The sequence below is a fragment of the Falco punctatus genome (genome assembly GCF_963210335.1).
Source record: "Falco punctatus genome assembly, chromosome: Z".
Lineage (NCBI taxonomy): Eukaryota > Metazoa > Chordata > Aves > Falconiformes > Falconidae > Falco > Falco punctatus.
This window is the reverse complement of record NC_137586.1, coordinates 73086559-73158647: the sequence shown is the minus strand read 5'-3', so window position 1 is coordinate 73158647 and position 72089 is coordinate 73086559. Positions and strand designations below refer to the sequence as shown.

At 40.8% G+C, this 72089-nt stretch overlaps 2 protein-coding genes across 2 annotated transcripts; one reads left to right on the top strand and one right to left on the bottom strand.

The window, feature by feature from the left end:
- Positions 1-13191: 13191 nt before the first annotated feature.
- On the top strand, positions 13192-58063 carry LOC308056828 (atrial natriuretic peptide receptor 2-like). The gene is made up of 23 exons (XM_080372687.1): positions 13192-15053; positions 17492-17588; positions 20263-20395; positions 21843-21966; positions 23918-24022; positions 24716-24818; positions 26338-26483; positions 29086-29158; positions 31426-31573; positions 33017-33103; positions 33372-33515; positions 34376-34497; positions 36153-36294; positions 39871-39919; positions 40845-40949; positions 41886-42005; positions 42881-42974; positions 43764-43851; positions 44591-44730; positions 45877-46029; positions 46903-47001; positions 49394-49485; positions 50031-58063. Exons 2-23 carry the CDS (start codon positions 17573-17575, stop codon positions 50193-50195), a joined length of 2448 nt encoding a protein of 815 aa, XP_080228813.1. The 5' UTR covers positions 13192-15053; positions 17492-17572; the 3' UTR covers positions 50196-58063.
- Positions 58064-58144: 81 nt separating this feature from the next.
- On the bottom strand, positions 58145-62459 carry TMEM215 (transmembrane protein 215). Its single transcript, XM_080372709.1, has one exon. It carries the CDS (start codon positions 61611-61613, stop codon positions 60894-60896), a length of 720 nt encoding a protein of 239 aa, XP_080228835.1. The 5' UTR covers positions 61614-62459; the 3' UTR covers positions 58145-60893.
- Positions 62460-72089: the final 9630 nt, after the last annotated feature.

Here is a 72089-nt window from a genome sequence, read left to right as displayed (position 1 = left end):
GGAGCAATTATTACAAGGCCAAAAAATGTTACAGGTAAAGCCCTGTAAAATGCAAGGAAGAAAGTTTGCTCTTAGCTCAGGACTGGTCACAAGGTATCATTACTTCATAAAAAGCAAGAACCAGAACTGATTTGAAATTCATGAGATAATACAACATCCTGAGGAAAGTAGGTTTTCCAGTGGAGCTCTTGAAAAATGTCTGGGGCTGCAGCTTGACTCCTTGGGGGGGGGGAAAGAGGGGTGCTGCCCAGGCACTAAAAATTGGCTTCTAGGAAGGAGTGAAACTATCTGAGAACAAACACCTGGTTATCTATGTTAATCATAGCCTAGATGAAGCAGGAACACCTGAATTAAAACCAATATTGGAATCACAGAATCACAGACTGGTCAGGGTTGGAAGACACCTTTGGAGAACATCTAGTCTGACCCTCTGCTAAGGCAGGTTCATATGAAGCAGTTTGCACAGTCACACCCGGGTGAGTTTTAAATGTTTCCAGAGAAGGAGACTCCACAGACTCTCTGGGCAGCCTGTTCCAGTGCTTTGTCATCCTCACAGTAAGCAAGTTTTTTTCTCCTGTTCAGATGGAACACCCTGTGGTGCAGTTTGTGCCTGTTGTCAATTACCCTGTCACTTGGCACTGCTGAAAAGAGCCCAGCCCCATCCTCTTGACATCTACCCTTAAGGTATTTGTATGCATGGATAAGATCCCCTCTCATCCTCCAGGCTGAACAGGCCCAGCTCTCCCAGCCTGTCCTCATAAGGGAGATGCTCCAGTCCCCTCATCATCTTCACAGGTCTCCACTAGACCCTCTCCAGTAGTTCCCTGTCCCTCCTGAACTGGGTAGCCCAGCACTGGGCACAGCACTCCAGATGGGGCCTCACCAGGACAGGGCAGAGGGGAGGATCACCTCCCTCCACCTGCTGGCCATGCTCCTCCCAATGCCCCCCAGGATCCCACTGGCTCTATTGGCCACCAGGGCACACTGCTGGCCCATGGGCACCTCGCTGTCCACCTGCACTCCCAGGTCCTGCTCCACAGAGCTGCCTTCCAGCAGGTCACATCCCAGCCTCTGCTGGTGCACGGGGTTGTTCCTCTCAAGGTGCAGGACCCTCCACTTGCCTTTGTTGAACTTCATCAGGTTCCTCCCCACCCAATTCTCCAGCCTGTCCAGGTGTCACTGGATGGAAGCGCAGCCTTCTGGATCCTAGTTGAAAGCTATGTTCAGAATCTCTAGCATTTGAGTTCATTTTTAGGAAAGAGGCCAAGAGGTTATATGAATATATATATGGATACTGAATTTTATTTAATGTCAGCTTGCAGCCACTGTCTGTAAACAAATGTACACACACCTGTAAGGAGTTCTCACAATCCTTACTCTTGCTTTTTAGCATTACTAATTTGTAATGGATTGTTACAAATAGTTTCTGGAGGGTCCATTAAAAGTCAAATACATAGCCATTTTTTGCAATTCATGAGGATTTCTTACCTAAACATTTACCTGCAGGACTTATGTTGAACACTAAAGTTTTTGTATGAGTTTTGAAGATTTCAGTGTGCAAATCCATGTTGTAGTTATATACCATATCTCACCTTAGCTCAGAAATCAGAAGCCAGTACAGCTCAGCAGCAATCAACCTTCCACCTTTGTAAAGCTTTTTTTTTTTTTCTAATCTCTAGGCTATTATCTAGGCAGTTACTTGGAGCCTTGTTTCGAAAATAGGAAAGCTGAAGACAAGCAAAGTTCAACAAATTACACTAACACAGAGCAGGTCTATGGCAGAGCTGGAACTGTTTTGCATGTCTGCTGGCCCATAACTTTATATTAGCATAATGCCATCTACATTTTTAAGCTAGATAAAGGCATGGAAGTAGCCCACCAGACCATTCAAATTCTATGCATATAAGGATAGCAAACCTCCTTTAGGTTTTCACTGGCAATGGCATAGGAGCATTTTAGTTTCAGTCACCTGACTCAGTGGTAACAGCCTGTAGCCTGACATGCCCTTATTCCCCACCTCTGTTTCTTCCCTCTAGGGAGTTTTGGTTCATCCACCATTAAAGACTTCCCTTAGTTATAAACTCTGACAGACCCCTCAACTGAGACTAGGATATGAAATTTTTAAGACTTGATCTTTCAAACTGGCAGTTCTAGGGGTTGAAATACCTGGATCATTTAGTTAGAAAAAGTCAGGACAAAAAAGCATGGATAAAAAAACAGCTTGCTTTGCAAGACATTGAGTAGCCTTCTAGTTGTGGTAAATCAGTATCCATTACTTAAGAGTCTTTTAAAAGTCCTAATTTAAGCAACCATCATAAGTAAGTTTATGTTAAATGTATCCACGACTGCTGTAGGCTGCCTCCTTGGCATTGTCTCAGAAGGGATTCTGTAAAACTGTACTGGTATCACTCAGCTGTGCTGTGCTTATAGGGAGGTGAAACGTGCCATAACAGTTTCAATAGCAGCCAAATTTTAAACCCCTGCAAGTACTGTTGTGTTCTGTAATTAAACATGATGAGCCTGGGTTTGTTTTTTTTTTCCTCTGGGACAAAGGGTTTTGTCTGTTTGTTTTTACTCTGATGCCCTAGGAGCTTCAAAGCAGATAATATAGGGTGACTACCTTCTTGCTGACAAAACCTGCAGGTTTTGAGGCACACCAGCACTTACTAAGTCCACTATAAATTCACTTTCCATTAAAGAGAATATCAGTCAAATATGTCCCTTCCACTAGCCTCCATTTCCTAGAACTTTTTTTTCTCTTTTCTGCAGAAAATAGGTCTTAGAGTAAGTGCTGCTGACAATCTCTTAAGTACGTTAAAGCTGCTACCGCCCCCCCCCCCCCCCCCCCCCCGCTTTAAAATAAATGGGGAAAAAACAAGATATAAGTGAAATTCATAAGACCTAAGCTGAAAACTGAAGTATTTTTAAAATACTTACATCCTCCGAAGAAAAAGCGTTTAACCTAGATATAGAAAATTACTGGCAAATGAATCATGCAAATATTTTTTTACCAAATTTCAAATAAAAGTGAAAAAGTGTTGAGAAGAAAATTAATTTCATTCTGGCAATTGAGATAGAATACCTTCTCCCCATAATTTAGCAGGGTAATAAAGTCCAACTGCTAATAAAAGAAGTTAGAAAGTCCTGAAATATATACAGTGGCATGATGATGCATTTTGGGACAGCTTTGATAAAAGTGATTAGCTCATGGAGTAGGAAACAATTCTGGAAGAAATTGCTTGAAATATTTTTTGGTGTGCTGAATGCCTAATGCAGTCTAGGGAGGAAGAAATTCAGGTTGAGCTCTCCATGCAGCTCTAACGCAAGGCTTGTCAACCCAAGAGAAATATATGAAAACTTAGTTTCTCCATTCTGATCTATCCGCATCTTGTAAATCTACTGCTGTATACAAACTTGTTTGTTGTATCTATTTCCTTCCATTCAACACTGTGACAAATCCAGAAAAAAACTCCTTGTTTCTAAAGAATTAATCTTCTTGGTGTTTTTTCTTTGTATGTATCCATCAGTATTGTTATGTATAACAAGTGAGACGTGACTCACCACTGAGGCAGAATTGAGATTCTCCAGTAACAGTAAATGATTGTCACATATAGAATTATTTTTGTAATTCCTGCTATCCTAGGACTCCAGGAGTTAAATGAGTATATTCTTAAACCATCTAAAAGTAAGTATTAATAGAAGAGCAATGTCTTGGCTAATGAAAGCACAAAACAGAAAATTCATATGGTAAGAGTAGTAATTATCCTGGCTAAATCCAGGTTAGTGGGCTTTCAAAAAATTATTACAGGAAATTGATGAAGATATATCTGTAAAAATGTTGCATTACTGCACTTCACTGTGACACATTAATCATGCATGGCCATTATTATATTTATTTACAGTTTAGATTTTTCTTTACAGATCAGGTAGAAACTTGCATTGCTCTTTTGCTCTTGTGTCTTAACGTCCCTGGTATCGATCTGGATCTTTCTCTTCTATTCTAAAACTGAATCCCTTTAGTAAGAAAACAAGGCATAAGCAGAGCCAGGGATTTGTAAATGTGAAAAAACTGTATTAAGGATATGACTAGAATTTCTTTTATATGTAAGAAAACATGATTTGCATGGCATTGCTTAAAACACATTTAAATAATACAAGCTGCTTGCTTGGATTCTGGCCATTTACCCTAAGAGCTGAGACTTCTGTTGTATCACCAAGCATAGTCTCCACTGTTTCTTGTCGATCTCAGACAAACCAATTCTTTCAGAACACCCTAAAGAAAAATGGAGACTCTGCATTCACTACAGAAGGCAGCGGTAACAAATATTGATGACAGAGAAGATGGCCTCGATAGCATCCCATGGTAAGTCGAGACGTGCTTGGTGCGTGTCACTGTTCATTTCATACATCTAATAAAAAGTAAATAAATATCTCACAATTCTGTATAGCACTTCCCCATTCTGCCCTAGCAACTGAGACTCATTCTTCCTTTAAAGTCCTTTTGCCTCTCTCAACTAAATCACACCAAACTTGTTATTGACACCCTTTGTCAGGGAGGTCAAATAAACTCTGCAGTCCTACCTGCTTCCTTGCTTGCCTGTCAAGTATTCTGCATGAATTTTCATTGCCGTTGCCCAGTGCTTATGAAATCACATGGCCATCTTGCAGTCTCTGATGTGCCAGCAGCTAGCATGCAGCAAATTGTTGCCTCTCGGCTAGTTTCATCTAGCAATCAAGGTTTCCAGTCAGGAAGAAGTGGACAGCATAACAGAGCAGCTGGAGTATGTCTGCATACCACCAAGGTCACCATCAGCCCCAAAATCCAGGGAAACACATTTGTTCAACATGGAGGTACAAGCACTTTTTCACAGTGTGATGCCAGGCACGTGTAAAAGTGTAAAACTTTGTCCTCACAGCTCTGGTCTGTGACTGCAACTCTGCTTCGCTTGCTGTCCTGGATACTCTTTGCTCTGCTCCTGACTCCTTTAACCATGAACATTTTGGCTATTTAAATTATTTTAGAATGCATATAGCCTGTAGGACTCCACACAGTTCTATTGGTCATACAAGTCCAGGCAACTCTGAAATAAATTTTCTTTCCCTCTTTCTTTTCTCCAGGCATTAACATTTATACTCCAAAACTTTTACTTGGGCAGACTTACCAAAGATCGTTAACCCAGGTTTCTGTGCACAATTGCTATACATACATTGCAATACTCCACGTATTATGTGAGTATATTATATGATTCTTTTACATATTATGACATATGTTTTAAACAGTAGTACCTCCCAAACATGCAAGAATGAAGTGAGAAGTGTTGCTTCTTGAGCAAGTCAGTCTGGCCCACTGGCTAAATTCTGTGAACAGAGAGTAATGCTGTGAAATGGTGCTGCTAATGATAGGTCATGTTCATGCCATGGTTGGAAGTGAAACTGATCCCAGACTGCTTTTAAGAGAGAAAAGAATCCTCTTTGTGGGACCAGAAAGATCAGGTTTTAAATATATCCTACTCATAATACATAGAGATATAGCTGTTTCACAAAAGCTTACTAATTCAGTTAGATTTGTGGGAGTTTTTTGAAGCAGAACAAGGTGTAAGTTTGTTTAAGAACCAAAGTTATGCACTGGGTGTTTATTGAACCCAGTACTGGTACATCAGAGGAAACAAAAATAACCATTGAGTTATTTAAGAGAATGATCCACTTGTGTTTAACCAAAGCCACACAAGTAATCTTCAGCTTTATGCTAGCCACAGATCCCTGGTGGAGTTTCAATTTATATCTCTTACATAATCAGAGCACACTTTCAAGGGAGAATTTGACCCTGAGGGAGGTAGGAGCACTGGAAAGACTTGCTAATAGTCATGCGGTAAAAATAGTCTTTTCATAAACCCTGCATGAAGCATGGAGAATGCCTTGAAACATGCCCTAGCTAGTATAAGAAATAGATGAGACAGAGATGAAAAGCATCCTTCTGCTAAATGTAAAGGGCAAAAAAACCCCTGAAATATTCTATAATAGTCCTCATGAGTCAGTCCAATGTCCTAATGAGTTTGTCACGAAATGTCATAAAATGGCATCCCTTTCCCACCAGCGTAGAGGCACACCAGTTCCCTGGACGTTCAGGTTCTCATGTAACCCTTCTCTCCTTAAATGTGGAATACACTAACAACAGTCTCATTTCAAGGTCTATAGAAAACGGTCCTCACAGCCAAGGTGTTTTTTTCCCAAAAAGAAAGGTGAAGAAGCCTCACGATCCCTGGGAAGCAGCACTTTCTCCAGGAGTTGAAAGAAGAGCAGTTTCTTTCCTGATTTTGCCTATACAGCATCATCTAGTTTCCCTACCCTTTCTGCAGGTAGCCTGGCTCTTTAATCCCATGTTGTCTGACAGTGGTAGGAGATTTGTCCTACTTCATGCTTGGAGGGCTAAGGATTTTGTGAACTGTTCTTCCAAATGGCTTACTTGCAGCTATAAACTTTCCCATCAAGTATGGAGCTGCTTGTCCAGCTTCCATGGGATATAAAGAAGGCACCAATAAGGTGGGTTTTTCTTCTCACTGAAGTACAGAAAACAAAATAAATTCAAGTTAGAAGTCATCTCCTATTAATGGAATAAACACCTGAGGCAAGAGAAGAGGACTAGGGCCTAATCTTTATGACTAGGGAAAGACTGATATTATGAACCAACGCAACAATTGCTAGTAGTCAAGCATTAACAAAAAGCTATCATTGTTAAGAAACTAAAGTACCTGTATAAATTTTATAAAAATCTCTAAACCCATAGCCAGTCTGGAGCAGACATTTTGAAGTAGGAGTGTGCCTGGAAATCAAACTGAACAAGTGATAATACTGTTCATTTGAAAATGCTATAGAAACCATAGAAAATCCCAAAAGAGCGATAACATGAAGTTAACTATGCATAGAATTCTGTCCTGATGATTACCTACTTAGTATGAAAACAATTTCTTGTTTGTTTGTGAAGAATAAGTCCTTTATAATAATGCATACTTGCAATTATAAACTGTTTAGCAAAAGATGCTGTAAAGAGGTGTCTATGAGGTTTTGAGCAAAGCATTTACATTTTCCTTTCTGGGGAGAATTTTGCTTTAGTGCGTATGTACTCCTGAACATCTTTTTTCTTTTTCTTTTTCTTCTTCTTTTTTTTTTTTTTCACTGCAGCATTACAGCTGAGGTGTCCTTGTCAGTGCGCAGCAAGGGCAGAGTGCTCCACCAGGGAGGGAGATCCAGGGTGACAGCAAGGCAGGCAGAGTAGTGTCACCCCAAACACTAGAGCCCAGGTCTACAGTGCCTGAAAAGGGCAAGCATGGCAGGTTTGGAGATAGTAACCAGGGTCAGCCAAAAGTGGAGATCGACAGATGAGTTAATGATGAGACAGGTCCAAGGTCAAGCCAGGCAGTCAAATCCATGTGTTGGGCTCAGGATTTAGAGCAGGATTCCTCAAACTACGGCCTGTGGGCTGCATACAGCCCCCCAGGGTCCTCAGTCCGGCCCCCGGTATTTACAGACCCCCCCGCCGGGGGCTGGGGGGGAAACCAAGCAGCCGCAGATGGCTGCCTGCCACTGCATCCGCGCCGGCCCCTGGTTAAACAGTTTGGGGACCCCTGATTTAGATCAAGAGGTTACCTGGCCAGGTATGGGCATAAGTGCAGTGCAGCTGTGGCAGAAAACAAGTGTGAGAAGCCAGCCTAAAAGCAGCTTCTAGAGAAAGGTGGAGAGCCCCTGCAAGGGCTTCTCAGGCAGCTTTCCCTCACATCTCTTCAAGGCTGGACAGCTGCACTATCAGTGTCAGCCCTCAACCCAGTGAGCACAGCTTCCAGGAGAGGGGGATACACTCAGGGCCCTGATCTCCTGTGTCAGGATTGTGTTTCCTTTTATTTTTCACTGTACACATACTTACACACACACAAAAAGAGGAGATTTTTCCAAGAAGTAAGTGGCAGTAAACCATGAGGGGGTTCAGTGGGCACCAGGCGTAAGGGAAGTGAGGGGTCTGGAGGGAAGTGTAAGATAAGAAGACACAGCTCAGCTCCTAACTAGTGTTTGTCAGAGCAGAGCAATGGAGTACTTCATGGCAGAATCATACTGCTGCTTGTTAACCAGTCTGCACTAGAAACCATTAAGGACAGCCCTATGGACGGACTGTGCTTTCTGAAGGGAGAAAGGTGTCAGAAGACAAAAGGAAAAGCTTATTAGCTAGTAGCCCTAGGCAATACAATACTAAAATAACGGAAAATAGAAATCCTCTTTATAAATACTGACTTACTATGCCTACATTTCTCCTTGCAGTGTGTTCTCAGGTTCTCCATTCTGTACTAGCATATCACTGGAAAAAGAAAATGCATGTACAAAGGTTTTCAGTCAAAGTGAAGCTGCCTACAAAAGGATACCTTATTTTACCCCAACAGGTAAGTCACATCAGGTATTTACGTTTCAAATTCAAAATGGTTTTCTTTTCTGTCTCTCCTTCTCTGTTAACATATGAGCCACTGTTCCTTGTGTCGAAGCTACAGTGCAAATGGTAGATTGATCTCTGGGTGCTAAACATGACAGGAAAAGAAGCTGCTGGTTCCCCAGTGTTTTCTGACAGAAGGCAGGCATGTCTGACTTCAGCAGAGAAAGTAATGTGCTCAGAGAACCAGAGAATCCTGAATGGCAGAGAAATCTTTTCAGTTTCAGTAGCATGTGAAAAATCCTCAGCTTCTCCCACTAGACTAGTTCTGGCAACTAGTCAGTCACAGAACAGTCTACAAAACGGCATTATGCCAAAATGAACATTTACCAAGTTTGCTCCACTTGAGGAACAGATTTAAAAAGCTCATTGAGGCAAAGCCTCCATCAGCAGAAAGACTGGGATGTTAAACAAAGACTGTTTTTTACTTCTTTCTGGAAATGTGACATTAATTTTAATTACTGTATCAGAGTGGTTTCGTGATTATGATCCTGAGCTGTATTCGGCATCACTTGTTTGTATCCAAAGATCCAAGGAGAAAGTGTTCATTCACACTGTTGAAATACCTCTTCTGCTTAAATTTATGCATTTTCTTTAATCACTGTTTATTCTGGTATTCTACTCTTTCTCCCTGTGAAGAAATGTGAGAATACATTTGTGTAAGGCATCTTGATATGTAGTAACTGGCAGAAGCTAGAACGGTAAAGACTTCAAACATGTGAAGTGTACAGAACGTGCTAACTGATCTTTGTGTAGCTGGGGTAAGTACTGACCTGAAATTATAGCAAGATAGAAGTAGGTGAGACCATAGAGAAAATTTTCCAAGGTGGAAAGGTAGTGAAGCATTGGACTACACCACAAGGAAGGGGTAGTCTCCACTACTGAAGTTTGCTAAAAACAGATTAGGCAAACGTCTCCCTAGCCTGACACATGCAGAAATGATCATGACTTGAGGAAAGGAAATAGTTTGGATCTCTGTTTCATTTTGGGGCTGGTCCAAAGAGATGATCCAAAACACTAAGTGATCCTTCAGGTACAAAAGGCCAAAAGACCCCCTGTCTCCGTGACCTGTCAGCACCTCTTAGGCATTCCTGATTGTGAGGCCCTAGAAATGTGGAAGGAATTTGTGGCTTAGGAGGCTGTCTTTTTTGGGGGAGAAAGAGACTGCGCAGTGTCAATAAATGTGCAGTGCTAATGTGCATCAAAATATGGGCAGATAATCATTCAAGAACTCTGAAAACAGGAATGAGTCATGCAGTGAGAAGTGAGGAGGGGAAGAAGAATCCATTAAGCAAAATGCAGATTTCAAATGAATGCCACCACAACCAGAGTAGTGACCAGTAAATCTCAGGCGCATGATGCAGGTAGGAACAGAAATGTCCGTCAGCTGCTCTCTGTCACTGATACCCAGATCCTCCACAGTAGATCTTAAAGACAGCCACGTTTGCTTTTCTTAAGCACTGCAGACATCTGTAACATTTCTGCCTGTGTGGGAAGACTGAAAGATGGGAGGCATTTGAGAACATCAGTGATGTTTTCTGCTCAGTTTCTTCCCAAACAGAAAACTCAAATTATTCTGTCCTGAGATGTGACCAGCTCTTCTTACGTCTCACAGGCAGTTATCCTATCAAACTGAAATTCATTCTCATACTCTCAGACTTGCTGAATGCCCATTGAACAACTACAGCATTGACATGCTGCATTATAGTAACATAAAACCAATGATCTATTCAAGCAAATTCCTTGATGCAAAAATCTGTTTGAAGTTATGTACTTAGGCTAGGATTTTTGAAAGGTTAACCTGGATCACTTTGAAAGTGAAGTTCCTGTTGGCTTCTCAGAGAATTGTGAGTTCAGTTTTCTTATGCAGTCTCTTTAGAGGTTTTCAGTCATATGTTATATCAAATTACTAGGACCAACAACATTTTCAGCAGAGATAATTACTGTTACCTGTTAAGTTTTCTATCTGTGAATATTCTTCTTGCAAAATTCCAGATGTCATTATTATTTCACCTTCTCTTTAGAAAAAGAAAAATTACAGATGGCTTACGTGTTGAAAATCCTGAAATGTTGCTTTCCTTCCACAACAGCCCACATAGTGGTCAATCCTCTAAGCAGAGAATAGTACATATTCTTAGAAATAAATATTTCTTCTTCGAGTCCGTAACATATCCTAGATGACAGTCTTCATACAACCTGCAGGGAGTATACATGACACTTTCTGTTTCAAGTTTTGGTATATTTTCAAACATTTTTGAAAAGCATTAGATGTTTAAACTCGTTTATGCTGCAGTTCAAACCCAAAGTGCAGCAACAGAATAAGGCTTCCTGTGATACCCTCTGAACTAGAATGGTCCCGAGGAATGCATCTACAAAAGCATAGATTTGTTCAGCATTCCCAGTAACTTGAGGATCCAGTGAAGTCTACCTGCCACGTTACCAATGAATACCATTTGCATTTTTGAGGTTTCTGTGAGTTTGTGAGGTATGTGTAACATCATAGGTGGTAATCAGAAAAAGATGTTTCTCTGCTGCGGTTTTCAATGTCTCTTATTACCTTTTTACAAAACTCTCACTCTGATCTGTCATGCTTTCATACTGCCTCCTAGCTCTGTTCCTCTGTGTAAACTATGTAACTGTCTGCTCCTTCTGCTGCAGATGAGTTAAACTGTCATCAAAGATTACTCATCTCACATTAATCTTTCAAATCTTTAGTAATGAATATGTCATTACTTCTTTTTTATTTTATGATTATCAGTCTTTTAGCCCAAGGCCTCTTTCACTGGAATTCTCTCAAACTTCCAGTATTTGGGAGAGTATATGAGAGAAATGGAGAGATGCTGTGAAGTTAGAGGATGGTGTATGTGCAAGGCTCTGGAGCTTCCTTACTGCTTTCCAGCATTTCACCAGACCCACACCTGTTGCCTCTTCAGCACTCCTAGCAAACTGAGGGCACTCAGTACTTCAGAGCCACTGATCTTCTACAAAACATATGACAATGTTAAGTGTTTAATTTAAATTACCAAGAATTCTGGAGCAAATGCTGATTTTTAATGGTGCTAATCCAGGCTCAGTTGAGGTCTGAGTCTCACTGAACCAGAACACCACAGATGTATGTTACTTGAATAAATTTGCACCCAAAACAAAAGAGAAAAGACAAAGTGTGGGAGGAAAAAACATTGGCTCAGTTAAAACTAAATAATGATAACAATAAAGATAACAATAACAACAACAATGATGATGATGATAATAATAATAATAATAATAATAATAATAATAATAATAATAATAATAATAATGGCTAGTAACCAGATCAGACTTTCATTCCAATTGTCTGGTTCATCGTACAACCAGCAGAAGGCACGCAGGACCAGCACTGAAGGGAGAGCACCAAGGAGCCCATGCTGGAGAATGAAGAGCACACGATGAGCCCATGATGGAGCAGGGAGAGCACCAAGGAGCCCATAGTGGAGCAGGGAGAGCATGCGAGCAGCCCATGGTGGAGTAGGGAGACCACCAAGGAGCTCATGCTGGAGCAGGGACAGCACGTGAGCAGCCCATGGTGGAGCAGGGAGATCACCGAGGAGGCCATGTGTCACGGTCCACTCAGTGGACTTGTGATGGTTCGTTAGCTATGATCTTGAAGCGGAAAAATCAAGGCGACCATGCCAAGGAGTTATGCTTCAATCAAACAGCACAATTTTATTGTTTGCCCGTAAAGCAGCGTGCAATAGGTAGAAAGACAAAGTGAATAAAAGGTAAAGTAAAAAGAAAAGGAAAGAGGATTATAGCTACCACCACGGGTCCAAGGCGTCCCTATGGTCCCAGGTCCAGGCAGCGTCCCACCAGTCCTTCCGATCGTCATGATCCTTGGTGGGGAAGATCTCCAAAGTTCAGTTGCTAAGAAGGCATCTTTTTATGCCAAGCCACACACCTTGCTCCTCCTCTGGTCCATGGATTTCCGCCAGTCTCCGCCTTCTCGAGCCAGGTTATCTTGCCCCAGAGGCGGGTAGCTTCAGACCAGGAGGCGTGTTCTTGTATTGTTTTCTGGTTCGTTGTTATGACCACGGTTGTGATCCATCTTCTGGACAGCAGTTATGCGGCCTTATTCAATCCCAGGTGGCAGGGAACGGCATAGTACTCCTCGTACCGTGCAGTTCTCCTTCCCAGGGTCTCTGTGTCTTGGTGTCCATGAGGACCACATTCCATCTCCAGGTCTCTGTTGGCAATGTTGAGACAATATCGTTCTCTTTAGACCGACTCTTACACCATGGTGGAGCAGGGAGAGCACCGAGGAGATCATGCTGGAGCAGGGAGAGCATGCGAGCAGCCCATGGTGGAGCAGGGAGAGCACCGAGGAGCCCATAGTGGGGCAGGGAGAGCACCAAGGAGCACATGGTGGAGCAGAGAGAGTAAGAGAGGAGCCCATAGTGAAGCAGGGAGAGCACCAAGGAGCCCATGGTGGAGCAGGGAGAGCACCGAGTAGGTCATGCTGGAGCAGGGAGAGCATGCGAGCAGCCCATGGGGGAGCAGGGATAGCACCAAGGAGTTCACGCTGGAGCAGGGAGGGTACATGAGGAGCCCATGTTGGAGCAGGGAGAGCACCAAGGAGCCCATGGTGGAGCAGGGAGAGCACGTGAGCAGCCCATGGTGGAGCAGGGAGAGCACCAAGGAGCCCGTGGTGGAGCAGGGAGAGCACGTGAGGAGACCACGCTGCAGGACCTCTTTTGTGTCAATGTGGAATAAGAAGACACGATCAACACCCTGTCTGTGGGGCTGCATTCCACAGAGCAGCAGAGCACTTTCCAAGCACGAAGCCTAGAAGGGCGCGAACAAGTGGCTACAGCGACCCGGAGGAGGTGTGACCACTTGCCGTGCTCTGCCTGTGCCGTGGTAACGTGCCCACACGCCACAGCCCTGGGATTTCTTGTGGCTGACCAGTGCGTTACTCTGCTTTTGGGAAGGGGGAGAAGGCCACCAAGCTGCTGCCACCAACCTCCAGGGGAGCACCCGAGACGGCGAGTGCCGGCCGCTGTTCTGCAGCAAAACCGCTAGAGGGCGGTCCCGGTCCCGGTAAGCAAGGACCCGGTCATTTAAAATGCTTTTTATTCTACCTAACGCTATTATAGAATGAGAATAGGATAGATAATCTTACATCCCGCTCATCTGACCTTAAGTGAGAACCGGACAGATGACCTTCCATCCCGCCAGAGGCGGGGAGCCCCGTGCGGTGGGGCAGAGCTGGGTGCCACCCCGCGCGTAGGGCAAACGTAGTCTGCACAGGGGAGTTGTATATTTCAGGAATTAGGTTTTAACTGCTGACTTCACAAAAGACAACAAAGTTCTGATAATGGTATCTTTGGCATTCCGTCATTTTGAAATGTCAGAATGTCAGATGAGCCGTGGTGGGGATTTCTTGAGATTTTTTTTTGTCAAAAATAAGTGTCTTGCTAGAAAATGTATTCTAATTAAAAGTGAAGTAGTTTAAACATGTCTGTTTAAACTTCAGCTTGTGATCAAGACAATAACCATCTGGAAAGTTTGAATGCCAGAATATATAAATATTTTAAAGGATATCTGAAGCTTTCATGACAGTGATTATTGTTTTGGTTTATTGCTGGAACTTGCTTTCCTAAAATATTTGAAACCACATAATTAGCAAGTTTTACTCAGCAATATTTTAACAGTTGTTATTATTTTCTACAAATATTGTGTATTTATATTTTAGCTATAATGTTATTATCAAGACATTAATAAAAATTCATGGTTTTGCTAATATCTACGGTGATATTGCTCATAAAACTTTGAAATATCTTTATTTTTCTTCTGTTTGGTAGTAGAAGTTCTTATTGCCTTAACAAAGGAAATGGAAACAATGTAGCTTAATGGATCATCTGAGCACAGCCCACACAACAGAAAGGAATATGTAAACATAAAGTTATTTAATAAACTTCCTTTCAATCAGTAGAAATTGCCGTTTGTTTGTTTGTTTGTTTTTCAGATTAAGAAATCCTTCTAAGAGAAGCAGCCAAAGAACTATCTTCTGGTTCTAAGCCAGTTAAGTGGCAGTAGGTAGAATTCAGTTAATCTACACTAGACTGAGTCTGACTGTGTTAATAAACTCATTTGTAGTGCGATGCAATGGTAAAATGTTAATGCAAATTATGTGACTGCATATAATTTATGGACAGAAAAAGAAGCATATGTAAAGCAAAGATTATTAGGTTTGAGATGATCATCTCACTTTGTTCAAATATGTTTCTGATTTCCTTTATATGCAGAGAGCTGTAGATAGACCTGAAGAACGTATTACTAAGTTGTCAATCCTTTCTTTTTACCAAGGTTCATATATTTATATTGCAAAATAGTCCTCACTGGTTTTCTTTGTAAGATTTCCAGTGCCTCAATCCAGAGGTGGTAATGTGCTTCTCAAATAGCTGGGATAGATTGTTAAATGAGATAATCACCAGCCATTCTGATCCATCCATCCATCCATCTTTAACTCAAGATTCCCAGACCAGCCTCCTGTACATGGCCGCTTTCTAGGAATTCTGAACTTGGTGACAGACAGATAACTATAAAGGTAATGTATGATCTTTACAGTCCTTGGATCATGATATTAATGTTGTGAATATTTGACAGTTGTATTAAAGATAACAGGATCAGTCTAGTGATCTTTTGCCTGCTGTAGGGTCTAAAAAGTTACAATCCTTAGCTTCCCTGCCAGCAAATTCCTCATTAAGCACAAGATATCCTAAAATAAATCACCAGTAAAACCTCTCTAAGATGTTAATCTCTGTAGAATTCTTTTAAGCAGGTTGTTCTAGCCAAAGAAGGAGCTTTTTTCCCCCCTTTTCATTCTACTATGTAGCCAAGCTGAAATACTCCAAAGACTTCCGTATATTGAAACCTGTGATTTGGGTGAAATGGTCATAGTGAAGCACAAGAATGCAACACAGATGAGGTTTACAATTTCAGTACAGACATGAAATTCCAACCTAAAATATTTGTATTAGTTTATACAAATATCTCTTTTATGTGTGAAGCCAAACAGTTTTTTTTTTGATTGATCTAGACCTCCGTTCAAGAAAACTGGGCAATCACTGCATTTTTGTCAGGCAATTTTGATGCAATAAATGGTGAAGTCCAAGCATTTTGACTAAGATTCTTAATGTCAGCTTGGGCTGAGAGCCAGAATTCCAGAGAAAACACAGGCAAATATTCAGGAGAGCTGAATCACAGCTGAGGTTTTGTGTTGGCAGTGACTTCAGCAAACAGCAATAGTCATGGACACATCTATGTCTTCATCATACCAGCATGGCTGGGCAGAGGTCTGTTTCACCTGTGTTTGTAGTAGGACAGTTCTCAGGTAAAAGCTGTCCTACAGCTCCAAGGACTGAGGAATTGAAGTCGTAGTGTCTAATACAATTCAGGTTGGAAGGAACCTCAGGAGATCACCTAATGCAATCTCTAGTCCTACACAGATAACCTTTTCTTGCCTTGGAGTTTATATATAGTTTAGATATCTCCACCCCCAGGCCCAGCTGTGTCTCTGTTTTTATTTCCACAGTATCAATTCATCTGCTGAGGGTCAGATGCTGGAGAAGTTTGACAAGACACTAAAATAAAATCCTCCCATTGCTTTCCCAGCTTTGAGCTGAGGAGCACAAACTTCAAAGGTCTGACAGTGGAGCTGCCCTAAGTGTTGATTTTTCAGAGAAGTTCAGCGGAGGTGCAGAAGGTGTTTCCACCTTGCACCAAGTAGTGGCGTAGCGGAGAAGAGGGAAGGAGGAGGCGGAACAGCTGCAGCAGCTGGAGTCGCCAGCATCAGTTTGCCTAGCAACCTCCCTTCTTAGGTAAGGGCATCAAGTTCAGTAGCAACAGCACCAGCAGAAGCAGCTCTGACACCTGGTGAGCTGGGTGCATGTTAGAGAACATGAGAGCTGTCAAAACACCAGCTTTAGGGCTCCGAAGCCTCCTCAGTTTATTGGTAGGTAAACTATATAGATCTGCTTACCAGAACTTATTCCAGTGGTCTGTGCATACGGAACGAAATGTATATGGCTTATTGCAGTGAGACAGCTATTTATACCAGGTGATTGTTGAATGTTACTTTAGTAATTTAGAAAATAAAAGTAATAGAAAGCTATTTTGGAAAAATCCATTGTATAATTCTATCTTTTTCCATGAGTACTGTGATAAGTAATTGTATAATACAGTAGATGATTATCCTCTAATAATATAAGGAAAAGTGATAGCATATTATATTAATAGGAACTATTACCTTTCACTGGAAGTGGAATAAGACCAGGGTGCATTATCATGACATACTCTGTTCTGTTCATATATATGCTAGGGTATATATTTTAATACATTATTTATATATATTATAATGTGTAATATATATATATATGTATAATTTTATTCTGCTACTGATGCAATTCATTCTGTATGCTATTATGATGTTGTATCCTTCCTGTAATAGGCTTATGTGATCTTAATAGCTGTAATTATATAGTTTAACATTTATATAATTAACTGTTGTATTGTGTTATTAACGGTATAACAAAAAAGACTTACTCAAAGAGTTTAGGTGTAAAAGATTAAAAGAAAGCGAGCAGTTTTGAGTGTGTTGTGTGTGTTTGCACGCATGCCATTTCAAAAGCAAGCAAAAAACCTGCTTAAATAAAATGTCTCCCTGAATATGGTCCTAGAACCACTCACTCTTTGTAGAGAAAACCTTCTGCAACTGAAAGATTCTTAGGTTCCCTCATTGTTTCATAGAAAATTTCTGGATAAATCAAGATAATATACTGATTGAGTTTGCATACCCCTAGGAAGCTGTCAGTTTTTGCTCTAGAAGTAGAAAAGAGTGAAATACGCCAGGCTGTGTTTCTGCATTTCATTTGACTTCTTTAGAAGACATAAAAACTTTGGAGATGAAACTCATCCTTTCCCTGTTCCCATACTGTTTGTTTTGGGTTTTTTTTTTGAGTCTATTCATATGATTTTTTCTGGCAGGGGATATTGGTGGAGGGGTGGCATGATTTAGATAACAAAGACTATGACTGTTGGCCCCTGGAAAAACCAGATGAGTATAATATGATGGACTGTGGAGGTGAGTGAGTCCTTAAGCTGTTCAAAAAAGTTAATCTCTTGCTTGGGGAACGGTTGAAAACCCAAACCTGCAGTACTCAGAATATTAACTAACTCATAATGAATGTTATGCATGGTGGAAAGCATCTGAATCAGTGACAACCTGTCTTCATAGAGAAATAAGTTAAAGAAAACAAACAAAAGATATTTCAGAGCAATTATTTGTCTAATATTCATTGGTTCCAAAAGAAAAAGTAGTAGCAATAGCTGAATCCCTTCCCCCAGAAAGAAACCAAAACCATTTTATTTCTCATTAGAAAAACAAATGCAACTTAATCCAAACAAAGCAGGCAGGCAGTTCTGCATTGCAGCAAATTCTGTTGAGTCATTGCTGAAATTTTGTAGTGTCAGTTCAAAAGTGGACTGTTTAAACCCTCCAGCCAGTAAGCAAAATCATTGATTCTACATGTCATGCTTTTCCACCTTGTCAAAACTGTGTTTCATGAGTACTTAAAAAAAATCTGAGATCTTTAACCATTTAGTCCACTCCGTTTCAGAAATTAATTTACATAATGAGATAACAAATAATAGAATAATTTTTATGTTGGAAATTGATTGTTTGAGATTGAAAAATAATTACAGAGGGACTGAAATATGGGAAATTAAATTTAAACAAAAGAAAATTATTCTGTACTGTAAGGGTGATCAAACAGTAAAACAGGTTACCCAGAAAGGCTGTGGTTCTTCCATCCTTGGAGATTTTCAAAACCCAACTAGACAAAATCTAGAGCAACCTGCTTTGGGTGACCCTGCCTTGAACAACACAAGGCTGGACCAAACGGTTTCCAGTGGTGCCTTCCAATTGCAACTAATCTGTGATTTTGTGACTTTGTAATTGATAAGTAGGTGGCATCAATCAACACTTTTGTTTATGTTGTAAAATATAAGATCAGAGGCAATATGTTTCGATAAGGTTTTTAGAAAAAGCAAGGACACCTGAGAAAATAATACTGATAAAACACTCCAGAACATATACTGCTGGGTCACACTCTGAGCTCAATTAAACATTTTCCAAGAGTTCTGTTGAAACAGTGAAAGTCAAAGACAATCTAAATAATTGTCAGCTAAGATTTTTATCCCTGTATAAATTTACTGTTGCTTCAACCATTCATCAGAACAGATGACTTGTTTAAAGCTATTCTTACTAATAATAAAAGTGCAAACTAAGTACAAGGAAAACTAATATGAGTAGGTTGCTTAATTAACATATACCCTTTGCAACCAGTTTTACAATGAACTCCAACCTCTGTCCTGCCTTTCTCTGTAGTTTTTCCCTGTCATCTGGGCTTTCTTAAAAGCAAAGCAAGAAGCATATACTGTAGCCTCATTGCTGTGGATTTAACACAAGATCTTCAAAGCATTTAGATGTGGGATATCTATCATTGAAAGAAGAGGGTTTTTTATCTTTGTGAAACCTTTAAAGGCAAATAGAAAGTAATTTAACTGAAATGTATGCTGACCTTTGCCTTCATTCTTACACATTCTCTGAAGCTCAGCTCTCTTACCTTTTAATGCAAATCACACTAGCATTTTTATGTAAATTTTTGTGTTGTCTGAGTTTCTCTCATAGTGTTAGCATTTATAAAGAGTGTTTAGTTTTCAAAAGAGCTGTGAAATCAAGAGGCTATTTTACAATTTACTTCTATAGATCTGAAACAGATTTATGTTTAGAGAAGAAATAGTACCTTCACTAACAGTGCAAGTGAATACACTTGTAAAAACAACTCCAGCGTAAGAAAAAAGTTTAAAATTTAACAACAGCACGAAGTGAGGATTTTTTTGAAGGGCAGGCTTACCCATTCTCTGCAGAAGGTATTTAACACTTTTTGACAAACTGAAAGTTACACACTTGTGTGATGTAAATAATTTGAAGGGATGCAAATTAAACCTTCATTAAAACCTTCATCCAACAGTACAGAAAGAGGTAGGTGAATGGAGTGGAATGATTTTGATAGTGTTGTTTAAGAATATGGATTAAAAACTTCTCCCATCTCCTATTTAATTTCATTCTCAGGCTCAAGGTAGGTAATATGGTGTCCCAGAGACAAGAGAGATGAATGGGATAAATCATCTTTCCCAGTAAGAGTATTGAAATGGAAAATGACAGATGATTGGGGAGTGCTTCTTCCACTGTCCTCTGTTCTAGATGTGATACAGTTTTATAAAAAGAAAATGTTTTCTTAAATATATAATTATCAGTATATATAATTTATGTCTCATGAGGCTAAGGGTTTTGACTGAATTTCATGTGTGTTGTCTATGCTTCCATAATGAGGTGTGCTCAGTGAAAGCAGCCAAGAATGAATAGCAATCTTTATCGACTGATCAAAGTGGCAAGCAAATCTGCCAGGGGAAGCAGCACTGCATTATGCTGGGAGCAAAGTTACTTCAGATAAAGTAACGAGATTTTTTGTCTTTTTCTCCATTAGCTTGTTCTTTTCTAAGTGAGTGTCAGAATCGATCAATTAATGTGCATTTATGTATAACTGTAAAACCATTAAAATGGATAACTGTTTTGGGCTTATAAAAAGCAATGAAACAATAGATGAAAATCACTATAAAGTTTTACATTTGTATGCATTTGTAAAGTAGAAAAGTAGAGCAAATATGTTAGCTCATGATTGTGTTGTTTCTAGGCTTGGAGATGGCATGGGTGCAAAGACCTCCAGAAACAGCTGTGAGCGGGGAATTCTTCAATGTGACCTATGCAGTCTTTGCTTCAGACAGCTTTTATCAGTATGCAGTGCAAAATCAAATCCTTTCTCACAGGTATTACCTTCTATAAAAATGCCTTCATGGTCATGAGTATGTAAGGATTCTATGCGTACATTTTCAGTAACATAATTGGAACACACACTCTGGGGCTCCTTCCTAGTTTCTTGCATCTCTTGAGGTCTCTTGCAGCTCTTTTTGCCCTGATATTTTCCCTCTGCAATGACTTTGCCCTCAGAGCAGCCATCATGGCACACTTGCCCACATGGTCATCATCCTGTATCTGTATTACTGTCTCAGTGCAACTCTGAATATCACTTCTTGACTTCTCTACACATGGATTTTGCAACTGAAGTTTAAGCATCAGACCAAAACTAACTGTGTCTTATACTCCTTTTAATCATAAGTGTATTTTAAGTGCACAACATGGATATGAAAAAGAGGCTGGCCCAACCCTGAATCTACTGAATTCAGTAATGAATTTTCTTTTGATTTCCATGGGATTTAAATCAGTCCAAAGTTTATATATCAACTCAGAGATTGAGTTGGTGACTGTAGACAGCAGAGGTTAAATACAGAATATTTATGTGTACAACTAAAAGGCTAATACATCCTGATTTTACACTTTTGTCTGTACATAGCAATTCTCCATCCATATACAGCAATGTCTGGGACAGAGGCAGCACTTGGTTTTCCCCACTTTTTGGGCTGTACTTGGTTAGTGTAAGAGCTGTTTGCAGAAAATCTCACATTTTCCTCTGCCAGTCTGAGTGTTCACATAGCAAAAGGTTGATACTGTATTTTGACCAGGTGTACAGATTACAGTTTTGCAAAATTTCTTTATCACATTTTCCGAAATTTATGACTTATATTATTTCCAAGGACTTCAACATGTTTGTGGAAAATGATTTTATTTTAAAGCCAGGTTTATTAGGATGATAAGCAGCTGAAAGTGTAACTGAGGAAACAGTGGGAGGAAGTGTTGCATCACACATTTGCAGGTAACTACATTAATCTTTCAGGGATGAACTTTCAAATGGCCCACCTTGTTTTGCAAAACATTATGCAATGAATCACATGCATAGATGAAGTTGCATAATTGAAAACACTGAGAATGAAAGTGGCCAGGGGCACGTGTTTCTGGTGGTGGAAGTAGAGTAATTGCATCTTCTGTGTCAGATATAGCAGTGTCAAGTAATCCCATCCGGTCATGAAGTCAGTCTGGGGAAAGAAATGAAGGCTGGTACTTGCTTGTAGCATAGAATTTGCCAGAAGTCCCTACCACATGGCAGTAGACAGTTGTCGGGTTGAAAACAGTCTTCATTGCTCTAGGAGTGCTTCAGCCAAAAGCAAAATAAAAGAGAAAGATGTGGTGTAACTGTTTATTCCACTGAATGTGTTTTTGCTACTGATTTTTGTGTGCAGGATGAAGAATAGGCTCTTGTGCTTGTTGCAGTTTTGGGGAATGAGGAATAAAAATTTTTTCTCTTTGCTGCTCATCTAGCAATGCTACTGCTGCAAAGGAATTCTGTGAGAAGCATGAATGCCCTGCCAGCTGGAAAGATGCGAATGGGGAGAACTGCTGTGTCTACCATGCCAACATTCACTCCTGTCCTCTGGCCTTCATGGTTAGTATAATGGTACAGCATCATGTGCTGGGTTAGACATAGTTGTAATAATGAGGTACAAGCTTATGACGTCTTTCTGTAATTACAATTAGACCAAGTCTACAGTTCACTAAAATCACTGTGGGGAAATTTGCCAGTTTTAGATTTTTTGCACAGGATGCTGACGCTTCAAAGAAATAGCTGAATTTTTGGACAAGGCAGTATTCAGAATCTCTCATTTTATATTTAGTGGGGCCAGTTTGATCTCTTTGAGACTACTTGACTCAGATCTCTGTTTCAGTCAATAGAGAAAGAAAGACAGATAATTTCATTCTAAAGCAAGCAGGGTGAGTTGTCAATTGGAATTGTTGTACTGTCCTTCAGCTTATAGAAGGACTCTGAATGATATGCTTAAATTACTGAAGTTGAGTGGGATAAGTATCACTGTCTGTGACTTGTAGGATTGAAGATTGTATACACATGTCCTGGGGTGGAATGATTTTTCTGTATCAGATCAGAGCAAAAAAAGGAATCCAAATACTGATTGTGTAAGTAGTATCTATCATAATGAGTCTGCTTGGTTCATCAAAAAAGCCTGTCCCACTCTGAATGAACATTTAAGGTTCTGATGCTAACAATACAGTTTGGGACACTTTTTTTTTTTTTTTTTCTCTGTGAGGTAAGCCTTAACAATAATTATAATAATAAAGCATAATAATCTTCATACAGTTGCCCAGTTTTTCTAGTTGATCTCCCTTCTGTCAACCTGACACATTCTTCATGATCAAAGATGGTATAATAAAAAGCCTAGTCTACACGTCTTGTGGCTAGTTCATGTACACTTAATGCCTCCACAACACCCCTAGCTTAATTCTTGGCAGTCTCTTCTTAAGGAGCTGTTTTATTAATGATTTCCTGGGAGCCTTAGCTGATACCAGGACTTCGGTTTAAAAGAGGAATCCATGCTGGAACCATCATGTCAAAACTTTTGTCTGGAACCATAGTAAATAACTTCAACATCCCACCACCACTGTGGTGGCCTCTTGATTATTTCTTACTTTCACAATTAGTTCTGCATGGCATTAAGGTGTGGAAAAGGTGAAAGCATGTAGCCAACATGCATCATCTGGCTTCCTTGTAATACTGTAAATATTTCAGTTCCTGTCATACAGTTGTCATACAGCAAAAGGCCATGAGTATCATTGTATAAGATCAAACATACTTCAAAGCAAGGTTTTTCCATTGTTCAAGAGGAGGTTTTGTTGTTTGTTTGGGGTTTTGGTTGGTTTTTTTTTCAGTGTCATGTGTTTTAAAACATTATATCTTGGTTAACATGAACCCCATTTCTTTTGAGTTCGTCTGTCTTACAGTGCATTGAAAGAAGTGCCTAAAGAAATCTCTGGACTTAGGAGACAGACTTAATTCTTTCAAAGAAAAAAAAAATCAAGATCATCAGACAGCCAAAATAATCCTTTATGGTTGCAATTGCTTGGAAGTTTACATCTTAACAGCTTTACTAAGAAATGTTCTGCAAACAGGCACAAAAGAGATGTTTTCCTTCCTCATTTCTGTATCAAAAGTGAAACCGCAACAAAACCCCTTTAGAAAAATATAAAAAGTATGATATGATTCTGTTTCTGGTTCTAATACAGAAAATCCTGAAAAAGTGTATTAGCTTCTTAGAATTACTGCAGTTAAAATTTGGGACCACATTTTGGTTCATGTATTCTAAAAAATAACTATATTTTTGAGATTTTACTTCAATATAGGAAAAAATGCTTGTCTCTTATTTTATCTTTTAGTTTATGGCAGAACAATGTTGATTGTGCTTTGACATTTTAGTAAATTTGGTTACAGAATATAACTTTATTTCCTGTTAAAGAACACAAATCATTTTAAGAAAGTAAAAGTGGAGGAGCTAGGATTTTTGTTGTGTTGTGGTTTACTAATGTAACCAATATATCTGATAAAGGGTAGAGGAGGAATATGTGGTCCGTGGATCCCAGATGATGGCCAGATATTTACTCACACTTTGTCTACAGCTGGCAAAATGACCCAAAGAAACTGGACTGCCAAGGTAAGTATATTTATATAGGACTTTATACATACATATACACGCACATACCTATGCACACATACACACACATATTCCCAGAGGATTTTACCTGGTTTGCTCTCTTCAGAGCTTACTTGCTATTAGTTTAGTGTGGTTCATGTAAGTCTTCCCCATTTCATTTATTTTTAAGTGTTCTGTGTGTACATGATGCATATTGCTGGATAATATGAATTCCTGACTGACAACATGTAAGTAACAGCTTTACACGCTACTACTGCATAGGTAGGTAATAGAAGTAATGGGCATGGGAGAGAAGAGAACAGCCTAATCTGTCTGTTTGAGGCCTACGCTAACAATATATTGCACATACATTGTTATGTGCATGTGTCTGGAATGTGTCACAGGTTAATATGGCCGTTAGCAGGCTTCGACCCAGCAGAAGTAACAAGGAAGCAAACATGGCAGCATGCATAGGCTGATCACCCTGCTTGGCGAAAAGAACACACACCAGAAGGGGAATCAGGCCTGCCTTTCCCACAGACATTCTCTCTCCTGTTTCTGTTTGTCTCCCCAGCCAAGGATACCTCCTTCCTGAATCTGAAAAAATGCACACATACTTTTGCAAAACACCGCAATCAGGCAATTGTTTTTATAATAACCTACTATATGCAGGCGAAGTTTTGACACTTGCTGCTTTGTTCACTTGTTTGACAGGTTGTTTTAGTTCACGTGGGTGTGACTTCTCTCATCGCACACATCAGAGTTGGGAGAATGCAAGTTGCTCTGGAAGCAAAAACCACAGTCCTTCCTGCAATAGGTATGATATAAAATGAAGATGTGAGGGAATTGCTTATTGATGGCAAATCTCAATGCTTTTATCATTCATGCATGGTTACCAAGAGCAAAAGAGACTCCTACCACTCCCTCTTACCATTTAAAATACACAAAATTATTTCTAAAATTCTTCTTCACACAACACTAAACATCTGAAAAAGTGTCTGAGCTTCTAACCTGTGTTTGAACCTAGAACAGTTGGAAGCCACTCATCAAACAGGTAAAGTCAACTACCATGATGAGTGGCTTCAGGTACTACAAAGCTTGTCTGCAGTTGATGGGGATGTGAAAATATTCTTCCATCTAGTATGTTTTGAGGATCTGGACACTCTTCATCTGAAGGGGAGCACACTAGCCTTAGGCACATAGGAAACATAGGAACCCAATTTGTTTCCCTTGTTCACATTAAAATTGAGTCCTCTGAAAGGCATCGATCTTTCATTCACTTTGGTATAGCTGTATGCAGGGAAGCAGAAATAACCATAAGAATTCTCTTAGCAATGTAAAACTTAAAAGTGGACTTTATTTAAGAAATTAACCACACAAGCTGAAGAAAAATATTGGGTAGAATAGGAATGTCATCACAGTACTCTTCTGGAAGTTTGAGAATATATTTCCTAATGTTATGGAAAAAACAAAGAACCAAAGCAACTCCAGTGTGGATGGAAGTATTTAGCTATCGAATTTGCTATTCATTTCAAGACAGCTGCAGCTGAGTTTTCCAGTAAACTTACAATTTATTAGAAAATAAATTTAAAATGCTGCTCTACCCCTGAGGCAGAAAGCGACTTAGTGATTATCCTGATGTTATGCTGGAAATAGATCGACTGAGGCAGAGTTACAACCGAGCAGTGAATTATTACATAGTGACAGAACGATACCTTCAGCTCTTCTCAGAAGGCTGAAGTAGAGCATGATATTAGTTTAGTCATACAGGTAAAATTGAAACACCACTCAAGACAAGGGAGAAAGAGTTTTGTTCTCTAGGGCTTTTGTTTTTAATCACATCTGATAAGGGTCTATTTTCATAAGACCTTGGAGAAAAAGAAATACTTGAAGTATGGGTTGCAGGGTTTCATTCTGTAGTATCCAGTGTCTGCTGCTGCTGCTGAGGAAGGGTCATCATCTTCTGGGGATCTCGAGGGCTGGATCAAGTACAAAGAATATAAAAGACAATGACTGCCTTGAGGAACTTTAAGTCTCAGAAAAAACAGATGGACAATGAGAAACAGAGTAGTGATGAAATGATTTATACACCAAACATGTCAAAGTCTCTGAGGTCATTAACAATTTAATCTGATCAAAGAGATCCTGTATCATTTTAAAATTTCAGGTTATTCTTTCAGCTGCTGGGGTGCTATCTCTGGATTCTTCAAAGTTTATTCTTTTTGGTACTCTGAGGTTTCCCAGCTCAAGGAACCTGTGTTTAAATCTGAATACAACCTTGTGGATGGATGACACTAACTTAAAGTGTTCTGATACGTGTTTTCTTTTCTAATCAGTCTGTGGAGATGGCTTTTGTGAGGAAGAAGAAGGCTGCTCTACCTGTCCAGCAGACTGCGGGGAATGCCCACTGTCTGCTGATGCTAGGATAGCAATTGCCTTACCAGTTTGTTTAGTCTGCACTGGCTTCATTTTGGCAGTCATGGTAAGTATCCTTTCTCTCGTCTTCTGTTTCCTTTTTCTTACTTCCATGGTTTGCTTAGAGTGGAGCTCTCTCTTAGTAGAGAGATAGTTTTTCTCCTGCATCCAGAACCTGTGTACTATGGAAGAAAGCAGAAGGAAGGGAAAAACCTTTTTGGCTTCTTTATGAGGGGAAGCTCGTTGGGCTTGGAATTTTCATCCTGTAAGAGAGAAGACTGAAAAAGAATGTAACAGAGGGATGGATATATAATAGTAAAGTAAGAAGAGGTTTTTCACAAGAGGGAACGAGGGTGTGCCAATAAAATAAGAGCATTTTTCACTCAGAATAAAACTCTGTTATGAAATTCACTGCTTCAAAACACTATGGAACCAGAGGCATAAATTAAAAAATAAATTAGGTAAATTCATAAAGGGATTAGTTCCACCAGAGGCCATTAAATCTCAAAGTCCAAATACAACTTCTAATGGAAAACTTTCAACTCAGGATATTCTCAAAAGAAATAACGAAAGAGGATCTTTCTTTTTTTTTCCTGCTTTTTGTTTTGTTTTGGATTTTATTTGATTGGGGTTTTTTAATAGGCTCATTTTCTTAGTGTAACTGAACTGGTTTGGTTCAGTTCAAAGTGATTAATTTTGCATAACAGTTATCAATTATTATAACAGGCTCATGAAGAAAAAACAAAAAAGGAGTGAGGAGAGAGGAGTATATGAATATGGGAGAAGTAGTTTTGGATACGATTGTATGAAAATGTCTGTATAAAGAGCACGCAATAATGGCTTATCAGCTCACAGTGCTTTGGGGAAAAAGGATCTACATTCCTTATGTGTCTGCATCTTGCAAAAAACACATTTCTGAATCTCATAACAAGGATTTAGTGGGTGAATATGGCAGTTGTAGAGTCATTATATTGACTATGCACATAGCATAATTTATTGGGGGTTTGGCTTATAGAGCCTGTAAATTTATACACTACTCCTTCCTCGGGGATTCCTTCTCTTTCCATCTTATATTGCAGTTGCAGTGAGCATCTGAGGTATGCAAGGGCAGTGAAAGGGAATGAGCAGAAGGCTGGTGGCCCACCAAATAGGTACTACGGGAGGGCTGAATCACAATTAGGGTTTTTCTCTGCTCTGTGCCCCTCTGTGTGGCTTTGTGACTTAGGAACAGAAGCACTGTTGAAAACTATTCGAGCATTTATAATCCATAGGGCAGTTTTGACAATGTGTTTATAGTAACTGTCCTGTAAAAACCATGTGATCTGATAGAAATGTGTAATTGGACAGATGAGGAGTTCATACAGTTTTAAACAATCGGCATTTTAGAAAGAGCAATGGAGTTTCTTGGCCTTGCATAGGTTTATCTAAAGGGTTTATAGCAATATTTACCTATTATTTCTGATATTTTTTTGTATGTAGGTTTTGAAGTTGGGGTTTTTATCTTCTTGCATTTCTGTGTACTTATTCCTGCTAACTTCTGCAGTAGCATCTTCTTTTTTTCATGTTTTAGTTAGGTGATGAGTAAACAAGATAAGAAAGATCCTTTTATCCGATTCAGTAATTAATATCATGTAAAAACAACCATCTGGGAAACTAATATCTTCTTCAGTCACTCAACTGTTGGAGAGGATTCCTTTGATACCACTGTTTGTAATAAGCCTAGTGGTCACTTCTAGCCAAAATGCCTTTGCTCAGTCATACCTTTGCAAGATAAAATGTAGATGTCTTTTCTCAGAAACCTTTTGAAATAAATGGGATTACCTAATTTTGAGTCAGTGACCTCTATGTTTGTCATAAATTTCTACTAAACTATTGGCAGAAACTCCATACCATGCTCCTTGTGTGTTATCTTGGGTTTTGTTACCTGTTTCAGTGGATGCATAATTCCTAATACTAAATTCCACACTCTAGAAAATGGTATAATGATGATAAAATGCTGCTTTGGTTTGACATTTTGGCAGTGACTGCAGCTATAACAGCTGTATAATCTGCTGCTCCTCTTTTGAAAGCATGTGTTTACACTTTCTATGTTAGTTTTGCATGTCATCTCTACAGAAAATCAGCTATTAGATTGACGCCACCTTTTCAAAGTAGCTACAGAATTCCTATCTAATGTTCTTTATGCTAGAGTATTTGACATAATATGACCTCATTTGTGGATGGGTGGCTAATTCTGTTACAGGATATAAGATGTACTCCTCCTTATCTTGGGGTTGGGATGCGGTGTGTTCTTGTCGTGCACTTACATAGCACAGGACATTTCCATGGCACAAGGTGATGTAAGCCACTCATCTGATGTCCAGGCTGAGATGTAAATGTGTAAGAAGTATTGACAATAATGGAGAATTTGTAGCCAATGCAAAATGTGACATGTAGTTAGATCCTAGGGTATAGACTGGACAGTTTTTAATATTGGATGCTGTTTTCTTCTAAGCTTTTTATTAATATTCTTGGTTCTCATGTTACTCATAAAGTATATATTGGATACTTAAACATCAGATTTTGTTTGGATTCTTATAAACTTTCATCTTTGAAAAAAATAATCTCTGGTTTAATTCCTTCAAAGATAGTAGGGCTACATCAGGAATGAATTTGATTTATCTTTGTAGTGGTTTCAATACCAGAAACAAAAGATGTTTTGGGATGAAAGCTGGATTATAGACTTCACCTGCATAAAACAAGGTTAGTAACTTGTCATTTTGATACTATGATCAATTTTCTTAATAATTTTGAAAACAAGTTCAATCATAAGTACATCTTTGTGTTTTAAGGATCTTCCTAAAAGTGAACCAATTTGTGACAGATCTGTAGTTTCACCCCTGTAACCTCTCTGAGCTCATCACTGATATTTTTGTTTATTGAAACTTTAGAGGTCGAAGTTATTCTAAATAGTTTCCTTCTTTTTTATGGTGATTTGTCAATTAAAAAAGACAGGCCTATCCCAAAATAAACAGATAACCTCTGGACTTGGACAAAATAAATTACAGTTGCTTCAGTGGATGTATCATTCTGTATAATTGGTCTCACTAAGTTGCCCTGGACTTGCACAAATATAATGAGGGACCTAATGAGATACTAATTTCTCTCAGTGTATGCTATCTGTGACAGACTTGCTGCAAAAAGTAATTCATTATGGCCATTGTATTTTTATTTTTTTTTTTTACCTTCTGGATATAAAATATGATTTCATTGGTTCTAATTAAGTGTGTTCAGAATAAATCCAGATGTTAATATATGCTCTACTATGCTGCACTTAAAATAGGTATAGATTATTTGCTTTGCTGTTCATTGTTTTAACATTCAGAAGGGAAACAATGCCTAGATCTTCAGAAAGGGTAAATTTGTAGAAATCTGCTGAAGTTGATAGTTCTGTGCTGACGCACACTCTCACTTTCTGTCTTTGTGAGGAATTGCTAGAAAGATGTCTGCTGTATCTGCGTTACATCATTATGTTGCTAGTAGAAATGTCAAGACATTCTTGTGTTAATACATAGTAGAGATGCTTTCAATCTTGGACTTCAACAGCAATTTCTGTGTAGTTTTGATATGATATTTTCATAGCTGTACAGAAGAGATGTTAGCTTAGAATTTGAGTACATAAACCAAACTAAATTTCAGTCCAGATTTGTGAAAACAGAAACAGAACACTCAAGGAAAAGTGTCTTTCAGTATAGCAAAAAGTAACATGAGCAAATTCTCAGCTGATAGTGAATTAGAAGAGGTCATAAACATCACATGGGAGTAGAAACAACAGAAAGAGACTGAGGAAAATTAGAACCATCATCAAAATATAACAGATCAAAAATTAATTTGAAAAATCCAAGATGAAAGAAGTAGTTTTCTTGGAGAGGAGCCTATGAAGCATCGATACTTTTTAAGGCCTAGCAGTGATATTTAACAACTTAAGAGTAATGAGGACTGGTAATATGATGAGTTTTGGAAACGGTATGTCTCTCTGGGCAGAACTGTTCAAAGACAGCCATAGCGACCTGAAATGCACAGTTATCTAAATGGAAACTCATCAGTAGCGGTGTACCCACAGTATGTAGCCTGCACTGTGAAAAATTAGCTTTATTTTTGCAAGATAACTTCTTTATTGGTGCATTGCGCCATACATATATTTGTGTGTGTGTATGTGTGTACACACACACACATGCACACTCTTATTCTCAAAGCTGTCTCAGGGATCTGTAACATATTTCTGGTGGAATGCTGTAGAAAGACTCCAAATGTCAGCGCAATTTTGAACTGCATATGGATAGTATTATGCTGTGGGAACAGGCAGTCCTGACGGAAGGTGAGATACTGAACTTCCTCAGCAACACCTTATTGGATACTGACACCAGAGAGAGCTGAGAGGTTTCAGTGATGCTGAGACTAATCGGCTAAATCTGGGTTTTAATTGGAGATGGTGAAATGATACGTGTAATTCACTAAATTAGTTTTAAAATCCATTTTGTTACCTTGAGATGGTCAACAGAGATTAAAAAACGTATGTTGAGATCACTGATCTTTTTTCTGTCTGACTGGATTGTTGCTGTTCTCTGACTTCCCTCTGGTGTCAGAATCACTTCCCACATCCCTGTAACTTACAGTCTTCTAGAAGCTCCAAATAGACTTGTCAAAGTACAGCACAGGGCTTGCTCTGCTTCGCTGTGTTATGTCCTTGACATCTAAGTAGCAGCAAGGGCTAATCATCCCAACAGCAGAAAGTGAAACTGGCATCACATCCTGAGCATTAGCGGGAGAGATCTCTGGCAATGAATCACCTCTGGAACTTTTTTACTTTTTATGCAGCAGTCACATTCCAAGCAATAGCTTTCTATCTTAAGAAGACCAGTTGAGGTGCAAAGATTTGGGGATTTCCCTATATTTGCCTTCCTCTGAAGTCTCTGCTTTGACAATAATATGCATCTTCAGCGCCTTTTCTGATCCCACATCCCATTTAGATCACATAGTACGGAGAGCAACAGGAAGCATGATGAGTGCTCCCACAGCGCCCAGTGACTCCAATGCCAGCTGTATTACTACTCTGAGCTCCTGCACAGCGGCTGCTAACGTGTCCAGGAAACAGTACTTCACCCAGACTGGGAGATAGTAAGTCAATATATTTCTCATTTACTGCAGTACCTACTGTGATACAGTTCCACCTTGCTTTCTGGTTCTTGCCACTTCTTTTGTCAGGCCAAATCCAGTAAGTTAATATCATTGTTCCGACTTATGCACACATACTGGCTGTGGAATATTTTACGTGCCAGGCTTCTGTTTCAGTTGTCATTTCTCCCTTTTGTCTTGGAGACTTGTTAAAAGGCTGTGGCTGCATAATGTGTCTTGCATCTGTTAACAAATGATCCTTGCTGTTCAGATATGTTTCAAAGCAAGGCTTTAATGCATTCCTTTTTCTAAAACGCAGGCAAAGCATGGCTAGGTTCTTCTCACTAAAGAATAGCATCCTATACAGTAGCACATTAGAAATCTTGTCCTTAAACCAGCTGATGTGACTGAAGATATAGAACATTTCACCTCTGGGTCACATTATAAACATACATATCCTGTAACTATATGGGCAAACAATATAGTCATATCCTGCTATCCAGAAAGAAATTTTTCCCATAAAAATAATATAATTAAGGGGTAGGGGAGGAAACGTGCAAAGGTGGAGTTAATACCTACCATTTGAATACACAGGGCAGGATCTGTGCTTTGCAGGATAGAGGAACTTAGGATCATCGGCTGGGGGAGCAGCTGCCTTTTCAGCATAGATCACTGTTCTGGAAAATCAGTCACTTCACTGATGAGACACTGCATCCAGCTTAGATCTTTTACAGTGAGCATTTTTACTGCTTCTTTCTGAATGATGACATTTTCATCATCGTCATCTTCCTCAGATGAATCAAGGTCAAATGCATTCATCTAGGATGAAAGGTGTAAGAATGGAGCATTCAGTCTCATTGGCAAAGCACCTACATCTGCTATACCACAGACTGTGCACTCTGTATTTATATAGTCAGTATCACTTAAATTTCCTGCATATACCTCCATTGGCTTCCTTTATCCTTCCAAGAAAAAATTGCTTTGGTGTCCATCAAACCCATCTACTTCATTACTGAGAATGCTTCATCCCATGAGAACAAAAAGATGTTAAGTATCAGTGGTGGATCTCCAAAACATCAGGCAGAAGGAACAGATAGCAAGGATGTTGCTGAACATTTTCACTAGCTTTGACACATCCTTTTCTGCTACTCCACCATCCAACTGTCTCTTGACTCTAACACTCTTACATTCTAAATGTCATCTGCAGATCAGGGATGCTTGAGTATAATCACTAATGCTTCCCTTATCACAGAAAGAGGGCCCTGTCACTTGTCCTGTACTCAGATTCAGATTTACACCCACATACGGACACACTTAAATTCTGTGCCTCATCTCCAGAGACATGAAGCTGTCCGCTGTAGAAAAAAAATCCAGTCCACTTTTGTAGTCTGACTGGCTTACGAAGTTGGCCTAACACTCTGTGAACAGCATTTCATTCTGTTTCAGCGATGGTAGAACCGTGGCCATAAAGAAAATAATGAAGAAGGCATTCACACTCTCCAAATCTATACGTAAAGAAGTAAAGCAAGTGAGGTAAGAAGTAAAACCTAAGAAGTGACTGTTGTTCCATTTTTACACTGGTTCTTTAGGGGTTACGATCTGTCCAAATGTGACTGTAAATTCATATTCCTCTTTCTTTCAACCTTTGCTTTGACAGGAGATCAGAATTTCTGTATGCTTGTTTTACTTTTCTCTCTACACTGTGAAAAAAAAGCACTTGGTTTTCCATTTACCCTACAAAAAACAAGACAGACATCCATGATAAGTGCTGGTGTGCTGTGATTTCTGTTGATTTTCACAGGGAACTTGACCATCCCAATCTCTGCAAATTCATTGGAGGTTGTATAGAAGTGCCAAATGTTGCCATTGTGACAGAGTACTGCCCCAAAGGCAGCCTGAGTGATGTTCTCCTCAATGAAGACATACCTTTGAACTGGGGCTTCAGGTATAAAAAAACTTTTGAAAAGGTGAATGACAACAACTGTGCTATGTGCTGTTTAGGAAAAAATGTTAATTTTAGATTAAGTTCTAGGATAGAGAGGCCTGCACTGTGATATGGAGAGAATGAAGAAGAAAAAAAGTAAATTCAAATATCCAGCCCAACTTGTCTTCTGGGTTTTTGAGCAATCATATATTTAGTACTGGTCATTCTAAGCCAATGACTTTTCAACCCACCTCTAGTTACACTGCAGAACTGGTTTTAAACTTTTCTTCCCAACTTCATTTTTTCCCCCAAATATCTTAGGCATCCTCATTTAATTAAAAATCACTGCATCTCCCTTTGCAAAGATACATTGGTGAAATGACCAGCATACCTAAAAATGCTTTATTATATTTACAATACAGAAAATGGGCTCACATTGTCAATGAAACTGCCACAAAGGCAATGACACTGTTTTTCTGAGAATAATCTTCTTGGCACACTCCTTCTACTTCTGATTTATGTTTGTCTTCAGCAAAGAAAAAGATTGTAATGGAGGAAGCCTTCCAAGTAAAGTGAGAAAGTTAATAAAAAATGATTCTCTTGTAAACATTTGAAAGCACTCTCAATGATACAAAGGTACTGAGAATTTCAAAGAGAAACTCAACTGTCTTAAAAGAGGTTAAAGGCCTGTGGACTCAGACGGCTGAAAAGAAGTTATGGGCTTCCAGAAAACCACCTTAAGTGCTTTGGAAAAATGGGCATGAGGACACAAACTGAAAGCTATCGCGGTCATAGACTTTCTGTCAACTTCAGCAGGCTTTGGAGCCACACTGAAGTGAACATTTCATTGAAATGCTAGCTCACTGATTTTTGTCTTTCAGGTTTTCTTTTGCTATTGATATTGCACAAGGAATGGCCTATCTTCACCACCACAAAATGTATCATGGACGGTTGAAGTCTAGTAACTGTGTGATAGATGACCGATGGGTTTGTAAAATTGCAGGTAAAGAGAAGATAAGAAACAGAATTTCAAAACTGTCCAGCTAACTCACTAATGCATATAGATTTTACACTCAACGGTCCTCACAAGCACCTCCATGCTGACACTTCATGTGGAAATGCTGACTATATCAGCCCTCACTAGAAGTGTCCTGTGCTGAAGCAAGTTTCATGTTACATTATCAGGTCAAGTCATTTAATATATGCCATGGATGCACACAACTGATCCCACAAATGATGGAGTCTACCAACACCAGTCTGAGCAGAAACTCCATCTCATTCTCAGTTTTGATACAAAGAGAAAACCTGAGCCATGGACAGTGCTGTATCGACATGTAATAATGCTGACTGACTGGCAAACACAAGGTAGTTTCATGGAGAAAAGCAGACTCAACTCAGACCTTTTCAGTCCTGTACACGAAACTGAATCACATTCTCCCAGAGACAGACTTACAGGGCTGGGCTGCTCCTGGTGCAGGAAGGCAGCCTGTGAGGACAGGAAAACCACTGGAGGGTCTGGTTCAGTTTGCAGCTAGCAAAGGGAATGAAAACATTGATCATCTCTTCTACTTCCTCCCTAAAGAAGTTATCACGCTCTTTAACCTGTAGCCATCTTAGAAAAAGCAGCAAAAGATTTGACTTTCAATGGTTCGTCCTATGACTAAGGCTCCTACACAGGGTCGTGCCTGCTGCTCCAACTCATGTAGTGTCCTGCTGCCTTCAGAACTGCCTACTTTGCTTAGAGCCTGTTCTGGAGAAAAGCACAAAAAAATGGAGGTAGTTTGATTACATTAACTGTCTCACCTTAGCACAGCTCCTATGAATTAAATGAGAACTCTGTGACATTGTTCAGAATTTAACTGGTAGCATTGTAGAGACTTCAAATATTCATTTGAATTCATTTGGTTTATCTGGATGCAATAACGTTAAACAAATCCCACAAATAACCCATGTGGGAGCTATTTGAAAAGCTCCGATGACCTCCAACATAAAGGATGAAGCCCTAGGACCATCTTAATTAGAGGTCACTCCAGACAAAATCAGACATGCATCCTGTCCCATACACTCAACAGAGTGCTCTTTATATCAGAATGAAAAGTGAGCTGTTTTTTCCCTCCTCTCCATTGCTGAATCACAGGCTGAGGATCTCTTCTATGTTAGGCTAAAAGTATAGCTGCAAAGATGTTTCACATTTATACTGCCTTTATTCTGAAGCTAGGGGGGTGCAAGCAAAGCCCACCATCTTTCAGTAGTTCTAGCCTATCTAACTTGTAATTATTCTAGCAACCTGCCACCATAGATAAGGATCAGGGGATGACTGAAACAGAAAACTGCACTTGCATGCTAACTCTTGCACTGAAGTGAGCCTGGTCTCTGGATATAATTTTATAAAATCATGAAATAATTCTGATTGGAAGGGGTCATGTAGTTCAACTTCCCTGTTGCCATACATTGTCACTCAAATATTTGGTTTCCAGATCCTATATTTGCAATAGCTTTAGGGGGACAAGACCACCAGATACACACTATTTTTAAACTAAGATGTGTACTTCAAATAGGGAAAATTAATTCCTTTAGACTAGTTGTGCTGTCTACTAATGCACATGTTTCAGAGAAGTACCCACTAAATAGTTTAATTCCTGTTTTATTCCATGGTAGATTACGGTTTGCAGTCATACAGAAAAGAAGATTCTCCTGAGGAATCAAGCTCACACCAGCAGCATTTGATACCGATTTACACAGCTCCTGAAATCCATTCCCTTTCAGACTTTGAACCCAATTCTATGACAGACGTCTACAGGTAGTTAACTTTTCCTGTTCCTTGCACTTAATAATCTCATATCAAGCTGGATATTCTTTCATCACATTTAGGCTCAGTGTAATTCTGTGGTCACCCCAGGTATATGTTTGACTGTATTTTGAAAAGGATTGACCCTGGAATACAGAACAGCATGAATAGTAGAGGATCTTTTCTTTCACGGTAGATAAACAAATACTGAATTCACTGACATTATGTAAATGCAGAGTTCGTCTAATGATTTATAAGGAGTTACTCTGGACTGGTAAATAAAAAAGGTATACATATCTGCTATTATCTAGTAATCCATTTTTGTTGCTGTTTCTTATGAAAAAGTAGATTATTTTCAATAATGGTACTACCTTAAAAGTTAATAGCATCAATTTTCCAGGATGTCATAATGCACATCTGCATCCCATAATTCTGTAATTAGTGTCAATACATTATTGTTATGCTTACACACAGTGACAATGTTTGGTTTTCAGGGGGAAAAAAATAGTGGTAGGAAAAGGAATTGATGCACTAGTGAATAAATCCATTTCTTTTATGGAAGATCACTTCACAATGGCCTATTTGGCTATCAGGCTTAGACTTGCCAGTGATGGATAGCTTCTATCCAATCACTTCTCAGAGAAGTGGGACTACAATTGAATTTTCAGGGAGTAATAATACAATGAAAAAATCATTGAACTAGGATTTTTAAAAAATTACCTACATGTCTTGGTTATTGCATGACTTTTCTGTATAAAGTAGGAAAATCACTGTGTTCTTGGTGTATCCTATTTCATACCAATGACACTTCCGCTGTCAGCTTATATCTAGTAGTTTGCTGAAAGCATTTGAAAGGGGGAAACGCAGAATGGTACTACACGATGTTTTATGGCTCTTTTCTCTTACTTTTTCTTGCCACATTCCCAGTGCAGCAGAAGTCTTCTATTTCTTGGTGACTTTGGTAGCTAGCAGAATGTAAAGAACTGGAACTGAAGTAAAGATTGAAATGCTGATAATGCAGCACACTGGAGCAGAAGGTGGCATGGTTATTAGCATTGTTTATCAACAACATTTACCAAAGTGCAGCTATTACTGCCTTTTATCAAAAGCTCTGAGTTTTCCTCTGGCCTACACTAGGCCACAACAAATGTTTACTGCCTTAGGTGACTATTGTCAGGCTTATATTGAAAAATTAGTGGCAGAAACAGAGAATGTTGTTTAAGTCTTCCCCTTTTTCCAATTAGGATTCATTAAAAATTATATTGGCTGACGACATGATTTTATGTATAAGATTTACTGGATTAATGCACATTATTCCCTTGTAAAGAAATGTATGACTATTTGCCAGAACATTATTAATTGTAATCCATTCTATCAGATTATGTAAGCAAGAATTTAAGGTCTCAACAGTATTTATATCCATAGGCTTAAACAAGCCCTTAGAATTTGCTTCAGAATAGCTCAGCTAAAGGCAGTTCATCACTGTATTGTGATGAATACACTGACGGGTATTTCTGGCTATTGTCACTTACCCTCTGTCAGTCTTCACTTTTTCAGCGTGTGCTTGTCCTAGAAAGTGCTGTCCTCCAACTAAACATTAATGTTTGGATTGCCTTATGCATTGCAGTCTACCATTGCCCCACAGACAAAACACATTCAAGAAAATGTTTCCTTGGTGCTTGTCTGGTTCACACTTTACCCCTGTTCAGGTTAGGTATCATTACTTGACTTTGCAGGCAACCTGGCCTCCTGAAGCCATTTCTTGCCAAGGACTCCCATTAAAATAGTGCTAAGAGCTGATTTGCTTGTATCATAGGTGACTGCAATGAACTTTTGACAGATTCAGTGAAAGCTTGATGAATCTATCTTGCTGTCAGTCCCCATGTCTGCAAAATCCAGGTCTTCTTTTGTTGTACTGCAGTTAATCCTTTCTTGGTCAAAACCAAAAAACAGTCAGAAATGAAATCAGAAAACGGAAAAGAGCAATATGCAGCCAGGGAAGAAAGAAAGAGATGTATCCTGTAGCATTAGAAAGGTTCTTTTTTTAACTGAGTTGTTCTTCAGAACCTGCATTTAACATAGTTTGTGCTGATGATATGAGCAGGTGCTAAACCTTCCTGAGCATGTATGTGGTGGACTTGCTGGCCAGGGAGCAGTGTCCCAGTCTTGAAGTCCTTAGCTTTTATCTGTGCAAAAATTCCATTAGAATTCCTGAAGGTACAGCCCAAACAAAAAATTAGTAGAAACTGCAGGAGCAGAACTTGTAATTTTGTGTGCTCATACAGATGATTCACTTGCTTTTAAAGTTCTCCAGGGAATGTGTTGGTCAGATGGGAAAGCTAAAATGGAAATGACAACAGAGCATGAAAGCACCTCCTGTTTGAGCTGAAGAGGCTGCTTCCAGTCACAGTTTATCCTAGATTGGCTCCTTTTATTTATAATCGTGATGTGAATTTCACTATCTACTGTGTTAGGCCCTTTTTGACCAGTGCTGCTGAGGCTGAATGAAATCAATGCTGCTTTATCTGAATTACCATCATCTAATTACTCTCCTTGATAATCTGTTTCAGTTTTGCTGTCTCACCAGGATTGGTATCCCTTTCTACTACCAGATCAACCCAAAATTAACATAAAAATATCATTAGATTAATTTCTACATTATTTAGTGTGGTTTATATATGCATTATTTTATGTGCCAGTGGTGGTCCATGAGTGGACTGAAAGATAGACATACCCCATTATACTGCCAGAATGCCTTACAGAACATGGCAACCATTAGCAATACAACAGATTGCAAACCAATATTTCCTGTAAAAATAAATGTTATCAATTAGAGATGCATCTAGGGAGTTAATTATTACACAGTTTCAATATACAAAGAGGCAAGAGCACCTTTATCAGGAGTGCTGGCTGGAGGAGGTGCTGGCTTCTATAGATATAGCTGTTTCAAAAAATCCTAGTGAATTCAGTAAGGAGACTGAATACCCAGTTGTTAACCCATTTTTTCCATTGTTCACCCTTGATGAATGTGCTTGACCTTGATTCATCTGAGGAAAATGATGATGATAAAAATATCATTCAGAAAGAAGGAGCAGAACTGCTTACTGTAAAAGATCTACTCGGGACACGCTGTCTCATCATTGACTTTATGGAGATTTTCCAGAAGAATGATCTATACTGAAAAGAAGCCAATCCTCCAGCTGATGATCTTGATGAACCTGCTTCTGCCCCTTGATTACAGCACAAACCTGACCTGTATGTTTAGTTGGTAGGTATCATGTAAGTCCCTGCATATACCCCTCTGGATTCCATTAATTCTTCCAGAGGAAATTGCTTTGCTGTCTACCAAACTCAAATGCATCATCTCTGAGACCGATAACTGTGAGAAGAGACTGCTATGAAATGATCAGTCACAGATGTCTGAAAACACAGAGCAGTAACAGATAGCAGCACTGTTGCCATTCTCCCTTTTGCAATACTAGGCTTTCAGACATAAAATGGAGAAGAATAAGAAATCACGGAAAGAAGAAATCACTGACTTCGTTAACTGTTATTTCATTAAGATTCTGTTTTGGTTTTACTCTGCAGTTATGCCATCATTTTACTAGAAATTGCCACAAGAAATGACCCTATGCCAGTAAGTAAAGATAAAGTTTGAAGCTTGCATGATGACTTTTATGCTGTTTCTGCTGAAGATACAAACCAAACTTTGAGTAACTGCATCTTTGATTTGTTTTTTGAGCATGCATTTTCCTCTTGATTTTGTGGGTGCAAGTTCAGTTTGAAAGGAACATGCAATCAGGGCTTCCTCATGCATCTACCAGTATTCCCTTCAGGACCCTGAAGAAGAGTGTATGACAAAAAACAGTATAGCTCCAGAACTGCCTGTTGGTTAGCTCTGTAAAGCTTAATGACAGCGGGGTGGAGAGGGAACGTATGCCATAACATCCTCTGTCTTCTCCTGTTGTTTCTTCTCTTTCCTGCCATGCATCAGCACTTTCAGTGGAGTCTTGCAGTGATAAGAATGTGCTAGAAGAGCAAGTAAACTGCCATCTATAAGGAAAATGTCATCTTTGCACATGTCCTGTGATCAGTGCTAAATAGCAAACAGAAAAAATGGACCTTAAAATTGAAACCAGATATTCTGGATATGTAACTATGTTCTGTCTCAAAAATTTGCTTAACAAGATCTCTAACGATGAAGATCTGAAGCTGCCATCCTTCCATTTCTGACAGCTTACGATAATAGACCAGTATAGGCCTTGTGATTTCCCAAAAGTTTCCCAATACCTTACCAGTTTTTCATTTGTTTCAAAAGCTGTTTGCCTCATATAAACACTGAGATTAAACTATTTTAACCATGAAAAAGCTTTTAGACAAAGCCACCCAGTTTAGACTGGGTTATATCCCAGTTTGTTATTTTTTTTCTTGTACTCTCAGCTGATCTGGAAGTGGTAGGGAAGACATCATAAAAGTAGTTGTGATTGTAGTAACATATTTTCAATGGGTGGTATGAAAAACACAACACTTGTTTCAACATTTTCCAATACCTTTTACACTAGAAAGATGATGTGCATACAGCTGAATATTCCTGGTGCCCACCTCTGGCGGAATTAATTTCAGGAAAGGCTGAGAATTCTTGCCCATGTCCCACAGATTACATAGAGGTGAGTAAGAGACAATGTTGTGTACAAAAGTTTGCAACTGAAGTGAATTTAAGGCATGTCACAGAAGTTTTATGGTAATATTAACTTTGATGAATGTAAACAACTCAGAAATCAAGAAGTATATCTCAAACAAGGCGCAATGAAATGCTTTAACATCCTTAATAAAAAAAACTGTCATTCTGACAAATTGAAAGTTTCAGCTGTCCCCTTAAACTGTCAGTGTATTAAATGATGCTTTCAATAGTTGATTTTTGTGCATTTTCACTTTATTATAAAGTGTTGAGTTCCATACATATTTTATATTATTAATATCTATTTAGCTTACTGGCAAAGGACTTTCAAATACTGAAGTATGTATCTCAGGCAAAGTACGAGTTTGGTTTGATTCTCATGCATGAGATCTATGTGTTCAGTAATAAAGTACATCTCCTTCCAGTTCAATTAAATCAGAACAGAATAAGATTGTGGCATCCTTATTTCAGCTAAAGAGCTGTATAATTCACATTTGGTGGTTTGTAGCAACCCAAATGCAACAAACCTCATAAGCAGCACTGGATGTTAGTCAGGAGTTAACATTCTTAAGAAGTAGTTGAGTTTTTAATCTTCTGTGAATTTTGTGTACAGACAAATTCTCTGAAGACAGTACGTGACTCTAACAGCATAATACTGTCTTAAAACACAAGACAAGAGCTTAAGCAGTGTTTGGCAGAAGGAGCGTGAGCATCTAATTAATGATTTCCCACAGCAGCAGTTTCATGAACTAATACCCTTTGTTCAGCCTGAATCAGTATAACTCTGCCACTTTTCATCAGCTGCAGATAGGGTTTCTGCATGCACGGTTTGCACTGAGAAAATAGTAGTATTAATTAGAAACACTGCCTATGCTTGGGATGACAAAGGGCTGTTTGCTTTTCTCACTCTCTTTCCCTGCTGCAGTTAATCAGAAGGTGCAGAAAATATAATCCAGCCCAAAGGCCTACATTTGAACAAGTCAAGAAAATGTTGTACAAGATGAATCCTAATAAAGTTAGCCCTGTTGACATGATGATGACTCTGGTAAATTTAGTTTTTTAATCTAATCCAAGTCAATATGCTCCCTTGCAATTAACTTTCACCTCTATCCTTCAGGTTTGTTTTTTAATCTCATACCCCTTGTTTGGTAAGAAATTCCACAGTCTTTCATTCAGCCCTGGTGGGCTGATTGTAGCTGCAGTTCTGCTTGAGACCCAGCTTTCCTTCTCATTCCATTTCTGTCAGTTTTTCTTAACTTTCTTCTCTTCTTTGTGGCTCAACATTCTTGTTTCTTCAGTCAAGTGTTGTTTGTTTTTTAATGCACTCACAGTTAACCACATGCCCCTTTTCCAGTGGCTTGGTGGTGTTCTCACAGTACTGGGGGTATAGAATCTGTGCATGCCACAACTGGCATGTTTACAGATGCATTCTGAGCAGAGCATCTTAAGCCCATCAGCAGAGAAAAGATGCTTCTGCCTCCACAGGCTGTTGCCTCACACAGAGCAAGGATGCAAAAAGCATAGCATAGCATAGCAGGATAGTTTATGAAACAGCATTGTGACCTTTTGATAAAGGAGTGAGAGTCAGATACCTTTGGTTTTGGTAATATATTTTAATTTATATCTGCAGCTTGGTGTCTACATTGGGTTTGATCCCTAATGTTTACATAGACTTTGAAAAGTCTGGAATTGGCTTCTGCCCTCTTACATGTAAGCAACTATCTTATATACAGAACCGTAAATTTTCCTAGGGAGAAATCTGGTCTTTGGATTCTGTAAGAAAAAATTAGTTATCTGAGACCTGAGCCTTTGCTTATCTGAACGTTTTCAAAGCAGAATCATTCAAATGCTTAAATCCTATCCAATTACGAACCTGTTTCAGTAAAAGGATTACTTTATGCAATTCTCTATGTTATTTAGATGGAGAAATACAGCAAACATCTGGAGATACTGGTTTCTGAGAGAACCCAGGATTTAATGCATGAAAAACAGAAGACTGATCGTCTGTTGTATAGTAAGTTATATAACAAAACTACTGTATATTCTCAATAATAATTTGATTGTCTAATTACAAACAGGAGCCCTTTGATAGGTGATTATTTAATAGATAACATTTAGTTGGCAATGAATTAATATACTTGTTCCTTGCAAAACTGGAAAGATATTTAGCAACTTTTTATATTTTCCCCCTGAAAATCAATGCACTCTGAATGGCTCCAGAATCTGTAGTGCTCTCACTTTGATCTTGCTTGGCAGTCCTCAATAGTTATAAACATTAGGGAACTGCTTTTGGACTGACGTTACTTCTGATGGCAGTGTATCTTCCGGAATTCCACAAGAAAAAAGGTATAAAGGAACAGGTATAACACATTAGAGAGAAAAAGGACTTGCACTGTAAACGTGCAAGATAGGTGAAATAAAGATAAAAAAAAGTCAGAGAAGAGGTAGTAAACAAATCTAACACAGGAAAAAACAGTAACACAGAGTTGACAGAAAAGGAGTTAGTAATATCCCAAGTCACACTATTAGAATCCCACCTTACTCTGGCTTGGAATGTATAAATATTGGTTTGTTTGTACTGAAAGTTATGGGTCATCTGAAAAATCTGGACTTTTTATCAGTGAGATTTACTGTAAATTCTAACATTACAGCAAAGAAGATTTTTGAAGCTAAAGAGTGCTTTCACCTTCAGAATATTTCACATTTATGAACATTGCTTTTATACCTCTAAACAAACATGTTCTCTTTCTTGTGTGCTTTTATCCATGTCAAAAGAGTAACAATGCTCTGTTTTCTACAACAGGTATGTTGCCAAAGCAAGTAGCAGATGATCTCAGGCAGGGAAAACATGCACAAGCTCAAAGTTACTTAAGTGCCACCATTTTTTTCAGGTAAACAAAAATGAAAGATAGGATTACAACTGTCTTACTAAGAAACTTCTAGGATCCTAGTGAGGGTGAAGTTCCTAATGAAGTACAAGCTTTCTATCTAAACTGCCATTTATCATACCAGGTAGCAACATCTGACTCTGCAAACCAGTGTCTTTCAATATTCTCATGCCTCTCCATTTTTCCTTATAATTAGTTAAATTAAAAATGAGGTTACTGTGGAGCTCTAACACACAACAACACATCACTCTATGTGTGTTACACACATTTGCATGTATGTGTCATAAGCAGGCCTGAGTAAAGGTTCCAGCATTTAGCTGTGAAGGAAAATTGTCTATCCTTAGAGTCCACATGGACTTAGTCTTTGACCTGTTAAGTGTGCATGAAGCAACGTATAAATTGCATGTCTTCACTTGTCATAAATGGACAGATATTAAGTTCCCTTTTTTCATTTGTACATAACCCAAAATTGAAGACAACTTAGTTTATGGCGGAGTCTAGCTGTAGAAAATGGTTTGTTGCATTGGTGAGCAAAAAGGCTTAGATCAGTCAGTCCTGTTAAATGGAAGAAGTCTGTTTTCAGTTTAAGTAAATGTCTGAATACAAAATGATTCTTTAAGTTACTTGCAAAAAAGAAGGTTGAGGCAGTTCCACTGAGAAATTATTGCTATGTGTTTAGGATCACCAATCTGCAACAGTTAAGACAGTGGATGAGTATGTTCTTTCTGTTGTGTTTTAACAGTGACATTGTTGGTTTCACTCAGCTGTCCAGCAGCAGCACACCTTATGAAGTGGTAGATCTCTTGAACAAGCTTTACACCACTTTTGATGAAATCATAGATAACTATGATGTCTATAAGGTGGAGACAATAGGAGATGCCTGTAAGTTCCTGGAGTGGTGGACAATGATGGTGCATGGGTATTTCATCAGGATAGGGACTGACTTGATGACAAGGAAGAAGAGATGAATGAAATTTGGAAAGCTTATTATGAATGGGAAGACAACACAAAACAATTAGGGGTGATGTCCTAGCAAAGTCCTAGCAAAATTTAGGAACATTTTCCTGCCTACCTTTCATAATTTCTACAATTGAAGGATATTGTGGATGAGACAAACAAATTGAGTAAACTACTGCTTTTTATTTTTTTTATTTGATTATTTTATTTTGGTTTTTTTGATTCCTGTTACCTGTAAGGTCTGACTTTAAACCTTGGCAACAGATTAATCCCAGTTAGCAACGTCTGTTTCACAAGAACACAGCTGAAAAATTTGCCTTCTACATGACAGCACAGATGTCATTCCATAAGCTTTATTATCTGTCTTTTTTGCAAAGACCATGACAAACCTCTCTCCTAATACTCTGTAAGGGCTTGGATGCCTCTTTTTTTTTTTTTTTTTTTTTTTTTTTCAAATGGCTTTCAATTTGTTTCCATAGGAATCTGCTGGGGATTAAAACTAAGTTCCATCCAACACCTAGCAGAATTTAGCAGGACTTTTGGATGGAACAGGAAATTCTGTAAGATGTGGGAAAAAACCCTGATTTTTTTTCCTGTTGCATGGTTAAGCACATTCTGAAGCATAGAATTCCTGAACAAATGCACCCAAGGGATCCTGAAGAAACCTGCCTCTTGTCCTACACAGTAGAAGTCAGTGCAGAAAGCATAGCACAATGCCTAGTGGGAATCATTATCTGTCTTTATAATATCTACCCAAAGACAAAAGCCACTTTTCCACTACCTGTCCCACTTCAAGAACCCTCAGTGGAAGGGGGGAGGAAGAAAAAGGCAGGAGGGAATAAATCTTATGGAAAATTAAGAAGGAAATCCAACATTTTATAGAGGTAGGGTAATTACACATATGAGCTATTGCCCTATCCTTCATTTGTTTCTGGTTTTCTCTGCTCAGCAGGCACAACTGTGCTGCAGGATATGAAGGAAAAGGGCTTTGTTTTTTCTAACTTAGGCAGCATCCTTTGGTAAATGCATATGTAATGCTGAAGGTTAACACAGTTGCATTGTTGTGTTAAGATATGGTGGTATCAGGAGTACCCAAAGAGAATGGGATCCTTCATGCTGGTGAGATTGCAAGCATGGCTTTAGACCTTCTGGACGTCTGCAAGACTTTTAAGATCCCACACAAGCCCAACACCCTCCTAAAGATAAGAGCAGGAATCCATTCAGGTATGTTGAGAGGGCTGCAAGAGTCCTTCTCTGGTTTAACAAATGTTCCTGTAGTGGCATTTCCTCTCTATTAAAAATGAAGTTGATTTCTGGACATGGGGTGAAACACCTCGCAGAAGTCATCCCAACAGAATATTGGATACCTGGAATAATGGGAACACAATGTGGAATACAACATTGGAAACACTAAATACCCCCAGTGTATTTGCTGATATGAGTGAGGACTGCCGTTCTGTGTCTGTTGTCCTTTTCAGCTGTTCTCTAAACAGTGAGTTGCTTCTTGGCTCTTTGATCTAGCCTTCACTCTCGGACTCCCAGCTCCCTGACCTAAACTGATGTGTGGCTGCAGCTCCTTCTTGACAGCCAGCCAGAGTGGGACATGTGCATTGCTCAGCACCTGCAAATTAAGCAGCTTACATTGTCTCAGAAAGAGAGCATATCTTCTGTATTTTAATGGGGCTGACATGAAGGAATCAAAATGCTCATTTTCTGCCTTCAGCAGGGACAGGTTACTTCCTGGTCTTGTTCACCATGTGTGTGGTGAGCACTGTATGCATAGTTCCTGTTGGCAGCGTTCCCATCTCACTGCTCCTCAAAACGTTCTATTGTCATGTTGAAACATGATTCCGCAGATGCCTTAATTCATGCACACTTCCTCCGTCCCATCATCACTTCCCCCATCATTCTCCTTTGAGGCCGTTTTGCAATTTCCTCCATGCTCTGGAAGCCATCTGTCATTGTGTAAAACAATACTGACAACCAGTCTCTTGTTAATGAACGAGATAAAAGGTAATGTAGGAAGCCGCTATGAGGCTGTATGACTGACTATGTGATGGTAAACCACAAAATATCTTGTTTTCTTTTCTTTAACAGGGGCAGTTGTAGCTGGAGTTGTTGGGACCAAAATGCCACGGTATTGTTTATTTGGAGATACTGTGAACACAGCTTCCAGGATGGAATCCACCAGTGAAGGTAACAAGGAACAAACTGCAGATGTGGTTTTGACTATCCCTTAATGAGCTCTGAAAAAATGTTATGCGGAGTCCTGTCCTGTTTAAATGACTGCAGATCCTCTCAGGAGGCTGTTGACTTCTGGGTCCAATCTGCCTACGGGCAAATCATGCCAGTGATACTCACTACAATCTTTGTAACAAGGTTCCCTCATTCCCCAAGTCTCAGAGAGGGATTTTCATGGTTTTGAAGTTTTCTACAATAAAAAAGGATATGAATCAGATAAAATAAGAGATAAGTGGATATGTTCACTGTTTCTATTCATTCCTGGCACCCAGACAAATATTCTCATGACTCCTCTTTTTCACTGATAACTTTCTTTAACGAAGAGTACAAGAGGTGGTAGGACACCATGGGAGCTGTAAGTGCCTTTAAGCAGCATAAAGATGATATATATATGTCCTCCAGCAAAGAGATTAGACATAAATCTCTAGAGATTAAATCATGGAGATGTCCTCCCTTTCACTTCTTCCCAGGAGATAACAGAGCTCCATGTTTAGTTAGCAAGCTTCATATTTAGCCTGTATGAGCATTTGAACCTCAACTTCTGAAATACTTTAGCCTGATCTACAAGAACTGGGGAAATAAATAAATAAAAAAAAAGAAGAAGGGGGGGGGTGGGGTGGGGAAGAAAGCTTCAAGGTCAAACAACCTTTATGGCTTGTTTTTGTTTCTTTCATTCATGAAATGAAGCTGCATAGTTTTATGGCTCACATTGCAATGCTTTGTAAATTGATTTGAATTAGACAAAATCTAAGGTGTGTTTTCAAGTTTAATTTAATGATAAAAAGTGATGTTTTCAACATCTATCATGATCCACTAAAAACAGGCCAGAAAAGCAGAATGGTCCTACATGACAGATGTGAAGGTTTAGCCTAAGGGTTTGAGAATCAGCCAGGATCTACTCCTTCTCACTGTTCTATACATTTTTCAAAAGCAAACGCTAGACTGAATGGAACACACATAACTTAGTTTTCTGTCAGTGTCCCAGAAAACTCCTTTCCTCCTCCTCCTCCTCCTCCTCCTCCTCCTCCTTTCAGGGTCCCTGTGTCATCTCATCTGAACTGTTGTAGAACTAATGCCTTCAAAATCTGCTTCCATCTTTCTTCACATATCCTTTTCTGTTCTGTATGTCAGTCTGGTTTTCCTATGGCACATCAACACTATAAACTTACATACAAAGACAGAGTTTTTTATCTTTTAAGTCTTTCTTCTACCTCCTTCTTTCTCCAGCAACATAAGCCTGAGGATCTCATTACATTAATATGTTTTAACCCTAAGATGATAACTTTAAAATAAATAAATTAATTAATAGCAATGTAAATTAAAATTGCTATCAGCTGGAATCTGAGTGCTAGTGTCTTGTTCCCAAGATGGGATCACTAGATGACCAGTTAAGATACCAATATGTACTGGAAAGAATATTTCAGAGATATGTACCTCAATATGTGGAAACATTCATTTCCTGGTGAACAGGTGTCAGGTTTTTTGAGACTTCCAATAAAAAACATTTAAACAAACAAAACCAAGGTGTATATTACAAAACTATCATTTTCTGCTATAAGAAAAATAAGTATGAAAATCTTAGCCAGTTCTGCTGCTATAATCTCAGATCTTTTTCAAGGCAACAAAATGATTTAATCTGTGTTGCAGAATTCTAAAGGCAAAAAAAAAAAAAAAACCCAAAAAACACACCAAGGTTTTTTTGGAATTTTGGCAAAAATTTGCTTCTGGCAAAAGTAGGAGTATTCAGAATTTGTCCTATTTGTCCTCCTCCTTGGTCTTTCCTCCATCATTTGGAAAAGGCAAGACAGCCAGGGTTTACATGACAATAAATGCTCAACTAAGGAAACATCACATTCCAAAAAAAAAAAAAAAAAGATAGTGGAATTATGGTAATGTGGTCTCTTCATCATGTTTTTATTTACAGGTTTGGAGGCAGAGCAAGGATGGTAGTTTCTTTAGAGTTTGCTGAAAACTATTTGCGAAGAAATTGCTAGTTCTTTATTGACCAGGAGGTAGAACTATATGTGGTATTCTTCCCAAGATGAAAAGCGTGCTTATCAGTAACTCCAGCCAGGAAGCTATGAAGAGTAGACAAATAATATTAGATGCAGGATGTGAAGAGCAGTGTTTGTTGACAGCCACCTATTTGTCCTGAGATGCTCTCAGAGAGAGATCAGGATACTGGAGCCTGAGTGCTATCATTCCAAGTAACAGAGGAATGACAGCAAAAACATGAAAAAAGCAAGGGGGGCTTCATTAATGACTCTTGATGTCTTTAGCACATAGAGGGGGATGGGTCTGTGTTAGATGTTTAAATTGTTACCAGATGACAGTTGTCTCTTTCCAGCTCTCAAAATACAGTGCAGTTCAAGTGCGTACCAGCTGTTGGAGCAGATTGGAGAGTACGTGTTAGTATGCCGCGGGAATTTACAAGTCAAGGTGTGTACGTAACATTTATACTCAGCTTTTCAGAAAGGAGAGTGTGAAAGAACTCTGGAGTCCCTGAATTTTAGCCCATGCAGTCCTCTATTTCTGAGTCCTTGCATTAAACTGTTTCCTGTCCCTGAAGAGAGCAGGCTTAAGTTTCAAACCAGGACCAATTCCATGCGCTCATTCACAGGACAGCCCTGGTAATTCAGAGATGAAGGACCTAGTCAAACTTGGAAGTTGTGTGTGGCATGTCACTTTGTCATAACGGCTTGAAGTCAAAAAAGATCATTCAGAGACATCATAAAACATCGTGAGAGTTCAGGACTAACATACCTCTGGACGCAGTTTTGGATGGGACTACAAAGAAAAATTTTAATCGATAGTGCTGCTACTGTCTTTTAAGAAAAAGTTTTATGCCTCAGTTCTCCTGTATGTAAAATGGCTGACAGGCACATCAGTCTCTTTTTGGGACTTGCTTTGAGTTGTAATAAAAAGATTATTATTACAAAAGTGATGCATAGTATTATAACCCCATGACTCATTTTCTTCCTTAGGGGAAAGGAGACATGGTAACATACTGGCTTGAAGGTAAGAAAGCCTCTGCCACCCAGAAGACAGTCACCAGCACTTCTGTGATGCTTCAAGACCCCAACAGAGCTCTGTTTAGTTTGCTACCAGGTGTTCTTCCCAGTGACCCTCTCTCAAGTCCTGCTTACTAGCCACTCGCTACCTCCTGTTAGTCTGTTAGGTCATCCTGCTGAATTAGAAAGTAAGAAAAGAAATAGTCCGCCCCTTTGGCCTTGGAGATGTATTTGCTCAGATTTTATTTACAAGTATTGCTTTCCCATCAGTGGCAGGAAAAATACAAAAAAAGCAAAAACTCGTCTTGAGAAATTATATAGAAGACAGACCCACCAGACACTAGGGCCGAAGGTAGCTCCCAGCATTACTTGTTGGTTTGGATCTGCTGGGTAATCCCCTGCCAGAAGCCTCCATCACCTCAAAACCAGCTGGCTGGACATTCCAGCCTGTAAGCTTCTCCCACAGGAAAGAAGGAAGCAGTGTAGGGCTGCTATTCAGCGGAATGATAAACCTTGCGGCTGTGACTGGTTTCGTGCTATGAAAGGGAAAAATGAGATGTGTATTGTGTTAGAGAGCAAGGCCCACTGAAAGAGGAGGATGAAGCAGTGCTGTCATAGTGGGTACAAATTGAAATGAGAATTTGTGCTCCTGCTTCCATGTCATCTCCATTGCCTGGAGCAGAGAGAAAAGAATTAAGAAGAAAGGCCGGAGTATTTCCGTAGAGTCAACACTTAGTGACGCCTGCCATCATGGTACAGAGATCTGAATGTCTTGGGAGAGAAATGAAAGACATTGCACACTGTTGTTAAGCAGAAGAGAGTCCATTTCAGCTGCTCTTTGCCTGCTCTGGTTTTTCTCTGAAAAAAAGCTCCTAACGTTGGCTTACGTTATGGAGTTGCTTTGACTAAAGTGGCAGTGAACCTACTGTAGCTGGTGAGCTGTCTGACTGCAAAATCAGGCAGCTCTCTGAGTCACTCTGTAATTTAGGACACAGTTTGGAAAAGGTCATTCCTGAGCAAGCATTTCCTGTAAAGAGAGACCCAGCACTACACATGTAGTGATCTGTTGATGAGCATGGATCTATAAGCATTGCTGGTGTTGACTTTCTTTAAAGACAAAGCATATATACAGTGGACCCTGTTTATACTTTTTAGTGGTTTATTTACAGCAATACATAAACTTTCAGGGCTAATCTATTTTGAAGAGTTTAGCCAGGTCCAGCCGAATTGATTAACACACGGTCCAACAGAATTAGTTATGTGAAATGCAGGAAGGAAGGATACCAAGAGTCACAGCAGTTCCACCATAATGTGAACTGGACTGGCCAAAGCTAAGTGGGAAGAGATGGAAAGGAAGTACTATGAGTAACAAAGTACCATCTGCTCCTCCTTATTCTGCTTCTTTATCCTCCATCCTGTACCCGATCCTAGGTATGAGTACAGAAGCACACATGCACATGCAGTTTTTCTGGTATAAATTTGTGCATCTTAAACAAGCAGCTGATGAGTTAGTTGTCCATGTTCCCATGTAGCTAGCATAATTTTGATGCTGAATATGTGCTGTGTGATAGTAATAGAGAGTCACAGTATAGTCCTTCTTTAGCTTCTGTGCAAAGTAAATGCAGTGGTAATGTTAGATTTTTCAGAGGTGCCTAACAGAGATTAGAAAGCTAAATCCTTCCAAATTATGGAAGACTTACTTGAAATCCACAGAAAAATATAGAACATTCTGAGTGAAATTCTGTCTCAGAAGTCTGTGGGAATACTGCCACTTGAATGGAACCAGAACCTCAGCAAGGGACATAGAGCTGATCTTGACACTTGAGACCCCAAGACAGAGCCCAGCCGAATTCTTTAAAATTAAAATTTTTAATTGGTTTCACATTCCTTCCTGATCTTAAAAGATTCCTTTCACTATTTTTGAGTTTCATGTTAGTATATGGTACAGTACAGTTAACTTATTTGTAATCTTAGCAAAATTAAGCTTTTAGTTCTCCAGAGCCCAGAGGTGTTGTTAAATACTATCATTTCCCTTATTCAAATCTGACCTAGATATTGTGAAACTCTCTGTTCTATTATAGTGCTGCATGATATATATTTTACATTATACTTTTAATGAGTTAGCATTTTTTAAATTTTTATTAGAAAGGTGCATGTCATATGATCTTTTATCAAATGTCAATGTGAAAGCATGAGCTTTGTTATGTTTATCTGTAGCAGTACAGTTTATCTGTACAGTTTTAATCCTTCTGCTGTATTTTAATGTTGGTTTTAGAATTAAAAGCTTTAAAATGAGTGTCTTCTGAGTTTAAAGTCTTCTGAACAGAAATGAGTGATGAGTGACCATTTGCAAGCTTGTTTGATTGACAGCCTTCACCACTGACATGTGCTTGGCTAGTATTCAAATTCTGCTGAAGACAGTAGAGAGAGTCATGTTGACTTCAAAAGGCTTAGAAACTGGTGGTTATCTACAAAAAAAAGTACAGCTTGAAGAAAACCATTGTCAGCCTACCTCTCTGTTTTGCTGTTATCTTTTGATCCTTTTGAATCAGATTATTTTCTAAGGACCGTTGAATCTGCAGTATCTCTCCTGAGGTTTCAAGCAATAGTCCTTAGTAATGTCAGTTTTAGAAATACAGGGTAATGAATGTTACAGATGCAAACAGAAGACAGAAGTGTCCTCAGTTGATGGGCGAGTATTTAAGATCTATCTCAGACATTTTGACAGATGTAGTCAATGGCTACTGCTGTATTTCATTGTCAACTACTGATGCAACAGGCAAATTTTGGGAACATGAGCTCTACTTGGTTACACAGATTTTTACTAGAAGTTACTTACAATGCAGCCATCATTAGAGACTGTATGACACAGCAAATTCAGCAAAGGTGGTTGCAGAATAAACCCTGTGAGATACGCTTTGCTTTCACGTCCTGGGAATGGCACAGACGCAGAGATCATTTTTTTCTGTATTGTTGTGCCCAAGCAGACATACCCATGTGTAATAATATATATAGTATAGAGAGAATTATGTATTCTTATATATGTAAAACATGTCTGGCTAGAAATATAACTGTATGGGGAGAGGCTAGTGCAAATCAATACCCAGTATACAGACATAAAATCGTTGACAATTGTTGCCTCAGCTTTGAACAATGCAAGCATCAGGTTCTGCTCTGCACAGAAATTCATGTACAAGGACAGGTGGTCTTCATAGCACCTGCAAACCAAAATGCTGTCCCATTTCACCACTCTCAATCTGTATCTTTTGTGGGGCAGCACTTGTGACTGATGTTACTGCGAATTCAGATCTCCAGAAAGTACTGTCATTAGCTCCTGGTGTCTTTTACTGCCCAGGAAATGTGTAAAGGAAGCTTATTGTGGCTGACACTGTACTGCTGACCAAAGTCTTGATAATCTTGCCAATGCAGGAAAGCATTCACCAGCTGGTAAAGCTGAAGCATGATAACCAGCATGGTGCCCATCTGTGAGATGCTTTAAATCCACAGATTCACACCCCAGATGTGGAATTACTCAGCAAATCTAGCTAGTATTCTTTTCTAAAATGGCATTCTATACAGATAAATATGTGATGTGTTCCTCCTTTCCTAGGAGATTATATCCCTACCAGAAAATGGGAAAGCAATTGTAATAACAGCTGAAGAACTGAAGGCGATATGTACTTGACCGATCTTGACTTCGGTTCTTCACTCCGTGGACATTCATTGTCTATGGTTACACAAAATAATGCAGAGGATACTAATATGGTATTCATGATGTGATGTTTTTTTGGAAACATTGTGCATTTTTATTGTTGTTTATTGCAGTTCCATCTACATACAGGTGAGGATGCAGGCAGGTATATCAAATAAATCACACAATGCAACAACAGACTCATGAAAGTATTTAATTAGATTGATAAACCTTCACTATATTATTTCAGTTTGAATGTTGAGGAATAGATTGAATAACCACAATATTTTAGAAAATTCCAAAAAGTAAAAAAAACCCAACAAAATGGTTAAGGTATTTCCAGGTGTAAAACTTCCTAGATTTTATTCAAACCATTGGCATTGGAAAAAGACTGTTTTGCCACTGAAAAGTTATTCTTTATCCCCTAGACTAGGTAGCAAATGTCTTTTTTTATTAGGTTGTTATCGATATATTCAGAGGGTCTCCAGTTCCATGGTTCTTTTTGTGTAAACGGAGGAAAGTTATCTGCTTCTTCCTACAGCTAATTAGTCAAACCAGAAACAATAATTTATTTAAAGGAAAGTGAAATGAAATCAGGTGTTTCCTGCAAATAGTGCAAGGGCATAGTGTTGAGCCTGACTGTGCAGTCAGAAGATGCAGGGTCTTTTGAAGATCTGTGTATGAAGAACAGATTAGTAAGAGGTTCCCCAGCATGTAGAACATCTCTCTCCCACCCCACTCAGACTGCTAAAAGTTATCAATAGCCCTTCCATCTGAATTGACCTCAACAGTAAGTCTTTGGTTTTTTAAGTGTGCCTTTCTGGGGCTTTCCTTTCAGACCAATATAAAGGCAAGGCTACGCAAGATAATTCTGATTATTCTCCAGCTGGCTACCATCTGCTTTTCAGCTAATGAGTACTCTGTCCTCATAATTCCTGTCTGAATTTCCCCTACTTCACACCAGTCAGTGTAAAACATTGGATTGTACATTAGTACATTCTAAATTGGAATTAAAAGATAAAATCAATGGCAATCCAATGTTCCCTCCAAAGAAAATTGGGGGAAAATCCCTTTCCTCCTAATTTAAAATTTGCTAAAATGCACTTTCTGATATAGAGATATAAACCAGTCTGAAACGTGAGAAAGTGAGTTTTGTAGAATTTGTTTGTGTGCGAACCCTAATGGCTGAAACCTTCCAATGAGCATGCACAAGTTCATGATGTTATTTAGTGTCCCATAGTACACTAACCATGGTCCTTTGGTTCAGACGTGGAATTAAGCTACCCCACGTTCCATATTTGCACCTCACCTTTCCACAGCACTTTGTCTTACATGCAAATCCATCCTTTTTGGAACTAACTTCTGGTTCTGGATTGAACAGTTTCACACAATACCAAGTTCGACCTTGGAGCTCCTTTTACTCCTACACCTTTGTGAATTTTGCCCTGGATTTCAATGGCAATATGTACTTCCCAGCCACTGAATGCCAAATACAAAGCTACTGTAGCGGTATCCTTGTGTTCATGAGTCCGCATAATTGCTAATCACTGCATTTCATAGCAAAATAAAATGGTCTGAAAATAAGCGTTTTGATGAGATCTGAGAACAAATCAGTGTTCCTCGCACCAGATCTCTAGTGCATACCATTTTTTTTTTTTTTTTTTTGTAGCTTTTGCATCCTGCCTTCAGGCAGAAAACCACTCTCTGTTCCTGCCTGAGAAGCCTGTTTAGGTTAAGCTACTAAAAAGAAGCTACATGTATGGAAGAATGCACTAAACATATTGCCTGTGTGCCCAGAATATAACACACTTAATCTATCAAAGTCATGAAATACTGCCTGTGAAGCCTTTTTGGTCTCTTTCACTTTCATGAATAATACCTCTTTTTCTGTTCTTTCCTCACTACAACAAAGTAGAGAGACATATTTTCAAAGTATTTAACCCTTTTTCACTCCCGAAGTAATGAAACTGTAGGTTGAAAAAATACTAGTACTGAATCTGTCAAAACTGACCAAGGGATCAAGATTTTTACCAATAGTTTGGGGAAATGCTGAATGCAGAGCACTAGAAAACTTCAGTTCGCCATGGGCAAAGGAGCCAGGATTTCACAGTGGCTGGAATGAAACACAGTCCCGGGACATTTAAACTCTGCTTTTCCTGTTGGAAAAAAACCTGTGTCCTTAAAAAGCCACAATGGAGTTCTTCTGAGAACAATTCTCATAAAGGATGGAAGGGATTTTAAATTGCAACAATGGACTTGAGGCAGAAAATGTGGGTGAGGTGTCAGAAAGACAGAGCAGATCTCAGCAGATCTCAATATATTGCTGTGCTTGTGCATTCTGTGACCTTTTCTGACAAACGTGTAATGTATATACACCTATGCATGGTGCAGTGTTTGTAAGTAAAAACATCAAGTATAAACACTTCTGTGGGCATCTGAAACACGATAGTCAGGGCTGATCCATGCAATTGTTCTGAACAGAAAATGAACTGTGATTTAAAAACCAAATGATAGCTGGATCTCCTTGCCTGATAAAGACATAAAGGGTTTGGAATATTCCTCCACTGAGAGGACTGATAAATTATAGGTAATGCTTACTGCTGAAAGTTTGCAAAAGAGCATTAAAAATGAATTCTAGATCCATTCTCTGTGTTGTTTCTGAAGCCCAGAGATGAAAAGGCCTATAGTACCAAAGATGTAACACACCTGCAGGCAGCTGGCCTGGTAGGGGTGGCTCGTTCAGGCTTGCTGCAGAGTGGAAATGGGCTCAGCATGAGCTGCTGTGCAGCTGATGCCCCATGCTGTGTATTAAAGATGTGTTGAGAAAACTCCTCTAATCTATATAACATGAAACTCTTCTGCAAGTTTTAATATGATTGATAGTAGAAAATTACACAGAGACCTTTCAAGACTCAGAAAATCTCCCATGTCAGAAGTGCATTCTCTAGCAGTATGGCTTTGCTGGCAATGTGTTGAGATTCAAGTTTCTGAGTGCAGATTGTGCTCTGCCTTTAAATAGATCAGTCCCTAAATGCTCATGGAAACCAGGCTGCGAGTGCCTTTGAGGCCTGACAGTCACCCATGACTAACTCATCTCTACAGCACCTTTAGTGTGAAAGATATTAGATGGATACGCAAAATCCCAGGCCTCTGCTGCAAGAACTGACAATTTAGTTGGATGTCTCAACATAACAACTTCCATGGGATAGATGCAGTGTCAGATTCTACCACTCCAGCCAAGTGCAGGAGCTCACTCTGCAAACCGTCTGGTATGTGCTCTCTATGTGACTCTGCTAATGACAACGTAATAAACAGTTAGTGCTACCAGGACTGTGGAGAGGTTGGATCAGACAGGGAGGAACTGCTGGTTGAAGAGCACCAGATTTCTTCAGAACTCAAGATCAAGAATAAAACACTGGTCCTGACCTGAGTACACTCACCACTGACTCATTTGGTTCCAGGCAAAAAGGGCCAGATATTGTTTAGTGCTCTAGGAGGACAAAAGGCAATTTTCTGTTAAAGGGTAGGCAGTGATCAGCTTGGATAATTGTAAAAATGCTATGTATGACAACAGAAATAAATAAAAATTAAAAAAAACAAACCACAAAATTGTCCTGTGTACAGCTGATCTGTATAGCACATTGTTTCTTAAAAGAAGGTAAACTCCACTGTAGCACTATGCCAAATGCTATTCTAAAAATAAATCTTATCTATCCCACGAACCTTCTCTGAATGTCCAGCTCACTGGTTTTCTTCAAACACTAATATGTGCCCTGCCACCCATACGATAGGACCAAGAAATACCTGGCAATTGGTTTCAATGAGACCAGGTGTTAACCCCACAAACAGAGCTCCACTACAACTGCATGCATTGTTTGGAGCGTAGCACTGAGGAGAGAAGCAGGATTTAGACCCAGAGGTGTTTTAAAGGTAGCAAGAACAGAAAGAAGCTCTCGCCTCCAGGCCACGGCTTGGTATCACCCAAGCTGTGGCATCCTGAAGCCAAATTCAGATCCAAGACTAGAAGCTGCCTCTGAAAAGCAACGTGATTATTCCTGTTTGTTCCACAATCAGCGCTGTTCCTACAAGTTCTAGTGGCCATCAGGAGAGACCCCATCAGCTGAACAAAAATAAAGCCCCAGTAATTCTCTGGCCTGAGCATGGAGTCTACAGAAAAAGCTCGAAGCTTCTGTCATGCTGTCTTTGATCAAATAAGCAGTAGATTCCTACTGGCTAAAATATTGTGTATGAAAAAAGTGTACTTTATTTAAAAAAACAACAACCTCCCAAAAACTTTCCTTTTTAAATGGCCAAATTCTTATATTTAAAATGGCCAAAAAAACCCTATTCCCATTTATTTCTCTGCTTAACTAGAAGAAAAGAAAATAAAAATCACAGTGAGGTTTCAGAGGCAGTACTAATTTATTTCTGTAACTTCAAATTCTCACATGTTCAATAAAAAACCTCGGTGGATTATGGTGGATTAGCCTAGAAATATTGCTTAAACTTGTATTTTGTTACAAAGTCTTACCTCAGCTAAATGAATGGAGGAAGGACATTGCCTGTAAATACCAAGTTTTAAACATACATTTTGTTCTACTGTGGGAATTTTTCACTCCCGTTAAACTTTGCTTTAATACAAATACTTTCTTGGTCTTACACTAACAACGGAATAAAGCACGACTCAGATCTGCATGGCTGTATCTCAAGTCATATGTTTATCATCCCATTTTTCACTAGAGTTTGCTGTCCTGCCTTGTAAAACCCCATGTAACTTTTGACAGAGAACATCTAATCCTAGACAAAATGGAAAAAGTTGACCCCTTCCTATATATATTTGCAGAACTGTACAAATCTAGGTTCCCAGCAGGCTGACACTTTGCTTTCTTATGCAAGGCAAGCAATTGCTAACAAACCCGGCAAAGGCAGTACGCAGCTACCTGGCAGCCTGTTTTCTCATGGTGGGTCTGACCTTCAGGGATGCTCAGCACCCATGGGCACACCCTGAGACCCTTACCTGCTTCCTCTGGGAACAGAATGCAATGAAAGACCCTACTCCTCATCACGTCCATCAGCAGTATTTTAGCTGTTGGCCTCAGGGTCATGAAATAACGACTTGCCTGCATCATCAAAGAGCTGCTCTGTACATTGCAGAATAAGGTCCTGCAGTGACTAAGTCCTGCGGGAGACAATCTGCCAAACAACAGAGTGCTTTTATGTGGAAGTGGGAGTTGCGCATGTCAGGGAGAGGATCTGTTTTTGTGGAATTCCTTTGCTCAGTGGATAAAACTTAGGTTGTACAGTACCATTGCTGCAGCCCAGAGCAGCAAAGCTGCCTGTAGTCATCTATTCAGAGGCCGTACCTGACTCAAACTAACTAGTTTTTAATTTATCCTAATAGTATTCTGATGCCCCACCAAAGCCTGATCAAGGCATTAACATCTTGTTTGGTCTGAAAGAAACCAAACTGTCTCATTTAAAAAAATTGTATTTTCTCCTTCTGGAAACCTCTGCAGAGACTGGTTGTCTGTAATGATTTGATGTAAGTTTCCAAACAAATAAACTGGTGGATGCATAAAGTTTCCATTCACTTTCCAAACAACTCCATGGACAGCAAAGAATGTCTCGCTTCAGTGGAAAATTCCTTGCCACTTCCTACACATTTGAGGCTGCTACAAAAAAAAGAGAGTTTTTCTTCTTTCCTACCCTGGTAACTCAATACATTTGTCTGGTACAACTTATGGTTGACAAAAAAACCCAGCTAAGTAAGAACAGCTGTTAAGACTTCCCTCACAGAGGAATGTTTTTTGGAGTTGTGAGAGTTTAGTTATAGGAACTGGGACTTGTGAGACACTAGCAAATTACTCTATGCTTTAGTAACCATTACTCTAAGAACTTAGCCCTTAGAGCAGCTGTTTAGCATTCACATCGTATTATAGCACATCTCTGTTACCTACATAGTAGCGGCCAGATAAGGTTTTATACACATCATGGAACATGCAATTCACTGTTGGATAGAATAGCCAGGATTTTTGTCTCTGTAAGTTGCAGGCTCAGATTTTGAATGGTTAATCCTCATTACTCACTTCATATTTTTCTTGTTATGTATCCATAAGCCATGAACAAACCCATGTCAGCCAGGTCCTCTGTCCCCTCCCCCCCAGCAAAGCATGGCTCTGAGACCCCTGAGTGGACTGTAACCATTTATCAACCATAAAGAAACATCTGGCATTTTAGAAAAGGCACGTGAAAATGACATTTTCAGAAGAGTCAGATCCAGCTCTGAACACAACACATAGAATTCTATTGCCTAGGCAACTTTAGAGGTACTGAAATATATTTTTAATATCTGAGTCCACTGACATCTGCTCCTAGTATCTGCAAGAACTGTGTCATGATCACGTTGTAATCTCCTTGTCAAGTATGCCTATAGAATCCAAAAGTGTTAGCAACATTCCAATGAACTCAATACTGGTGGCGAATGAAGCTAAAACCTGTACTTTGCAGGTACTGATGATGGGTTAGCCTTTGAAAACTCCTCTGAGCCTATCTGGCTGCTAGGAGACTTTCAGAAGAGCCCGAAGGGTGAGCACATGGATTCCTTGAAGCAGAGGAGAATAAAATACTGCCAGGAAGAAAAGAGACAAATCACTTCTACGCTCCCTAACATCAGCCAGCTATTGGAGTGCATGCTGACATCTCTCAATCCCTCCCAAAATGGAGCGATGCTATTGCTAAGACCCATTCATCTATAGAGCGTGACATTCCTTTCTACATACAGCTCCAGAGTTTTGATTCAGCTCTTGGTATCAGCGGGCAGCCACTGCTCCCCTCCTGCCAGTGTGTCTATGGGCTTGGGTACAACTGGCAGCAGGAAAAAAAAATAAGAGGGAAGGGGAGAAAATCAAATTAAAATGTAATTTTTTTTCCAAGATGAAGAACTGAATTGTTTAACCTTTAAACATGCTTGTTTACTTACAGAAAGAGTATTTCAGGCACAAAAGGTCTGAGTATCAGTCACATACCAGGTTAAATTGTAATAGTATCAGGATTGTCCCATGCAGTGCAGTCAGCTATATTATCCCCTATCAAGAAGTTGAAATTGTAGGTTTTGTATACATACATATATATAAAGTATGCATCTTTCACACTATGGTCTCCTGGTCTGAGCTGACTCCAGCAGGGTTTATGTAACAACAGTATCTGTCGTAAGGGCTGTTCTCCTTGTAAGAGCAGACAATGATACTATCTTTAGGAGCAACAAAAATGTTGTCTTCAACATCAGGGCAAGCAGCGCTGTCCCTGGTGGGAGAAGAGCTCTTCCTCTCCAAGGCACTGTACATGGAGCCATCTCCCACAAACACATTCCCCGGCATCTCTGGGTAGCAGGTCTCCAGGTATCTCAGCATCTCCTCCTGCTCCACCTTTCTGATGAGACTCTTGCACTCTCCCATGGTGGTGGTGGTGGTGGTGGTGCAGATGGACACGGAGTCCTCGCCTTGCAGCACCCTCCTGTCCTTCTGGTACGCTTTCTCGGCCAGCTCATCACAACTCCCCTTGCCGGACTCCAGGTCTGAGGGGGTCCTCAGCAGCTCCATGACATCCCGGTCCTTGACTTCCTTGCAGCATGGACACTTGTTCTTGGGCCATTTGGTACAGCCGTCAGTCTTTCTGGTGAGGGCAATGGCGGCGATGCCCGGCAGGCAGATGGCCGGCCCGATGGCCAGCAGCGGGATGTCCCCCAGGGTCTCCCCCTTGATGCCAGACACGGTGAACATGAAGCCAAACACCAGGAAGACACTGACGAGAGCCACCACCAGCCCCGTCCGGGGGTTGATGTCATCGGGTCTCATGGTCCGCGCCATCCTGCCGGCGTGCGAGGGACCGCTGCCCTTGGCCGCGGCGGCCCCGGGGACAGGGGACGGGCGCTCGCCGGCAAAGTGGCTGAAGTTTCCCGGACGGTGAAGCGCGGCGGCCCCCGACGGCCGGCACCGCTCGGCTGCCCCTCGGTGGGGCCTCGGCCGGGGGCAGGGGCGGCGGCGGGGCCGGGGCCAGGAGCCGTGCTGCCTGCCGCTCCGCCGTGCGCCCCGCTCCGCCGTGCGCCCCGCTCCGCCGTGCGCCCCGCTCCGCCGTGCGCTGCGCTGGGCGGGAGCGCCCCCCCGCCGGCGTCCCCGCCGCGCCCCCTCACGCGTGACGGCGGCCACGGGCCGAGCGGCTCCAGCCCTGCGGACGGGCGAGGGTGGGGCGGGAGAGACCCGGGCGGGTTCCAGCCGCCGGCGGGCGGGGGGGCGAGTGCCGCGGGGGACACCGGCCCTTCCTCCTCCTCCTCGCCCGGCGCCGCGCAGCCCCGCAGCAGCCGAGGGTACGTGCGCCGCCCAGGCGTGCCGCGGCGCGGGGGGCTGCGGGGTCGGTGGGCGCCGGGCTTTGGGAGCTCTCGGGGGAGGCTTGGGGGGGTCCCCCCGCCTGATGGCCGCGGCGGCTTCGCTGGCAGCTGCGGCCGCTCCGGCCGGGCTCCCCTTCCCTCCTGGGCGGCGGGGAGCGAGTCCGGGGCGCCCGCGCGGACCCCGACAGGCGCCCTGCCCCGCGGCGCTGGGGACCCCCGCCCCCAAAGCCCCCGCCGCTGTGGGGCTGGGGGTTGGGGAGTAAATCCCCCGCCGGACAGAGAGCGGTCCTGTCCCAAACTCTGCTTCCCCGCGGTAGGCGCAAGCAAGTAACGAGGCTCAGGAGATGCTGTGATGCCACTGAATTTCATCCCGGAGGAGGCCCTTAGTGGTAAACCTCTCCCGGTGTTATCCCCTCCCCAAGACCCCAAGAATGAATTTAGCTTGTTGGGATGCACCACACGGGGTTCCCCTGGAAGTCTAAGGCCAGCAATAAATCGACTGTGAGGGTGGTGTTCAGCCTCTGTGATGTGATGCATATGGGTGATGGTAATTCAAAGGATGTCGCTCTATCTGAATTAATATAAGAGAGGATCTGAAATGTGTGGCAATGTGGAAACACAGGAAGAACCTTATGAGCAGCAGCATATTTGGGCAGGTAGCTTCAACATCTCATGTGCCAGTGACATAAAGGGGTAGATGCTTTTACCTGGGGCAGAGATACTGGGAGAGAAAAACGGGTGATGCCAGAAAGCATCCAAGAGAATTAAGAAAATAAAAAAGGATATTCAGAACTAAATCACTAAACTGTGGTTTCTGTAAGTTTTCCTGTTAATGTGATTCCTTTTCCTCATACTAGAAATTTGGAAAGCTCACAGAAGCCATTTTCGAAAACACACAAATACCCCTCATCTTTCAGCCAAGAAAAGGCCTGGGTTCATCCTCCCTACAGTACATCATGAACAAAGCACCTCTGTGTTCTAGATTTCCAAGGTGCCTTGCAGAGAGGAAGCCTGAGAATATCCTCTTGTTAATGGGCACAACTCCTGGACACTTTATTCATAAACAGGGTGACAAGCCTTTGCTGTCTTAATTTGAAGGAAGGGTAAGTCTGGGAACAAGTACTCGTATCAGGGAGAGGTGTTTTAAGTCGGTGGCAATGGCCTGGTTTTGAGATTAAAAATTTGTAAAAACCATGGTCATTGTTTGAACTTGTCCTCCCGAAAGTTGTCCAGTAAACCCCACATGAAGCCTCTGAGCCATTGCAGAGTGGGCTGAAATGCGAATGATTTGAACTGTTAGGAATACTTTCCACCTTGCCTAAAAAGCCTTAAAAATCAAAACCTTCCACTTAGATTTCAGCACCAGTTAACTTCTGCTTTCTTCAGCATGCAGGATTTAGCAGGGTGAGGAACAACTGTAGCATCTCAGCTCGTATTTTCTGGAGTGAGAATTTACTGCTTGTTTCCATCTGCTGTTATTCAGATATACAGCTTCTGTGTCCTCATGTTAGAATGACTAATGCCTTTTTTACCCATCTGCTAAATTCTGGTTGAAGGGAAAAACTTCAGCCAGTCTGCCCCACATAGCTAAAATGTTGTAAAGGTTATGTTATTAGCAGGGTTATCTTGGTAACTAATGCCTAGAAACTCACCATTCCTGCTCCCTGACCATCCTTCACCTCCCCTCGAACATTTGAATAGTCTTTTAAGATTTTGTGTTGTGTTGGAAACTGGGTCTTTTGCTGAAAAACTGTGTTGCTTGGGAATAGCTATTAGCTGTAGCTGTATTCATCAACGGTCCTTCAGAGAAAGTAGAACTGCATCAGTAGATGACACAGAAATGTAAATATCATTAGTGGCATCAGTGAAGGGGAAAAAATACTCTAAGAACTGAAGTACATGTCAGAAGATCTAACAGGAATAAAAATGGTCCATCAAATCTAAGCGACAGGTTTACTGAGGTGGAAGAGAGAACATCTACTTTGGAATGGAAAGCTCTTAGTGGGCAGAAAAATACTTATAGAAAATGTCAGGGCAAAGGTGGAACTAAACGCCTCCAATTTGTCCCTTTGTAAGCAGTTACCTAGACTAACAGTATGAAGATTGTATGCTTCCTGGGCCCGGGGGGTGGGGGTGGGGGGTGGGGTGGGGATAGAAAAGGGAAACCAACCACCCTATTCCAGGAAAGCATATTACATTTGTTAACATTGTTTTTCCAAGCTAGAAATCAAGAGATCAGCAAGTATCCACTTACATGATTGAGCAGCAGTGCAATGGTTGAATTTTCTATCCTGCTCATAACTAGAGAAAAGACTCCTTTGATGTGAAGCATCTCTCTGTTATGGCGCCCTACACAAGTTTGGGTTAGCTAGTGCAATGGCTGAAAATCCAAAGTATTAATCGAACAGATGATGACAGTGATCAATGATCTTTTATTGCTGTTATACATAACTTAGGCTGTTCACTCAAAGCAAAATTGGAGCTGAATTCAGGGGAAAGGTGTGTTCTTACTCTGCACTATGATTTTGTCAGCTCTTTCAGTACTGGTCTAATTGGATTAACCTCTGGAAAGAGGCTTTTGGGACGATCCAGGATTCATTAAGGGAAGGCTGTGAACAAACATCCTTTACCAGGGCAGGCAGTATGCTGATACTTGACACGGATTACGTGTCATGCGTGAATAAGGATATTAAATGGTAAGCCACCATGTTCTGGACTGGGGCACTAATTTCAGCTTGCTCACCATGCGTTTCCCCTATATACTCAGTTAGATACAAACCCCTTTTCCTGTGCAACATAACGGTGTAGTGTAACTGATAATCAGGTAGTGTATGCCCTCCTCTCACTATTTGAAATTCGTAACTGGAAGTAGTGGCCACTGTTGCTAAAATATGTAACCACTATGCAGGTTGAAAGCCACTACAAGGTGTCACCTACCCTGCTCGTTATGGCTGTGGTGTGGAAGCTGGAAAACTGCAAATTAGAGCTGACTTCAAATAGAAAATAAAGAGTTAAAATAAGCTAATTCAAAGTGCAGTGACTATTGTAGCGTTACTTGTGTTAAATATCACGGGTGCCCAAAAGTACTCAACGCCCTTTTTTATAATCTTGATGGTCAAATGTAAAATATATAAATTTGAGTGGCTCCAAATGAGTAAAATGATGTTGAGCATTGGCTAGGAAGGTGGGAACTTCAATGTGTCAAAGACCTGAGAGTCTTCAGTAGCCCTGGTCTCATGTAGTGGTCTGAGCCCAGGGCATCTATATAGGAATAACTCGTCCTTCCAAAACAGTTGGATCCCTCAGATAGGGATGACCCCACCTTCTTTTTTATTTCCACTACTTTTAGCAGTTGCCACCTCAACAACGCAAACGCCTAGTCTGCCTTTGCTGACCAGTTGTATTGCTGCTGAAATACCAAGAATCAGCCAATTGGGGTGCTGCAAGCGCACATTGCCAGCTCATGTCCAACTTTTCATCCACCAGTACCCAAAGTCCTCCTCCGCAGGGCTGCTCTTAATCCCTGCATCCCCAGCTTGTATTGATACAGGGGTTGTTCCGACCCAGGTGTAGGACCTTGTTGCAGTTGCCCATGTTGAACCTCATAAGGTTCACTTTTCAAGCTTGTCCATCCCAAGAACAAGGATGGCACCCCATCCCTCATGTGTGCCAACCACAGCACTCAGCTTGGTGTTGTGTGTAGGGTTGCTGAGGGTGCGCTTGATCCCACTGGCTATGTCATTGATGAAGGTATTAAACAGGACTGGTCCCAGTATGGACCCCTGAGGGACACCATGCATCGCTGTCCTCTGTGTGAACATTGAGCCATTGACCACTACTCTCTGGATGTGACCATTCAGCCAATGCCTTACCCACCAAACAGTTCACCCGTCAAATCCATAACTCTCCAACTTAGAGAGAAGAATGTTGTGGGAAACCGTGTCAAAGGCCTTAGAGGAGTCCAGATAGGTGACATCTGCAGCTCTTCCCTTGTCCACTGTTGTAGTCACTCCACCGTAGAAGGCCACTGGATTGATCAGGCTGGACTTGCCCTTGGTGAAGCCATGCTGGCTGTCTCACATCACCTTCCTGTCCTCCACGTGCCGTACCACAGATTTCTGGGGAAGTCTGTTCCACGATTTTCCCAGGCACAGAGGTGAGGTCAGTAGTTCCCAGGGTCACCCTTTCTACCCTTTTTAACAATGGGTGCAGTGTTTCCCTTTTTCCAGTCACCAGGGACTTACCTGACTGCCATGACTTTTCAAATATGATAGAGAGTGGCTTGGCAGCTACATCGGCCACTTCCCTCAGGACTCTGGGATGCATCTCATCAGATCCCATAGACTTATGCATGTTCAGGTTCCTTGGGTGCTCACGAACCTGATCTTCTCTTACAGCGGGAGGGGCTTTGCTCCCCCCAGTCCCTGCCTTGGGGGAGATTGCCAGCGAAGACTGAGGCGGAAGAGTCGTTCAGTACCTCAGCCTTATCCTGTTCTGTTACCAGTTTGCCAGTCATTTTCTTTGGGGGAAGGTATTTTTACCTTTCTTAATTACCGTGGAGCAACATAAACAGCTATTTAGATAAACAACTTTAGAGATGTCACATCATTTCTGGTGTAAGTAGGTTTGATGGTACAGATCAGAAAAGAATGGACCAAGATGGATGTGGTGAAAAGGGTACCAGTTGAGTGACGCTTAAATAAATTTTCCTGGAACTTCTTTCTTAAACCCTTTTCTGAACCTTTTGTTTTGCTGATCTGATTGTCCACTTCACTCAGTGGTGTTTTGTAAAAATGGAGCCTTTCTCTGACCAGGCAATACTGTAGAACGTGGAAAGGTGTGTGTAGCATGTTTGTTAGTATCCTTAAGGGAGATAGATCTGGGAGGTGGAGTTTTGAATTAATACATTACAGCTGACAGCTGGCCTATCTGTAACATCTCAGTCATACCATATGAAGACTCCACAAGCCCTTAGTAACATCACAGGCAGAATCAGACACTTCTTTCCACCTTCCAAGCTTTAAGGCAATGCTAAAACTTGACACAACTTGATACTGCTTCTAAGCGTGGGATCATGTAGGATTTACCTATAATTTGGTTATGAAACATGACTTGTTTTGCTGACAAGTTCTGTGTGAATTGGGATGCTCAAGTTTCGAGCTTTTCCAGCAGTGTTGTTCTGCACACATTTGAGCCACCCCATTAATTTCTGTAGACTATGTCACCCTGCTGAGGTCATTGGCACTCCAAACTGGCTCAAGAACTGCTTTACAAAGTCATCCCAGTTTACTATGTATAGCAGGTACTCCTTGCTGAAGGTGGGTGCTGAATGCCTTATCCATCTCCAAGCCTTCTTTAATGTTGTGTTTTCTTGGCCACACCCACAGAAGGAAATACTTGCTAATTTGTGCTGTGCAAATGTGTGCTGTGGTCCTCATATGCCTCGGTGTGCAAAATTTTTTCCCCCATTTGAAAAAGCTTGTGGTTCACCCAACTCCAAATACTAACAAATAACATATATTGGTATATAACTTAGTTATATTTTTTAGGGCGGTCTGTCTAGCCAGATCCTATGGCTCTACCAACCCTCCTTAGAGCTATCAAAGCCTCAGGCAGTTCTCTGTGTTTTCATGTCCTCAAGGACAAGAAGTTCACCTGACAGAGAATTTTTGGACTCTGGCTGTTCACTAATGCCCCCAGGTATTGATCTTTTCAGGCAGTCAGTTGTGCTTGGCCGCTGCTTGCTGGTTGATTGGCCATAGATCAGATGTGAAAGGACTCTGCTAATGAGAAAGTCCAATCAAGAAACAAGTGGCAAGAGGGAGACAGCAGATGCCTGAAGGGCTTGTGCTTTGCCACCAAGCCATCACACTAGGAGTGGGATTCAGAAACCCTGGTAATGAGTCATGCATCGGTCTTGAGGTGACCTTGGGGATTTCAGCAGGGTTGCTGTGGAAGAGGTACAAGCTGTTGTATAAGTCACAGCACCAGACAGGAAATTTGCACCATAGGAGCAATACCCTGCCCCTATAATTCAATGGGAACTCTGTGTATCTGCATCTTTCTGCCTGCTGTACTTTTTTCTTTAAGGGTACTTCTGATCAATTATGCTTTACTTCTTGTGTCTAGAAGTACTCAGACAAAAGATGCAGTGATCTCAGGGAAGTCATTGACAAGTACTGTGTGTTATGCATAATGGTGAATAATAGGTATCTTGCTTTGTCCCAAAGAACACAGCAAACTGAAGCCCACACTTCTTAAAAGGGGTCTCTAATTGGAGTCTCTAATTGGAGAGAGAGGGAGGGAAAATAACCCTTATCAGGTTGTCTTGATCTATCTTTACAGAGGCAGCTAATGATTTCTGATGTGCTGAAACACCTTTAGAACAGTTTTAACCATATTAATGCAGAAATGAACCACCTATTAGGTCACTCGAAATGAATAATTCTTTCTGGGAAGCTTGCTGACACCATTCCTGTCTGGTTAGGAAAAGATAGAAAAAAAAAACCAATTTAACTGATCAAAAGAGTACCAGCAATTCATATTACTTGCAGGCTCTGGAAGATTTGAACTTCCTAAACCAACTAAACTTGAAGAAAATGAAAATGGGGATGGATACAATCAAATCCCTAGTCTGTGTCTGATTTAAAAAATGTAGGTATCTCTTTTTAAAAAAAACATCTCATGCTGTGGATGTGAAAGAAACAGTGAAATCTTTGTCATAACAATCCTGTTTATCTGCCCTCTGATTACTTTGTGCCACATTACTTTTTGCAAAATGTGGCAGCTAATCCTGGAAATCATTTCCAGGCATACAAATGACAAGAAAATAATCAGGAGCATTCAGCATGGGTTTACGAAGGGGAAGTCATGCTTGACCAACCTGATAACCTTCTACAGCAAAATCACTGGCATAGTAGATGAGGGGAGAGCAGTGGATATCTACCTGGACTTCAGTAAGGCCTTTTGACACTGTCTTCTATAAGATCCTCATAGAAAAGCTGTTGATGTATGCGTTGGATGAGTAGAGTGAGGTGGATTGAAAACTGGCTGAATGGGCAGACCCAAAGTGTGGTGATCAGTGTCACATCTATTTGGATGCCAGTGACTAGTGGTGTACCCTAGGGGTCAATAATGGGTTCTTCAGCATCTTCATTAATGATCTGGTGATGAGGCAGAGCACACCCTCAGGAATTTTGCAGATGACACGAAACTGGGAGGAGTGGCTGGTAACACAGGGTCATGGTGCCATCCAGAGGGACCTCAAGAGACTGGAGAAATGGGCTGGCAGAAACCTTTAGCAAGGATGAAACTCAACAAGGCAAAGTGCAAAGTCCTGCACCTGGAGAGGAGCAACTCCAGACACCGAAATATATCCTGAGGGGTGCCCAGCTGGGAAGTAGCTTGGCAGAATAGGATCTGGGGGTCCTGGTGGACACCAAGTGGACCATGAGCCAGCAGTGTGCCTTTGTGGCAAAGGTGGCAAATGGTATCCTGGGCTGCGTTAAGAGTGTTGCCAGCTAGTTGAGGGAGGTGATACTTACCCTCTACTGAGAGTTGGAGTATTGTGGCCAGTTCTGGACTCCTCAGTACAGTAGAGTCCATTGAAGGGTCATTAAGACAATTCAGGGATTGGAACAACTCTCCTATGAGGAAAGGCTGAGAGAGCTGGAACTGTTCAGCCTGAAGAAGTCTCAGGGGATCTCAATGTATATAAATAACTGGAGGGACAATGCAAAGAGGACACAGCAAAGCTTTTTGTAATGGTGCCCAGTGACAGGACCAGAGGCAGTGGGCACAAACTGAAACACAGGAGGCTCCCTCTGAACATCAGGAAGCACTTTTTCACTATGAGGGTGACCAAGCACTGGCGCAGGTTGCCCAGAGGGGTGGTGAAGTCTCCATCCTTGGAGATATTAAAAAGCTGTCTGGACATAGTCCTGGGCAACCTGCTGTAGGTGACCCTGCTCGAGCAGGGGGTTGGACCAGATGACCTCCAGAGATCCCTTGTAACATGCACCACTCTGATTCTGTAATGGCAGAGAAAATGATGGATGACTGTGAACATGTGTGCATGCATGGGCTGAGCAGCCCCTCACCACATGTGCAGGGGCACCGGATGGAGGAGAAGGGCAAGGCATGTATTACCAGAGAAAAGGATGCAACCCACTCTCTTTGAAGGAGCTGAAACCTGTTTGGTGCACCAGGAGTTCTCTGGGGGGAGGAGTGCAATGTGACACAAGGCAAGGGGCAGCTGTGTGCCTGAATAACGTCAGATCTGTTTCTTTCAGGAGGCAGCCTGTCTGATCCCCATCAAATGCTGATGGCTTCTTCTCCACTGGGACTGTCTGCTGTCACATGGCTGGAGGCACTGGAGCTGCTTGCTGCAGTCCCGTGGTGGCTCTCCCACTCTTGGGCACTTCCTAGGCAACTCCCCTTCCCGCTGCCTTTGGTGGATACCAGCTGCTTCACCTGCTGCAGCCTCGCCAGCCAGGTATCTCAGGTGTTTCCTCTGGCAATGCCCTCCAGCAGCTGTGGGGGCCACACAGGGTCCTCCAGAGGACATACCTTGCCTCAGCCCAGCTAGCTGCTGGTGATGGGCATTGTGAAGGGCTTTCAGGCCTTTTCTGAAGTCCCAGGGGAGAGCGATGTACTCCAAGACAGGTATTTGTCAGCTCTGCTGTCCTGGTGAGTGATACCCAGAACCGGCAGTCAGGGTGGCTGGGGATCAAACCTACAGCATGTCTACACTGTGCAGTTCCACTTCTTGTATTTGACCTTCAGGGGGGCCAGAGACTGAGGTCAGGGAGTGACAGAAGTCTGTCCAGGCTCCCACACCGTAAGCTGCTGGAGACTGACTGCAGAGGAGATGCTGTTCAGGTTTGTACCCACAGGTACTAGCCACAAGGAGTTTTGGAAGAAGGAAAGGAGGAAATGTTTTCCTCCGTGGATAGCGCACCAAAGGGGTGAGAAGGGGTAGTAGCTGTAAGGTCTCTGTGATAGAGTGAGGAAAAATCAGGAGATGTTCTGTTGTCCACAGGAAAATGCCTGCGCATCACCATGGCCCTTGCATGCCTCTGGCTGTCTAAAAATCAAGAGCTGACCTGTGCAGGCACCATTCGTAAGAGCCCTCTTGCCTCCGTACTGGCTAAATGTGTACCTGACTGACCTCGGTGCCCTGCCAACTAATTGGGCAGTTATGGGGGCAGCTTCCCACGTTCTGATACTTCCTTTCTGTGCACTCACCTCCTTTTCTGCAGCTGTGCCCACACTACCCGCTAACTAACAAAGCCATTGCCAATGGTTGGATGATGATGATGACTGTGAGCTAGTCACAGTGCTGCCCTGTGTCAAGCAGCAGTGTTTAAAGGTAGGGTTATGTGTTCATTTGCTGGGAGAGCAGCTGTGTGAATGCTTTAGGCATAAAATACATTATAGTGTTTACCTAGATGAGGAGATGTGTAACCACAAAGGGTGAAGGATGGTGATGGGGAAGGACTTTGCCAGTTACACACCTTTCAGTGTAATAGGCTGTTCTTTTATTTCAAAGGCATTCACTGCAGAGGGGTGTGTTAAAGTTTTTATTGCTGTGCACTTGGACTGATTGCAACACTTAAAGCTGGTAAAAAGCTTGGTTGCTAATATCAGGGGATATCAAACAGCTCCTGATTGCAAGCGTGGGTGTACACACGCTGCTAATTCACTCCCTTTCTGTAGAACAGACCTGTGTCTCTGAAGAAACAGGAAAGGATGCTGTAAAAACAACTACACTACATATGTTGCAGAGGAGGAGAAGAGCACAGGAAGGTCTCCAGCCAGCCCCTGAGAGTGAGGAGCTGGTGCAAACCAAGCCTCTGAACATGGGCTTAAAATGGCAAATCCTGGCCCCCTGCCTACCCTCACCTCCCCAGCACTCTGCCTGACATGGAGGCAGCTCCCCTCAGACAAGGACAGTGCT

Coding starts and splice junctions, on each gene's coding strand:
- LOC308056828 (XM_080372687.1), top strand. Junction 29,159..31,425: donor CTTCACCTGCATAAAACAAG/GTTAGTAACTTG, acceptor CATCCCATTTAG/ATCACATAGTACGGAGAGCA. Junction 43,852..44,590: donor AGTGCCACCATTTTTTTCAG/GTAAACAAAAAT, acceptor GTGTTTTAACAG/TGACATTGTTGGTTTCACTC.
- TMEM215 (XM_080372709.1), bottom strand. CDS start 61,613: ATGGCGCGGACCATGAGACCCGATGACATCAACCCCCGGACGGGGCTG.